The sequence below is a fragment of the Chanos chanos genome, chromosome 10 (assembly GCF_902362185.1).
Source record: "Chanos chanos chromosome 10, fChaCha1.1, whole genome shotgun sequence".
In the NCBI taxonomy this organism is placed as follows: Eukaryota; Metazoa; Chordata; class Actinopteri; order Gonorynchiformes; family Chanidae; genus Chanos; species Chanos chanos.
Window position 1 is genome coordinate 16,398,343 of NC_044504.1, and position 72,089 is coordinate 16,470,431.

General features: G+C 39.5%; 3 protein-coding genes across 3 annotated transcripts; all 3 read right to left on the reverse strand.

Moving 5' to 3' along the window:
- Positions 1-19,350: 19,350 nt before the first annotated feature.
- gnrh3 (gonadotropin-releasing hormone 3) lies at positions 19,351-19,905 on the reverse strand. Its single transcript, XM_030787410.1, has 2 exons — positions 19,768-19,905; positions 19,351-19,497 (listed from the first exon to the last, which is right to left on the reverse strand). Exons 1-2 carry the CDS (start codon positions 19,903-19,905, stop codon positions 19,351-19,353), a joined length of 285 nt encoding a protein of 94 aa, XP_030643270.1.
- Positions 19,906-21,977: 2,072 nt separating this feature from the next.
- On the reverse strand, positions 21,978-48,987 carry LOC115823361 (receptor-type tyrosine-protein phosphatase epsilon-like). Its single transcript, XM_030787411.1, has 21 exons — positions 48,968-48,987; positions 33,689-33,729; positions 31,075-31,146; positions 30,598-30,694; positions 29,602-29,675; positions 29,051-29,184; positions 28,833-28,923; positions 28,616-28,692; positions 28,449-28,485; positions 28,212-28,309; positions 27,889-28,008; positions 27,327-27,490; positions 25,784-25,919; positions 25,440-25,589; positions 24,974-25,067; positions 24,752-24,828; positions 24,360-24,494; positions 23,692-23,817; positions 23,045-23,196; positions 22,171-22,306; positions 21,978-22,052 (listed from the first exon to the last, which is right to left on the reverse strand). The coding sequence occupies exons 1-21, from the start codon at positions 48,985-48,987 to the stop codon at positions 21,978-21,980; spliced, it is 2,106 nt and encodes a 701-aa protein (XP_030643271.1).
- A 2,329-nt stretch (positions 48,988-51,316) lies between these two features.
- LOC115823362 (forkhead box protein I2-like) lies at positions 51,317-53,925 on the reverse strand. Its single transcript, XM_030787412.1, has 3 exons — positions 53,361-53,925; positions 52,756-53,202; positions 51,317-51,390 (listed from the first exon to the last, which is right to left on the reverse strand). The coding sequence occupies exons 1-3, from the start codon at positions 53,923-53,925 to the stop codon at positions 51,317-51,319; spliced, it is 1,086 nt and encodes a 361-aa protein (XP_030643272.1).
- Between the last annotated feature and the right edge of the window lie 18,164 nt (positions 53,926-72,089).

Genomic DNA, 72,089 nt, shown 5'->3' on the forward strand with positions numbered 1-72,089 from the left:
AAGAACTTTATATCTGTGTGTCAACAAGGTACAGGGCCTTCACCCAACCACATGCCCGCACACACACATGCACAAATTCACTTATACACTTAAACACACACACACACACACACACACACACACACACACACACACGTGCACACACACACACACACACACACGCACGCACACACACAGCACTGAGAGTTTTATACTGAAAATTACCATTGGAGGATCAACAGCAGATTGCACATCAAACGTTTCAGAAAACACTCACACATTCATACCTATACCCAGAATCTGCTTATGTCTCGTTTAGATACAGCAGTGCAGATTCACCAGTATGTCCTAACACCTGCTATTTCATTGCAGTTGTTTGACTGATTTTACAATTTTTTACGATTGCTTACACACTAAAATTAAAAATAACACACAGTTAGTGAAACCTGGCACTCGAGGAGCAAAACCTCAGCCCAGATCTGCACAACTACACGCACATTCTTAGCCTCACACTTTTTGCAAAACACTCCACACCGTGTTTTGCAAAGCGCTACACACACTTCTCTACATTAGACAAAGAAATCTAACATGATGTCACTTCTTTGCCATTTCAAGGCACTGCCTTTCAAAATACCACACCTATGAACCAACAGATTAAATATGGCCATCAGGTGTACAGACACTTAGGTCCTTACTGTAATTGTAAACTCACCAGTCAGGCGTAAGCACTATAAAAAAAAAAAAGGCAACAGGTGAATTTACCTGTCTTCAATGAAAACGGAAGGCAACATTAGAGTCAGAGGAAGAGGAAGGGGAGGAAGAGGGGGGGAGCCCACAGAGGAAGAGGGGTAGGGAGAGGAAGAGGTGGAAGTAGACCCAGAGGAGGATGTGTGAAAAGAAGACAAGGGCCAAATGTATCAGATGAGATTTGAGCAACACTGGTTGACCATGTGGTAAACCACAGGGTGACACTGAGCGAGGCGAGAGAGGACATAGCCTGTGACATGGACGAAGTGCTGTGTCCAGATCCAGCTAGGTGAAGAGATGATGCTTAGGGTTTTTTTTTTTTTTCCAATTCATGCTTTCTTTTTTGTCTCCACAAATGTTTTCGCTGTGTTTATGGTATGTACTGTATTCTATTTAGAATATGTTCTGTTCTTTTTTTCAGTGTGAAATGCAACCTTTGGAGATGCATGGATGTATTGACTGATTTTCAATGTGGAAAGAGAGAAATATTTCCATCAGTGTGCAGTACTGGTCTTGTGTGTTGTGTATGGTCAATTTTGCGGTGACAAAATTGGGTTTTTATAAATTATTGTATAGATTTGAATGGAGTGTTTCATTTTGGAGAAGATTTGGGGTGTTCTGCCACTTGTGTGTGTGGCTGTGTGAATTGTGTGGAGTGTTTTGACAAAATGAGCCCTGTTTTCAAAATCTTGCTTAAGCAATCGTAAAAAAAAAAACCCTGTAAGCTGGTAGCTGAGTAAGTTGGCCTGAAGGCACAGAGACACTCTGAATACTGTCTGGTCCCAAAGGCCACCAGGACCCAATCAGTATTTTGATCCTGATGACGGTTCAGACTGGTAGGATTTGAATACTGAGGAGAGGTGGGAGCACAATCAACCTAAAATCTTTATATTCTTACTGATACAGCACTTTGACCGTGGAGCATCCAAAGCAGCAGACAGGTATCTCCCATCGGATGAATACAATAAATGTTACCACACACAGCCATCAAGAGGATTTTTTTTTTTTTAAACGGAACAAAAAGCAATTGACAAATCTGACTCAATGCATATCAACCTATCAGATGAAAAATGTAGGCCTATGTTTTAATATGTTGATAAGGGAATAAGAATTTCTTGCCTCTTACTATTTTTTTTTGTGTTCTTTTTTCCCACACAAAGAAAATTTTTGGATGTGGGAAGTTGTAAAAAAATGTTGAAATGGAGGGGCAGGAATTTAAGCTTTATTTCTTGTGAGACTGTGGCCACACCCTAATGAGTACAGACTGGGTTTGAGTTTTTCCCTCCTCCCTAAGTCTCAAATTTGTCAAATTCCTCTTCAAAACAGTATAGCAGTGTTGCCCTTAACTCTGCTCAGATAAATTACATTTAGATTGGGAATATTTAATTGGTTTATTGATAGAATTCTGAAATATATTGTGAGATGTAATTAAATAAAATAATAACCAGGAGAGAGGAAAGGAGGGGAGAGGAGAACTCAGCAGTTCCCTCACTTGTCTTTGTCTGTATAAGGTACTTACTTTTTTTTTTTCTTAAATTCAGATTCAGTCTACTTTGGCTTCAGTTAGTGTGTCCATATCCGTCGACCAATTATTTCTGTCTTCATCTCATTCTCTCCTCTTCCTCCCCTAACAGCTTGGCGTTAACTTGTATTCAATTTGTGGACCTATTAACTAAAACAGTGTTTCTCTGTCTTGCCTCTGGATGCCTAGAGATCTGCACAGTTTAGATTTCTCCCTGCTCTAACACACCCAATTCAACTTATCAGATAATGATACAGCCCATTAGCAGAGGCAGGTGTGTGGAGCAGGGAGAAACTTAAAATGTACTTGGAACTGTAGGCTTCCAGGAGAAGGTCTGGGAAATAATTAATACCTAGAATTAAGGACGCTTTCCCATCCTAACTAGTGTATATGTGTGTGGTGTGTGTGTGTGTGTGTGTGTGTGTGTGTGTGTGTGTGTGTGTGTGCACGCACATACCAAATTGTTCTTTTGCTATCTGTCTGTGCTTTTTAAACCCAGCAATAATGAATAAATATCAGTTCAAATGAATGTTTTACAAACTTTTACTCTTGCAAACTACTAACACATTTCACTACCCGCAAAGCGCTCCATGAACATGTATATATCTTTCAAGCACATATGAAAAACAACACCCATTCTTCACTGACTTTGTCTCTGATAACATACCTTTAATGACAATTGCTTTGCGAATTACAAAACACACATTATCATATCAGGTCTTATCTGCTCTTCTTGTCAGCACTTCTACCAGATTTTAATGATTTCAATGTAACGCCACAGCTGTCAGAGAGAAGTGAGATTCTCAAAGACGTGTGATAATTCTACCTCCTTCTCTCACTTCACACAACAGAGGTAAAATAAGAGTGGAAACGAAAGCAGTGGGAATTCTCTCTCTCTCTCTCTCTCTCTCTCTCTCTCTCTCTCTCTCTCTCTCTCTCTTTCAGAAGTCTCTGTTCTGTGTGTGGGGTGGAAGTGGAGGTGTTGGTAGGGGGTTTCAAAGCATCAGTTGTGCGTGAAAGAACGTGAAAATTTACTGCAAATGAGACACCACACAGATCATTTATTGTGATTGAACGGGGTGTCGTCGTCCATTACAGAGCCTGTTGTAAACATTTGCCCAACACGATAAGACAGGTTGTCATTATGTGGCACATTACTCTATTAAAACCATTAACATGACATCTGCAGTGTGGGGATGTCAAGGCCGGTTGGTGCACCACAGAGTGAGAGAGAGAGAGAGAGAGAGTGAGAGAGAGAGAGAGAGAGAGAGAGAGAGTGAGAGAGAGAGTGAGAGAGAGAGAGAGAGAGAGAGAGAGTGAGAGAGAGAGAGAGAGAGAGAGAGAGAGAGAGAGAAGATGAGAGAGAGGTGTAGGACCTAAGATGTATAGTGGTGGATAACAACCTCTCTAACAGAATGAGAAAATGAATTTAATGAGTTACAGAGAGGTTTTAGAGAAGCCATTATATCACAGTTATCTCTGTATCTGTGTCTGACACAGACATCCGGTATTCAGTGTTTTCTACTTGTATTTTTATGCACATCACATATCCTCAGAGCTCTCTCCACAAATTATACAGCGACTGTCCAGTTAGACTTTGGCTCTTTAGAGAAATCTGCACAGACACACACACACACACATTAACCCTAAAGCCATGCTCTAAAATCACATTAGTTTTCATTCTTTTAACAAGTTAAAACACTGAGCTTACAGATATCATAAATACATACAACCTAATCAAGCGTACGGTCTAAAATATCCATAATTTATCTTCAACCTGAAGGCTTAGAGAGGCGGTTTAGAGAGGGTGAATTGAAAGAGTGAAGTAAACAGTATGTGGAGAGATGGTACAGCCTCACCGAGCAGAGCAGAGCAGAATAACAGGCTCTGCTCTGGAGAGCACTCATCTCTTTGGCTGAGTTGAAAGAAGCTCAGTGCAGTAGGCTGGTTTGTATTGTGATAAAATGGACTGGTAGCGCAGTGATGGGTTTAGTGCATGTTTAATCCAGATCAGAGAAGAAGAGCTTGATGTGGATTCTCAGATTCTCCCCTGACACAGTGTGGCTTTGACTGATAAAGGCTCTGTGCTGGTTTTGGCCCTCCAGGACCTCTCAAAGAGAGAGAGAGAGAGAGAGAGAGAGACAGAGAGAGAGAGAGAGGCAGAGAGACAGAGAAGAGATCATCATATAATAACAATTCCAGTTTGTTGCTTTAAATCGAAACTTTTTTGGGAAAGATAATTATCAGCTCCTCTCTGATTTGATTTCTCCCCCTGTGCCCTTTCTGTCTATACTCCCCTTGGCTCTCTCTCGCTCTCTGGGGTTTCTCTTGTTGAGGTCATGACACTGTTGACCTTGAGTCACTTGGAGGTTAAGGCAGCGAGGTTCACATGGCAGCTGGAGCCATAACTTCCTTTCAGTCTACACAAGCTTTCAAAGTTCTGATATAGCCTGGGTTTGAAATGACTCACCTTGTACAATTCTTCTGAGAAATTCAAAATTATCAAGAGAAAAGAAGAGGTTGTTGAGAATAATTAAATAATATCAGTGTAATTTTTCCCTAAACACAACACAGTTGCAATGCTATTTGTTACTTTGAATGTTAGCAGATAGAACTTCAGGAAAACAGGAAGAAAATATCAGCAGGAGTGTTGTACTTTCAGTGGAGTCTCTAACATGTTCTTGTCATCACAAAGAAAGAAAGAAAGAAAGAAAGAAAGACAGATAGAAAGGCTATTATCCTATCAATTTATTTCTGCTCCTTACTCGTTCTCTCCTCTTGCCTGGTTTCCATTGTGGTTGCTCACTCCTTCCAAAAACAATCACTAAGTCTACAGCACCTCCAACTGGTCAAAAGGACATTCTCATTTGAATCCCAGCTCACAGAGACCCACAGGCAATACAGCATGTTACAAAGCATCACTACACAAGGCTGCTTTTTGCTTCCCTGTGACACTCTTAAATTATATCAGTGATTGCAGCTTACAAAACAAAAGCTTTTTGTGCCCTGTACCTCATGTACTGTGGTATTTTCTCTAGTCAGGTGGCTGGTTAAGCCATGCTGTAGCCTGAAGAGCGACAGACATCACACTCAGCGACAAGCAGTGTGTAAGAAATAGCCACTCTGAAATAAAGAGAAGGTTGTTGGAGGAAATGTTAGGGAGAGAGAGAGAGAGAGAGAGAGAGAGAGAGAGAGAGAAAGAGAGAGAATTTCTCTAAAGGCAGCCTACAGTCACCTTGATTTATGAGTCCTCTACCAGACTGCAGTCAGTTTTCCTTCCAATTTAGAAGAAGTGAGAAAACCTTTGAGAATAAAAGTGGAACTGGAGTGCAGAATTGACATGTTTCTTCTGACCATATCCATATCTGTATCATAGATAGACTTGTGAGTCAAGAACCAGAGAATATAATAAACAATTGTCCACACACTGTTGCCATGTTGAAAGATTTACTACGAATGCCCAACATTTTGCTCCATTCACAACATCCTCTTCAGTCATTTCCCTGCAGTTTCCTTTACTTTATCAATGAAATAACAACGTAAAGAGGAAAAAATTCTAAATAGCCAGACATAATTCAACATAGGAAAGCCATGCCATTGAAAATGCAAAAACTAGATAAAATCTGAGCAAAATAAACACCACACAATCTGTGGCTGAAATAAAATCCGTTTTTATTTACTCTGGAGACAAAACTTGCTCTTTGACTGAGTTCTGGAAATATCGCTCGTGAGCAATACCTTCAGCCTTGACCTTCAAGGTGAAAGGTCACTCACAGCTCTTCCTGTTGGTGGGTTTCCCAGGATTCCCTGCCAGTCGGACTGTCAGCACCTCACCCGTCTCCCATCCGGTTCAGGAAGTCCATTCCAACTTCCAAGAGTTTCCAACACTGGTTTAAAAAAAAAAAAGAAAGAAAAAGAAAGAAAGAAAAAAATATGCGGGCAGGAAAGGAGTATCCAAGCCTTGGGTAAAAAACAGAGTTTCATTATATTTGCTTTTTTTTCTGTCCTTCACAACTGTCTATTTGCGGATATGTTGATACGAAGGCACTGGGGACCCATAGCTACACAATAGCAACAAATCCTACGGTGGGCAAGTGGAGTCAAAAATATCTCTTATTCTTTCATGTTTTATACAAAAAAATAAAGTTTATCTTACCTTGACAATAACATGAAACTCTCTGTAGGATAATGGAAATCATCCTTGAACTATGCATGAATTTAAACCCTCTATTGTTAATAAAAAGAACGGTACAGCAACACCAAATTAAACAAGAAAACATGTGTCCTGTAAATGTATTTAGATGAATTCCTTCAAAGTGGACAGTTCATTCTAGATCGATACAGATACAATTTTCTAAATTTCAGGTGCCTAACTTAGAGGTTCACTCTTTCCCTGGGTTTTATGGTCAGTAACATGGAGTTTTTGATTTGATGATGAAGAGGAATTTTCTGTATGAATGGCTGAGAAAAGGAGAAAGATAGACAGATCAGGACAGAAGAGCTGATGACAACACATTAGCCACCACATTTACAAAAATCATGAAAACAGTTACTACCTGACCCCTTAACTATTCACAACACTTTTTTTCTTGAGTTGGAAAGAACTGCCACTAAAATGCAAAGTGCTTCACTGTCTACTTTTATCAATTTGTTTTTCAACTTTGCTGATCAATTACAATGTGATTTCAGACAGATTGCACATGTTTCTTCTTCTTTAGGGTATTTGGGAACATGTTAATCTCTTCTTGAACCCCCATACCCTTGGTTTGTCCTATCCAGAATGACAGAAGGGCTAGCAAGGACACAATGGAAGGCAGGGATGGAGAAGTGGAGTACATTTCCTTAAATGAGAGATGAAGTGGGTTTTTCTTAAAGGAAGGGAAAGAGCTGGGAATTAAGGTTGGATGCCTGAGGGCATGTTCTGTCCTAATTACCATGTGTCTGGACCTCAACACTCATGGACAAAGTTATTTCTCTCTATGATAAAGAATCGTTTACTCGTTTAATTTGCCCCACATGTGTGAAGTTCAATGACGTTTTTGACCAATGAGTTGTTTAAGGTTAAATGTTAAAAGTAGATATCTTAAATTGAGAATATCAATGTGTAAGGCTTTTTGATTAACACAAATTAGGCAGATGTTTTCATATGAGAACGTATCCAATAGACAGTGTCTTTAATTCCACAAATAGATAGAAAACTAAAAGAGATTCGTCTCCTGGATTAAACTTTGTGACAAAAGATACCATTCTATATGTCTGTTAAAAACAACCACACAATTTAGATAATTATAAAAATAACACCAATAACACTGACAATCTCTTCCTAAGACAGAATCATTTTTCCTGGGTTGGCCAGTCCTGTATGTGTATGTATAAATAGCTGCCCTGTCATCTTATATCCATTATGATGAGAGCACCAAAAATGAATAATGTAAAAATATGGATGTTAATTAGTCTCCGATTATGCCCAGTGTGGTTAAATGGGATCACTGGCTCCCTAAAGCTTTTCACTTAGTGTAGAGTAAGACAGTGATGAGTAGAGCCCTGAGGACAGTGGACAATCTCATTGGGCAGTCTGTGTGTGTGTGTGTGTGTGTGTGTGTGTGTGTGTGTGTGTGTGTGTGTGCACGTGTGTGTATGAATGTGACTGTGCCACATGCTTGGCTGTGTGTTTCTGTGTGCATGCATGTGAGTGCCTTCAGGCACACATGTCTTAAAGTCAGTTGAACATTACAGGTTCTCAGAATGCAAGAGACCTAAAAGTAAGTCATCAATGCAATAAGACAGCATGTGTGTACTATAGTCTATGATAGACTAACCTGGAGAAATCTATACTGGAGCTACAGAGAGTCTTTCTCTTGCTCTCTCTCTCTCGCTCTCTCTCTCTCTAACACACACACACATACACACACACGTCCCAAGGCTTCTGTCTGCGACACATGGGTGTAATAATACCATTCTAGATAGGAACATGAGCCAGCTTTCCCTCCCTAACAGCTGTCAGATCAAAATCAGACACATTTTAGAAGACGGAGAAAGTAAATATTTAATCCCTGTCTGGGGAACCAATTAAGCCAGTGGTGTGAACATGGAAAGAAGATGGCTGAACTGGTTCCCAGTAGTTGAGACTCTTTTGGGGGGAAATTCTGTCCACACACATTCCTGGCACATGCTCTATAGTATTCAATGTTAATTCATCAGATATGTTTTTAATGAACCAAGGCCTGAGTGACAAGCTCAGATTTAAAGTAGAGTCCATGTTGTTTGTGATGTTTCTGTGTATGTTGTTTATCTGGATATCTTTTGGATATATTGCCATTTCTCGAATTATGACCTTTAAAATCAGTGCAACTGCAGTAAACATCAGATGTACATCACATGTATGAAAATGTCCTTTGATTTTTACCTGACATTGAAGAACTTTCAAATGTTTTTATATTATTACAGCATTATATTATCAGTTTATTTTGTTTCTGTGAACTGCATGAACATGGATTCTTGTGTGTGCATGATTTTTTTTGTATGTACAAAAATATGAGATGATTTGCTCTACTAAGGGACTGCCGGTCATGCTACGCACGCACACACACACACACGCACACACACACACACACACACACACACACACACACACACACACACACACACAAACAAACACACACATTCACACACCTACAACACTTACATAGCACTTTCACAGAATGCAGTGTTGGATGTGAAAATCTATGCTGGCGACTTGCTCTGAGGCTTCTGTGTTTTTGGGTTGGGTCCATCTCTACTGGACAGATATACCATTCCATTCCTGCCCCAGTTAACATCAGCAGTAATCAGACTAATAACCCTCTGCAGGTACACATTCATACAGACAAGTCAAGTGAAGTTCTACATTTCAAAACCAAAGCATGGCTTTGTACTTTGAAAAACACTGTTAGTTTCACATTAAAAGATATCATTCACAAACTAATAATTTGTGAATGATATCTTTCGATGTCATTTACTGCTGATGTTCTTATATTATTCATTTCTCCACACTGTCATATGAGACTAGCTCAGGAAAGGCAGGTATTATTTGAAGTGTAACTAGAGAGCTGGTTTTGAATGACAAATTATTTTGGGGGTAAATTACATTTTAATAACTGAATGTCATTAAGGCCCACTTTCAGATGATGCTAAGCATATCATAACACACAAGAATTTATCTGTACGGAAAGAGTGTTCAATAGGAAAATGCAGAGGAAGAAAAAGAAGAAGAGGAGGAAGAAGAAGAAGAAGAAGAAGAAGAAGAAGAAGAAGAAGAAGAAGAAGAAGAAGAAGAACAACAACAACAACAACAGCAAACAAACGAGCAAACAACAACAAAGAACAAACAACAAAGAGAAGAACGGAATCAAAACATTAGGGAAAAGCAGTGAGACAAATAAGAAAAATAAAGAAGGGAAAAATACAAAAGAAATTTGTGTTTCATAACATGTTGACGTTGTGGTTCCTACTATCAGTCAGTTTATGTGTGTGTGTGTGTGTGTGTGTGTGTGTGTGTGTGGGTTTGTGCATGCACGTTGTGAGTGTGAAGACGTTGTATCCTGTGCTGTGTATTTGGGTTTGCTCATTATTCTGTGTTTGTGAGTGATGGCATTGGGCTGGTTTCTGTGCCAGCTCTGAGCAGTATGCTGTTTATGCTATTTTAACCCTGAACAGCCCTGCCAGCATCAAAGCAGCTGTCCTCACACAGGAGTGAGGTGAACTGTAAAACAACAACAAAAAAATACACGCATATGCAGACACACTCGCACACACACACAAAAGCAAAACAAAACAAAACAAAACAAGAGAGTGTGTGATTCCCAGCAGGCCCGAAGTGAATCTCTTTATGCCTGGGCTGATGGCTGATGTGTGTACTGAGATTTGCCTGGTTGGCGTTTTGGTTTTTGTTCCTGGATAAACTCTGAGGATTGTTCGTGTGTCGCTGACAAGTGTGTGTGTGTGTGTGTGTGTGTGTGTGTGTTGTTGTTGTTGTGTGTGTGTGTGTGTGTGTGTGTGTGCGTCTCTGTAAAACTAGTTTATTCATAAAATGAAAAAAGATAGACTGAAAGAAGGAAGCATACACAAAATGCATACATCTTTATTCAATCAGCTTGTGCCTGAAGGGAGGGATGACAAATCTTTCAATATGCCTACAAAACATTGCATCCACAAGGTGCAACAAGAAAATGTCTGTGTCTAACTTCAGTCAAAGAGAAGTCAAAACATATGGACCCAAGTAAATGTTTGATTTCCTAAAAAATGTCATTTGTACACCAGTAATTTTCACTTTGATTTCAATCTGTTCAGTTCATGTCTTTTTGAATAAGGGCAGGAAGTCGTGTGTGTGTGTGTGTGTGTGTGTGTATAAACTATGTGCTTGTGTGTTGTCTGTGTGTATGCATGTGTATGGAGACAGAATCACACTCTATAAGGAAAACAGGAACACATTCATAGCAGCCAGCAAGCAAAGGTGCCTGTGGCACTGCACACATACACACACACACACACACACACACACACACATACACACACACACACACACACACACACATACACACACACACACACGCACAGACACATATTCAGCAGCTGTGGCTGTAGCAGCCATCATCTCACATACTGACATACTCACATAGCTCTGAGCACTGAGGACAAGAGAGAAAAGTGAAGCTTCCCCAGAGTCCCTGCCTCCAAGCCACACACTGACCCCTTGGCACCAGCCTTCAGCAAGACAGGTGTGTGCCAACATTACCACCGTGCCTGTCATGCCTCTCCTATGAAGGAGGGGGTGCAATGTGGGAAGCAAGATTTATAGATTACGTCTATGTCATTGGTAAATTGCCTGAAATGGCTCCTCCTGGATTACAAAGCCACAAGTCCTCACTAAACTGACTCATTAGTTCTGAGTTTTCTTCCTTTTTTTTAAAACTGACCACAGTGGTCCACAACCACTTTGGATATCAGTTATGTCAGAGCTCTGGGGAGTGCTCTGGTTTTTCAGCTGTCCTGTGTGTCCTCTCTGCTCCTACAGAGACAGATGGTATATTCTGGTGAACAAAAATAGCATACTTCATTAGCTCCCCTGCTTAACACTAATGATTTAAATGATGCCTCTCCAAAGTCAAACTTAAAGGACTGGTAAGGTAAAACTGGTCTGTTGGTTCAGGCTCTTTCACCCACAACTGATTATTACAGGCAGTTCAACTGCCTCCGCACTTCTTTAAATAAGACAGTTTATATAATTATGAAATAGCATTGGCTTCGCAATGGCAATGGCTCCTCCAGTGGCTTAGCAAGTGAAAGCATTGTCTCACAACACAAAGGGACATCTAAATCCAATCCCAGGTGTGGTATACTGGCTGTCTGTGGCCTGGAGTGTGAGAGACATGCAGTTGGCCGTGTTCTGTTGGTGGGTGGGCGGGTGTGTTGGCCAGGGTCACATTGCCCATCAGCAGTGAACACCGAAGATCAGGCAGCTGTGTAGTTGTGGGTATTGTTGAAGCCAACATGCCTTAAATTGACCGCTTGAGAAACCATTTGTAATATCTACCTGCGGTTAGCGCATTCTTTCTGAATTAGTCTTTTTCTGCACATAAGGACAAAAACAGGAAAGTTACTAAACTTTTGTGTGTTAGTAAGGAAGTGAAACAGTTTTTTTCCCCCAAACAAATGTATGCTTTGTTTCTTTGTTTGTAAGAAGAAAATAAGCTTCCTTTATTTTGATATTAATTTGTAATGTAGGAATGTAGGAACTTACCTCACAATAGTTAGCTTTGCATGTTGTGCGAAAAACACTCTTCTTCAAAAATGTTATATCACTCAGTAATGCCAAGCAGCTCCTAGTGTAAAAACAAGCAGTGAGTGACTTTATGCATATTACAGGAAATGTGCACTCGGCCCATTCTCCTATGTGGAGGCTGCTGTATCAGGGGTAAAACAATGGCATTCCAGAGTTAGAGAAAGGGATGAAGTTGAGAAAGTAAGAGCTACTTTTTATGCAGTATGTGACATTTGCATATTTAAAAACACAAACAAAAGGATTCCCTTCTGTCACTACTGCCTTTCTTACATCTTCCAGAAACAGAGTACACTCTCACCTGATGTAGATAATAGCCATGAGTGAATGTCCCTTTAGGTTAGCATTAGTATTAATCACAAAGTTTTGGTTTTGTGGATTTTGCAAATGTAACTAATGCAAATGTAGCTAATCTGTGCTGTTTGAAAAGAGTTTATGTTTAAACCAAACCAGTGAAGTCTTTCCAGAACATTTAAAGTTTGAATAGTTTGGGAGCAGTTCCTGTGCTGGTTGTGTCATTTCTGTGGATTGTTACCCCTTTCAAACAATGAAATAACAATTAACTCTGAATGCCCGCAGAAACTGATATTCTGGGAGACTCTGGGGATTTTTTCCCCGCTCTGTATCTGCCCGGTTTGTATTTTGGTGTGTGTGTGTGTTACCAAATAAACACCAGAACTTACCTTTCCAAACTTACACACACATACCTGTGTATGTGTGTGGTAGACTAAAAAGTCCTCCACACATATAGGGCAATGAACAGGGAGAATGCAGTTAGCCTGGGGGTTCCTCAAGGCTTAACTCTGGGTCCTGCCCTAATCAGGGGACCTTCATCCATGTTCCTCCCCAGCCAGTCTCTCATCCCTCGGGCTGTCTGTTCAGCAGTTCCCACCGGTCCACTCCCTCTACTTTGGAAAAAAGGGCAGAGGATGGCAGCTGTCACCACATCACATCAGATGTGATCTAAGTGTGTCAGTTCAATAGTAGAGGAGGAGTTGTTGAAGGGCCAACAGAGAATGTTCAGTCTTAATTGAAAGTAAATAGAAAACTATTTTGTTATTTCATGTTTAATGTTTAATATTGCAACATGAGAGAAACTTAATCTTTTGTATACTCTGCATGTGTGTGTGTGTGTGTGTGTGTGTGTGTGTGTGTGTGTGTGTTAGTATGGGGGGGCAAGAGCAATAGATAAGCAGATAGACAGATGGATAAACAGAGAGAAAGAAGGAGAGAGAGAGAGAGAGAGAGAGAGAGAGAGGAGTCTATCATGTCTATGGATTCAAAGACAGGTAATCCCTGGGCCAAGCCTCAGGGTATTTTTCTCTCCCCACTGTTCACATTTCTCCAGCAATACTAACACTGGCAGAGGAATCCTGGGCACACCCACATGTTATTGTACATTTTTAACTATCTCAAGTCTCCAACATCTCACACAAACATTATTCCAAACATGGGATTACGATTCATAAATCAAACTACATTTGCTGGAATTACCATATTAAATTGGAGACAAATGTCCAAAGGACACAGCTAAATGACATCTCTAAATCAAAAGGCAAATATGTTAAATTACTGTTATGAAAATATGACAGTTGTTTTCATCTTAACTGTTTGATCATCTGTTCCTGGTCTGTGGAGATATCTGAGGTGGGAAGATCAAACAGTATCATTCCAGTCAGTCATGTAGTGAGGAGAGCCAGCTGGCCAGTGTAATATCCAAATCACAGTCCTGCAGCCACTGCAAGTCTTATCACAGAAACAGAGTCGCAGACCACTAAAACCCCCCATCATTCCACGGTCTTATAACAAATTAGGGACAAATCAGAAACGTGTGCCTCTTAAACATGAAAAATGCACATTAGGTAAAAGAGGAGAAACTTTTTAATGGTATTTTGATTGACCTGCTTACGTCTGTAAGCCGTACTGATTGGAGTTATGAGAGGTAGTGAAGAGAGGGAGTATGTGTTTGTGGGAGGGAGGGTTTCTCTCTCTCCCTCTTTCTTTCTCTCTCTCTCTCTGTCTCTGTGTGTGTGTGTGGGTGTGCTTGTGTGTGTGCAATGTACAATATACAATATGCAGTGGTCTAGAATAAGAAGTAGCCAGTTGACACACTTGCATATGTTAATTACTGTTAAGCTGTACAAGACTGACAAAGTTCATTTTTTCATATCAAAAAACATCTTGTCAAAGAAGAAGAAGAAGAAGGAGGAGGAGAACAAGAAAGGTGACATTTTTCTTAGCCCAATATCACCATTTTCAGCCTTTTAACAAAGAGTGAATGGATTCAAAGCATGCAAAGAATGTCTTGTGGACAAAGTTAACTTCCGTGATTTTTCAGAATGATCAATAATTTATTTAACAGTGCCTGAACTCTCTCTTCACTAGGTAACATTGAATTTACTTGACTAAGACATTGAATATGGGAGAAAGAAGCCAAGGGGAAACAAGACACTCCTAATAAACCTCCTCGCTAAGTAATCTAATAAATTCATCAACTTAAAAATAACATTAAATATTCATTTTAAGAGTATGAGTTATAAATTATATATTATTCATTGAGATAATTAAAAATGCATAATCACATTTGCATATGGTTTTTTCTCTCTTGTTGGAAATGATAATGGTTGCTTGTCTTGTGGTGTCTTTCATGCTGGTTGAAGCTCGGGACTTTCTTTCTTTCTTTTTCTTTTTTTTTGTTCTTCACTCATAATGCGTTCTTACTTGCTTCTCATTAAAGTTTAACTAAGTCTGTTTTAATTGTCAATCCTATGACAGGTTGATGAAGGCAACTTGACAATTAAAAGCTTAGTTATGCATATTAATTGATCCTTTTCAGGACTTGCATTATTTGAAGGGGGTTGTATGGATGTACTAATGATACAGCGCTTTCATTGGCTGACTTTCAGGCTAACGTAAATGAGGTAGCCAATAAGAACCTTATCTTTCTGTAACTCTTTTAATGAAGTCTGATGTAATAACATTTTGACAAAATGACTGAAAATCAAAAATGATTGTAATAATTTTGGTAAATATATTAAAAGTGACACTTCAATGCCTTTTTATTTTTTTCCCCCTTTTAACATTACACTTAAGAGAGGTGATCTATTACCATGAAAACCACAAGGCCTAAATGAATATTCAGAGAAAAGCTGAGTGTGTAAACAAAGTCAGGTTTGATGTTGAAAAATTTCTCCTGACAAACAGTGGACATGAAAAAATGCCCTGCCACTTTTGGTAAGCATATTGCTGCATTTGCTGTTAACATGACAGGTAAAAGGAAAAATGTATGTTTGAAGATGTGTTGAAACAGACAGCTCAAGCAGCAAGCTGCCACATAGCTGTTTACTATGCCACAACAGCAATGTACATTAACCACAGAGGGACAAACCTTTCAAACACGGCTAAGGAAAGAGAGAAAGAGGGGAGTGAAAGATTGAGGGAGAGAAAGAGAGAGAGAGAGAGGGAGAGAAAGTTGTTAAATGATTTGAATAATATTGATTGTAAGAACTGAGCAATTTGGCTCACTGATGGTTGAACAAACAGCAAATACACATGCAGAATAAATATAGACTGAAAGAGACAGAGGGGATCTGAAAAACAGATTAAAAAAACCCAGATTGGTAAAGACATCATGACATCATGACAGACATCATGGTAAGGTATAAAAAGAAGATAAAAATCTTCTTTACCATGCGTTCACACTTGTGCAGTAGGCCAGTAAACGTACATTCCTCCCCAGTTACTTCCCATGACATGATGCTCCACCAGAAAAAGAAATTTCGGAGTGATGAAATGACTTTACCTAGAGTTCTTAACACTTTGTGACCACTGATACTCACAGGCACCTCTGTCTACCAGTCATCTCATAAGACACATTTTCTCCTCAGTGCCTCAGTGAATATTTAGTGTATGGAGGGTGTGATGCTAAATGCTGGCTGCAGTTGCATCATCCTGATGGATGCTTCGGTTCAGCAGTGGTGTAGGTGAATCAGAGTCTCCCCGAGGTGGGTTGAGATTTGGGGAGAAATGCATCATACAGATTCAAAGCATTAATATTGCACAGAAGAGGAGAGTTGTATAATGGGCAGAGAGAAGAGTATTGATTTTTTTCCTTTGGTACAGTCTAGCTGAGGGAAACACAAAGAGGAAAGAAGTCTTCTTCAGCCAAAATGTTTAAATGAAGCCCCTGGAGACTTCCTTGAGCATGTGTGAAGCTGTGTGTGTGTATGTGTGTGTGTGTGTGTGTGTGTGAGTGTGTGCGCGCGTGCATGTGCACGTGTATGTGCATGTGCACGTGTGTGTGTGTGTGTGTGTGTGTGTGCATGTGTGTGTGCATGCAGGAGGGGGAAGGGGTATAATGGCATGGGAGAGTGACTGAGGGTAGCAGGGTGTGAACCTCCTCTTGACTTTGAGAGAGATGCCCTCAGGCTATATTTGACGGCATATAGATTATATGGGTTCTGTATGAGGAGACCATATTATATTATGACTCATTCAAAATGCTGCAAACTCAGACACTGAGGTAGCAGTCAACAAACTGATCATTCCTGTGTGATTTAGTGAAGAAAACCATGCTTTGTGTATGAAAACCATGCTATCCAATGTATGGATAGTGTGGGTATGGTTAATGAGAAAGAGAACAAGACAATAAAATACAATTTCCCTTATGGCAAAGTGCAGTTTAAACTGTTGTCTGATCTGAGAATGGAAATTGGAGAGAGAGCTTCACATCAAATTCTCTCTCCCTCTCTCTCCCTTTCTCTCTCTTTCTCCCTCTCTCTCCCTTTTCTGGGGTGTTGAACAGAACTCCATTTAACCTTTGAGTGCAGCACTCAGGCGATTAGTGGATAAGTGTGTCTAATCCCCTGTAACAAATTAAGACACATTATGGAACGCCACATAAGAGTGTGTCACACTTTTAGGATCATCTTTCACCAATACACACAGATTAACAGAGCAACTGAGAGACAGAGAGCGAGAGAGAGAGAGAGAGAGAGAGAGAGAGAGAGAGAGAGAGCACGAAACAAAATAGAAAGATTGACCGACTAAGAAAACTGCACTTTACCTGCTAGTGAGTTTAAGTATTACTGATCCCCAAAAAATGTCTTGTGATTTTTTTTTTTTCATTATTTTACATACTGTACATTAATATTCAGTTTGAAAAGAGGAAGTTTGAGGTGGGAAAACCAGAGGACATTTGATTACGAAATAATTACACCATAATTATTTTTTATTTGATTTCATCAAATATCGACGGTTAACAATTTTTCTCATGCTTCCTTACGGACAGCTCACAGCCCAAGACCGCCACCATGTGACGACGCTGCGTCCGACATGAGACAAAGGTGTAGCACGAAAAAAATCTAATATTTGGCTACATACACTCTTGAGAATGGACAGATATATGCATTTCACTCATACTAATGTTTGAACGTTTCTGTGAGGTGCTCAGTCTGTCAAATATGTCATCAAAATTCAAAACCGCGTATCTCATGCGTGCTGTATAATAAAACTAACGTTGCCTGACCATAACTCGAGTCAAAAATCCTAATATGTTGTCTCTTTTTTCTTCAAGTCAAGCTCAACCACTTTCTTACGCTTTATCCCGCTTATATGGAAATAATGGAAGAACGTGAGGCAACGATTAGAAGCGTGTAGATCTTGGCCTCGTTGTTTACATTGTTACGAACAAGCTGTGAAGCTGCGACTGTTAACTTGAAACTAAGATATTACAGTAAGTGGAATACACCGAATGCCCACCAGCAGAACTGCAAGCGTCAAGATGAATACATGACGGTGAAATCTGTTCAAGTTTACCACCCTCAACCATCATCAGCCATCGGTTCTATTAGCTTTCGCCCTTTCTACTTCAGATGGCCCTCTGTTAATGTTCAAGCCGGCAAAAAACGTCGTTTGCAGAAGACTGAGTTGCTTTAAAACGAGGTATTGAAATGCATAGCATGGCGTTTGCGGGTGACCACACGGGAACCCGGCAGCCCGAGCTGGTTAATCAGAAGTTAATTGTATCATTTTCATGCAGATGAAGGCTACATTTAAACAAATCCCAGCTCTGCAATAACTAGAAGAAATAATAATAATAAAAAAAACCTCGAAATGCTGTCAAATGCTCTGGGACCAGGAGGCCGGTGCACAATTAGAGAAGGCTGAATTAGAGGTAATCAAAGAGAATGAACGCCAGGGGAGAGAGAAGGAGAAAATAAGGTTAAATGAAAGTTGAGAAAGTTGATGCACAGTAAGTTTGGCATAAGGAAAAGAAAGCTGTGTGGACGTTCTTGAACTGAGTCATTTTATCAGTATTCTCAAACTACAGTGTATCAAATGAGAATCGTTCATAAAGTATCTAAATGTAAGTTTTACGTGCATCTAATTTGCCATAATTTTCTCGTAAAATGCCTGTTACCGGTTTACAGCACTTCTATTAAAGACCTCTCACACACACAGAGAGAGAAAGAGAGAGACAGAGAGAGAGTGTGTTGCAAATGTTAGTGTGTCAGTTTTACTCTAACGTTGCTGAGTTTCCTTTGTGCAAGCTGAGGTTAAGGGACCTAGCCCCTAAAGCGCAGGTCTATTAGCATGGCGTCGTGTCTTTGGGACTTTGGTACTAAATTAATGCTTTCATTTTCACACTGCAAGCCTCCCAAGTCGCTCTCTCCTCTGTGATGTGAAAATCTTTCATTAAGAGCAATTTATGGAACATAAACAGACGCAAAAAAAAAAAAAAAAGTTTTCTATTAGCTAAACAAACACGTTTCAGCTTAAGATAAGCAGTAACACGGTAGAGAAGGGTGAAGCAAAGTTTAGTGCATGCTAATAATGCCCTTTGTGTCTTAATTTAAAATAACTTCAAAATTATCAAGTACCGCTGGACGCAATTTTCAAAATTCATTAATTCATATTCATTCAGTTCATTAAGTAGGCTATAATAGTTTTACTGTCTTTGTCATATTTAAATGTTTAAAATCCAAGACAGAATGTGATATTATTGCTTATGTATTTTTAAAATCACATTGAAGAAAACCTCGAGACTGTAATAAATCTAGACACTGAAAAACATCACTGTTTCTCTTAGTTACTCAATTTAATTAATATTTAGTCAACGAACCAAACAGCCGATCCAATCAGAAAGATTACCACGTAACTTTATTACAACTTTACAGAACGTTGGGACGAGAAACCAGTTCCCAACAACAAATTCATGGCGAGCATAAGCATGTGTCCTTCTCTCATGTGTGTTCAATATTCGTTGACATCATCTCGCGTGTCTTTAAGATTGTGACAAAAGTCTTCGTTTATGAAGCATTCTCTTCCTCTTTGCAGAGAGCGCGTCAGATTCCTCTTCATACAGTCTGATTGGTTGTCGTATTGGGACATCAGCGGGCACGACCACTGCGGCATCTCCTGCATCCATCATCTGATGGAACCAAGAACCACCGTGTTACAGGGTAACAAAACGTCTTTGATTAACATGTTTCATTGAAATCACATTCCATTTTGTTCTTTATTATTCTCTATCACTGTAACAACAACTACTGTCATGTCAATGTCATGATAAAAACATCAGAAATAATAATAAGAAAACCCAAATAAGACAAAGATATTGAGGCAAAAAAAAAAAAAAAACCCTTCAGAAATGACACTAACTGACAAGCCTTCTGCTTCCCGAGTCTCACAGAGCTCTTACCCTGAATGTAGCCTCCAGTTCTCCTACGCTCCTCTTGCCTCCAGGCAGCCAGCCATAGGACCAGTGCTGGGCCAGACTTAGCTGAACTACACAGATCAACACCACCAGCTGCACTAACAACCTCCCAGTGAACTCCATTATAACTCACTGTTATAGAGAGACACGAGTTACAGCACAGCAAGTACTTCACTCCAACACCAACGGTAACAAGGCACTAACTCAGCCTTTACACACACATATATAATGTCTGAATAGACACAAAAGTGAATATACAGTTGTAGCTGAATATTCTGTTCTAACTTATTTCATATAAACCTTATGTTTTATAAAAAAACTGAAGATGATAAAAGTATTTGAAGCTTTAGATATTTTAACGCATAAGAGAACCATACGAATACTGAACCACACACGCCAGCCCAATAACATGCATAATGTGCCTCCTACCTGTTTAGCTTTGGTCAAAGTAGAGTGTGTTGTTTTATGTCATTTTTTATACAAGTCTCTACGCCTCAGCGGGAACGTCACCGCTTTGCTCATTAAGGGACCTTTTTCTCCTCGACAGGTGTAAAAGCCTTAAGCTTGCATCCAGAGGTTACTCTTAATGGCTAATGCAACATGAACAACACACAGGGGACGGTAAGGTAGGACTTTTATTATGACGTCAGCAGAATCTGCACTGTTTGTGCCACTCTGTCAATTACTGCCAACGGCATTTTGCAAATCTATTTTACAACTTTATACAAAATGCAATGACTAAAGACCATACAATATAAATACAGAAGAATCATATCTTTGAGCTGTACAGTCCTCTATAACGCTCTATGCATCAGGCCAAACATATAGTCTTGTATAGTATCAGTCTCTTGGTTTTGCAATCATTAATTCTATTCAGTAAATTATGTTGAGAACTTATAAACTGTAGTCATTTGAGAAGTATACATTTGAGCACAACACAATTTTAATTTAACAATAATGTTATGTTGCAATATGTTGTGTCACAAAAACACCAAGATAAATTTTACTTATGATTTGGCAGCCTAGGCTCTTTTTAGAATAGTACAAAAGTCTGCCAGCTTATGTGAAAAGATTTGCGTAAAAGCACAATATCAGTGGTTTGGGTAGAAACAGTACACTTAGCAGTGCTGAGCATGGTTTGTGTCAGCCGTGTGCCCACACAGTTAACAAGTGCTAAATAACTTGGTAATAATTTAATTCTTCAGCTTTAAAGGAAAACAAAAATCACTAAATTCCTACATTATAACAATATGCAGAGGGAATTTAGATACACTAATCATCCTTTCTTAGACACTATTATCATAATATCTATTGCAATACCACTTGTAACTTGTGTCGTCGTCAGACAAACCCGTGTCACATTGTGGCATTCGAAGATTTTTTTTCTTTTCTGAGATTTACATTTGGCACTGTTTCATGCATGCATGCACTTGTTCAGCTGCTCTGACAGATCCAGGGCTAAAACAAGTCAAAGATTAGTCTGGGATTGGCACCCTCACAAAACCAGAACGAGTTTTCTTCATATACTGCTCTCAACACGTCAACAAGAGCATTTTATCAAGAACAGGGCAGCTTCTTCAATTTTTTTTGTTTGTTTTTCCGCTTTTCTCTCAGTCATTCAGTTGTATTATTTTCTTACTTATTTAGTTAACTTATTTTGTTATTTTTCTACTTCATGAGATTCACTCAGGTCTCTTGGCCTTCTTATAAACTGACGTAACGGAGTGTAAACAGAGTGACATGGCAAACAAAAGAAATGAAACAGCCATTCTCAAAGCGTCTCTCTCGTGTTAACACACAGAAGGCAATAAATGTTTTTAAAACTAGTTTAACAGCAGTTCAGTACATTTACAAAATCTGCAGAAAAGCAATCATTTTTTATGGCCTTCAAAACTTTGTAATTTCCCTTTGAGCAAAAAGAAAAGTGTACATTTTAAAAACAAAGCGCACACAAACTCAAATGTGACAATATTGACATAATTCAAGCTGATGTATGAAGCTACTAAACTGGACAAATGCTTTATCTCACTGCTCAATAATATTTTATGAGAAATAGGATAAGTGCATTTTGAGTTATTAGGTATTGGTAGAAGCAACATCCCTCAGTTCAAAAATATAGTCTGTGATAGCCATCTTTTTTCCCTTGAGAAAGCTCATTAAGACCCAGGAAAAAAAAAAATCCACAGCTTCACTGATCATTTGAAATTGGCATAGTCTGAATAAATGTCCACAAAATCTTGTACCACTTTGTAGCAGAAGTCATACTGTTCCTGGAGGAAAAAGACAAAACTATAATTACTAATATGATTACTGTCATATACACCATATGGAAAACTGAGAAGTTGTACTGAATACATAGTAAAAGTGTGAGAGCTGATAAACACGTACCACAGTCTGGACCATGTGAGGTCTCTGCATGCGTAAGCTCTTGACTGTCTGGAACACATCTAACAGACCCTCAGCTTTGACCCGCTCAAGAATGTTGCTAAGGGCAATGAAGGTTCCGGTCCGACCAGCCCCGGCGCTGAGAGAAAAACATTCTATCAGTGACAGGACAACATTTTATCAACTGAAATGAGTTGTTTTATAAATAATCTATTAAAAAAACTGCAGTTTTGCTTCTGTTCCACATGGTTTTGGTAGCACCACACAACATTGTGTGTTTATGAGAGAAACAGAGAAATGCTTTTGTGCTCCAAAAGCCACCCCCTTTTTTCGGAGACACAGGGTCCTGCTTTTATAGAAAAGCCCTTTTCTGCTGCAACTAACCTTTCTTCTCCTCATTTCAGTGGAGAAGCAGAAGCCATTTCTTAAGACTTAAAGTTTATGTAAAGCTTATGATGTAACAAGGTATATATAAATAATCTGCCTGATGATTTCCAAATCAAACAGAACTCAACTGTCGTGTGAGGCTTTGTCGAGGTCTACTACATATCTACCACATTTCAGCCAATGACGACAAAGGTCAGGTATTCACAGAGGCATGTGTTCTTGTGTAGAGTCAATCATTCATAAGTTGTTCCTCTGCCGCTTGAGAACAGGTACATGTGCGTTTGTGTGCATGGTTCCACGTGGGCTGGTTTATCGTGACGTGCATTGTCATTATCGAGCTCTCTCGGATTAGAGGGCCTTAGAGAAAGCTTTAAGGTCACTGACTCACAGAGGCCTCTGAGGAGGTTCAATCTGCTTTACACAAAAATAAGTGTGTGTGTGTGTGCGTGTGATTAGGTGTACGTGTATGTGTGTGTGTGTGAACGCTTACCTGCAGTGTACCACTATAGGGTGATTTCCTGACTGTTGCTGTTGTCTCTGTACAGCCGCAATGATGTCAATCATTCCTTTCCCCTCCGATGGGATTCCGATTTCCGGCCAGCCATGGAAGTGGAAATGCCTGACCACTCGTGTTTGTTTTTCCTGGTGGAACAACAGCCCACGACCATGTTATGTCCCCACCGCCGTGTCAGGGGTGAGTAATTACATAAACAACTACACACATTGACCTAACTGTGGGGATAACTCATGAAACCATTTGTGTTATTGTTTGCCCAGTAACTTGTCTATTCTATAATTATGCGTATAACTACTTATATTATATAGTATTATGTTGCACTTTTGAATTATATTATATTATCGCTGCAAGCTATAAGCTTGCAATCTTGACAGTATTCCAAGACCAGAAAAACTTGAACTTGTTTTAATGATGCTACTCTGTCTGAAACTGTGCTAAACTGAAATGTGGCTCTACAATAACATTCAGTCTGTATCTTCAGAAGTATTGATGAAAAACTGTTCTTGAAGTTTTAAGAACAATTATCCGTGTAAAGTATTGGTGTGAAAGTGTTGTTGTGTAATGCTTCTTGTGTGTGAGTGTGTGTGTACCTAAAGAATGATTTTGTTTTTGGTACTCACAGGTGTGTATGTAAGCAGTAGGTCTCTGAGACTGAAGGTTTCACACAATGTGTCTCTCTTCAATTCTAAAACATACTCTCCAAAGGTCACAGCGCCCTCTGCTGGCCAGTAACGCACACACTTTTCCTGAGCACAAAGATAAACACATGCATAAATACACAGGTACAAACACATAGGTACGTGGACACAGGGGAGGGGATACAGTACATTAGTTACTTCATATTACTTCAAAAACGTGCAATCATTTCAAATAACAGAATATTATCATTGTTATCATTTTGATCAGGGAGGTACTCAATGAAATATAATTATTTAGTCACCAAGACAACATAAGTAACATAAGTCAAAAGTCAAGTCTGTGCAATGGGAATGTTTTTGCACTAATATCCTACTGGACAATCATCTGGGCCTAAGTCATTTCCCTAACTGAGAAATCCCGCATCATGGAAATCTCCCAAGGGCACTGTGGTCTCATTACGATTCTGTTTGGATCATTATGAACATGTACACAGCCATAATGCTGATTGCAGGTTTGATAGCTGTGTAATTCTGCATTATTAATAATGCTAAAGGTAACGATGATGGTCATATTCATGGCTCTGACTGTATTTGAGATGATAGTTGAGGTTATGGTTGCAGTAGTGTCTGTAATGTGTTTGCTGAGGCACCTGCTCTCTCTCCTTCAGTTCAGTCAGCATCACAATGGAGTGACATTTCCACTCCCACACCATGCGCCAGAAATCTTGCACTGTGTGAGTCAGGGGTCCCTGAGTGGCTATGAAATAATCCCTCTGTCTGTAACCCTGTCACAGACACACACACACACACACTCTGTTAATCACACGCACACATACAGCTTATATACACACACATCCACGCACACACGCACGCACACACACACACACAGTAACTTGACATAAAAGAGTGAGCAACACTGTCAGGCTGTCAGAAGTGACTTCACACTAATTTACATATTTTTTGGTCTCTGACACACAAACCACAGTTATTATTTTAACGACACAAATACACTGACACAAGGGAAATATGAGGAAATTCTTACATCTATGAAGGATGCATTAATGTAATCAGTGAACTCCTGACCTCTCTTCACAGACAATATCACTCTGTTAAAATCATCTAGAAAGAAAAGAAAGAGTCAAACCATGGCACTTGTTTGATCCGTTCAGGGTCACGGTTGTTGTTTTGCATAACAATGTCAGACACTGAATGTGTCACTGAAATGTCATATTTATGTATATGAATGTGATGAGTGGCTCCTTACATGGAATGATCTGGAGCACTCTGTTCTTCCTCATATTGGCTGGCAGATTACCTGTCCTCATATTCTCCTTCATTATGCGAACGTTTGTCAGTTTCTGAGGAATAAACAAAGGACACACTGTCAGTGTAAGGTAGGTCAGTTCCCATATAAAGACTTTGGGATCTTCTGTGTTGTCGACTGTTTGGTACACTCAGTAAAGGAGGTTTCCTTTTAAGACCCTTAAGAGCATTCATCTGACAAGAAACTGCTCAATGATTTCTTCTCTGCAGAATGCAGAGGTTCAAAACTGAAATTTGAAAATAATTTAAAATATGTGAAAATACAGTAACAGGGAGAAGACAAGGGAAGAAAAAAGAAGAGAAGAGAGGAGAGGAGAAGAGAAGAGAAGAAAAAAGAGAGGAGAAGAGAAGAGAAGAGAGGATAAAAGAAGAAAAGAAAAGCAAAAAGAAGAGAAGAGCTCTCTTACTCTGAACTCTTCCTCTAAGCCCACTCGGTCCATGTGTGTGTGTGTGCTGTGGAGTCTGTGCAGGTGGCCCTCCAGAGAGGCAATGTCTAACTCAGTGTCTCCATACAGATAGTGCTCCAGTACGGCCTGGTAGATAAAGGAGTACTGCATCTGAGAGATGGAAAGAGGGGGTGAAGAGAGGGAGAGAGAGTCAATATAAATATTATATTCAAAAACCCAAATGATGAAAAGCAACCGCTCTTTGTAACTCTCACAATTTTTTCCAGAGGGCATATAACATGGCATTTTGTTCTTGTGGTTGATTTGAGTGTTATCTGGATATGAGTGGGGATAGAGATACTTACATCAGTCTGAACAAGCTGACAGCGCTGATCTCGTATTCTGGACACAAACCCAAACACATCCACTCTCTGCTCTGCCTGCATCATATCCATCATAGCATCAATTACAATGAAAGTTCCTGTCCTGCCCACCCCAGCACTGCACACACACAGACACAGAGAGAGAGAGGGAGAGAGAGGTTATCGAAAGGTTTCAAAAAGAATACATATCTATTTCTACACACTTGTCAAATTAAGACATCAGATAGTTCATAATACAGCCAGATAGGTAGAGTATTTTAGTCAACTATTCTGTGACTGAAAAACCATAGGTACAGAATCTTGATTATTCGTGTCCTGATTAACAGAAAAAAGGTCCTGGGGTTCAGAGTGAGATGTGTAGGTGTTCATTCAAGTCTATGTGAATATCTGTTCCAAATACACTTTGAGAACCTCAGATGGTGTGTTAGTGAGGAGCCTGCTTGGACAATGAACCATCTTCACGGATATAACAGGCAGTATGACCTGGTAAATCTGGGCTATGCAGAATGCTCTGGAAGCATCACGGATGTCCAAGCTATCTCACAAATTCTCTGCCCGCATGACTTTTACATGTGTGTCAAATAACACTGTAGTAAACAAGTTGCTGAAAGGAACTGAATATTCAGATCCTCCTATGCGTGGTGTGACCTGCCCCAGTGAACTCCAGACCCACAGGCATAGTGTGACCCTCGTGACTGCCTGGCTCCTCCAGAGCAGACTCTCCACAGAGGGGAGCGGAGTGGAGATCAGGGAGGATGAGGGCAGCTCAGCAGGATACTGTGGGGTTATTCATGGGGATTAGAGCAGGGTCAGGCCTGGCATTCTAACCCAGGCTGTGAACACATATGTTTAAGGGCTCTTTTCCAGCAGCTGAAGAACCCACCCACACACACACATACAGGGTATGCAAACAGAGAGATGCATGCACAAATATGCATGCATATTTGAATACAAACACACTTGCACGTGCGCATACACCCGCACACACACACACACACACACATACACAGCTGTTGCAGCAGTTGCCGGGGCTTTGGCATTTCAGTGATGTAGAACTGTACTGTTGCATGTCTAAAGCAATTCCTCTCATAGTCCATCAGAGCCAGGGGCTAACATCACCAAGACACCGTCTGACAAGCTGTTTACTGGATAATCTAACATTCACTAACATATTTATTTAATTTACACCTGATAAGGACCTGATCCATATCATACACATTGAAAGAGTGTACATGACTAGCCTACAGTGTGTGAAACCTCTGTACAGTACGGACCAGTGGCAAAATCATGTTTTTCCCAGTCTCTGAATACTCAGTCAGCCTGTAATCTCAGTAGATTATTTGAACAGACAATGATTAAAATGACGTATTCTTTCATGTAGAATGAATATTGTAAATGAAAAGCTTCTTTTGTTTAGAATAACGGTTTACTGAAAATATACATGGCCACGGTGAAACATATTTATGCCAGTGTTGCCATTAAAAACACTCTTTATAAGAACTGATGAGCCCAGGGTTGGTCGTACCTGCAGTGGACGATGATCGGCCCGGCGTGGGTGGGGTTCACACTCTTCACCTTCTTGAGGAACTTGAGCATGCCAATAGGAGAGAGCGGCACTCCAAAATCTGGCCAGCTAGTGAAGTGGAGCTGAGTGATCAGCCGAGGGGCCCTATAGCCATCAGGTGCCTGCTGGAAACCATGGAAACCAAGGGCATTAAGAAAGAGACACACGCACACCTCTGCAGGGAAAAGTTTACCATGGACATGTATGGACAGACTGACTAGCAACACTTGACAGGTTTAGTTCTATCAATTATGGTCATTTAAATTCATGCAATTTATAATAGATAAAGATTAACATTAACATTTCTTCTTAACAAGTCAACATTTATTCATTTATATTTAGCCCTATATCCTAGTTCCTTAGAAAAAATTTCACACAATGTTAAGTCACACACACACAGAGAAGAAATGAAAGGGTAGCGTGAGAGTAAACACTGAGAGAAACCATGTTCTGAGATTTTACTTAATGCTGATGTAGATTTTGTGGGTTAGTAAGGGCTGGTAATGTGGGTTTAGGTACTTACATATTGTACACAGAACTTCCTAATGGTGTAGTCCACCAAGACCGTGAAATCCTCAACAGCAACTCTGACAAAACCGTACTGCCAACAGCCCTGCTCAGGCCAGTACTGATAACACTTCTCCTGCAGAAGTATACACACACACACACACACACACACACACACACACACACACACAGGTAAAAGAGCAGGTACACATATGAGACATTTTCTGTGAAATTAACCACAGAGCTCACTGAAGGGTAAAGGGACATTGTGAAAAAAATGCCATGCTGTCAGTAATACAGCACCACTGCAGTCACTATCCTGTCCTGACCATCAGTCACCTCTTTTCTCTCTCTGAGGTTAGTCAACATCACTATGGTAGCACATCTCTGCTCCCACACCATCCTCCAGAAGTCTGCCACTGTGTCCGGTTTTGGGCCTGCAGAGAGACAGAGAGAGAGAGGAGAGAGAGAGAGAAAGAGAGAGAGAGAGAGAGAGAGAGAGTTCCTCAGAATATAACTCTTTGGATAAACTGATCAAGACAAAAAGGTAATGAGCTTAATAATGGCCTCTCTCACCTTGAGCTGCGATGAACTTATTTTTTTCTCTGTAACCCTAAAGAAGAAGTCAACAAAATAAAGATCAATTTATCAATATCAGTACATCTACTTCAGTTTATGAAAGTATGTACTATGTTTAAATGTAAGACACTACGTTTGTTTCTGTGTATACTGAGAGAACCCACATCTATGTAAGAGGCATTAATGTAGTCTGAGCACACATTCCCATCTATGTGTGACAACAACACTCTGGAGTGGTCATCTGTTAAGAAGAAAAACAAAAATTCGGAGAGAATTCAGAAGCACAGTTACATATATATGTAAAATATATTATGTGTTTGTCTGGCAGAAGCTCAGAAAGCAGGATATCACAGTGTGTGTATGTATGTGTGAATGACTTACAGGGTAGTATGTTAGGATATCTGTTCTTTTCCCTGTTCTCCTCCCTGCTGGCCTCTTCAAACAAACCGCGGCCAAACCCACACGGCAAGGACTATATGCAAAGGACAAAGGTCAACAGCAAAGTGAAAAGTGAATAAAGAGCATATGTGAGATGATGAGAGAGAGAGAGACAGAGAGAGAGAGATAGAGCAAGAGAGAGAGAAAGAGCGAGCTCCTACATTAAATTCCTCTCTGAAGAGTTTGCCATCATCAGCAGAGCGTAGGCGATATTCCTCCTCCAGACAGTCGAGTGAGATGGGAAAATATCTCTTTGATGGAGAGGGGGATCTGGGGAGGAGTACCACTGTCTGCTCTGTGACAGAAAAGAGACGAGGAAAGAGTTCATATGTCACCTACCATATTCCAACCCAACCAATCAGGCTTCAAAGACTAAAGGTCACAACTCTTACTAAACAACTGGCTCAATTCAAGAGCATCTATTCTACATTCAAACATATTAGAGCAGTGCTGAGACACATCTCTGATTCAATTCAGAAATAAAATCACATTGAATTATATATTACTGCCTACACATGAAAATAAACAAAAAACATACCAGCTTCTAAAACACTGTTATCAACTCAATTTTCACATCTATCACAATGTGACTACAATTTAAACAAGCTGATAATCCTCCAACCAGATGCAGACAATCAGAACGAACCAAATTAAGCAAACAGCCTAGGGGGAAAAAAAAAAACTGTCAACCAAAAATCTGAGGTATGTTTACCTTGATCCTCCAGGAAGCCATTGGGGATCTTCTTGTCAACTGAGGTGACAAGATCCTTCCTCTGGCACCTAAACCTGTGATATCAAAAATAAAATGGAAATAAAACGGATGCATAGAAAAGAAGATTTAGAGATACTAAGACTGACACTATGCCTAAAACACACGTCTCTGTCTGCAGGTTGAAATGTTTAGTAAAAGACTGGGCAGAAGACACACCATTTGAAGCTGAATTTTCGCATGGGAGGTTGCTGAACGTCCTGACCATTCTGAGCAACTCTGACAAACACTGCTCTCGCATTTTACAACAGCAGCAGCTGTCTCTGGGCTGGGCGGGCTCAGAGATTACACATGCACACGCAAACACACACACATACACAGACACACACAAACACACGCGCACACACACGCTCTACAATTTTCAGACTCTCCTCACACAAATAAACTTTCATCCACATTCTCACTGGCCTAATTGTGTAGAAGCATAACATTGAAAGTAATAAATGTGTGACTTGTGGCTGTGTTTCTGTACGTGTGTGAACATATGCGTGAGGTACTGTGTGAGGATGTGTGTGAAGAACCTGAACAGGTCGACTGTGTGAAGATGTGTGTGAGGTACCTGAACAGGTTTGTTGTGTGAGGATGTGTGTGAGGGACCTGAACAGGTTGGCTGTGTGAGGATGTGTGTGAGGGACCTGAACAGGTTGGCTGTGTGAGGATGTGTGTGAGGGACCTGAACAGGTTTGTTGTGTGAGGATGTGTGTGAGGGACCTGAACAGGTCGACTGTGTGAAGATGTGTGTGAAGTACCTGAACAGGTTGGCTGTGTGAGGATGTGTGTGAGGGACCTGAACAGGTTTGTTGTGTGAGGATGTGTGTGAGGGACCTGAACAGGTTGGCTGTGTGAGGATGCGTGTGAGGTACCTGAAGAGGTCGACTGTGGGAGGATGTGTGTGAGGTACCTGAAGAGGTAAACCGTGTGAAGATGTGTGTGAGGTACCTGAACAGGTAGACGGTGAGCAGGATGAAGATAATGAGGAGCAGAGAGGTGATCAGAGCTGAGGGCAGCACGTGAGACCCCTGTGGTGCTGAGGTTTCTGATCAAAGAGAGCAACAGGGATCAGACACAGAGAGAGAGTGATCAGGGAAAGAAAAAGTGATGAGAAAAAAAGTGATTAGAAAGAGAAAAAGAGAGGATGACCGGGGAGAAGAGGAGACGGCAACTGGATGGAAAAATGACTAAAGAGAGAGAATGTGAGCTATTGTTAACATCAGGTAATATTGTACCAATCTATATTATCTCAAAAACTGGGAAGAAAATTGATAAAAATTTCATGGCGGCAATAAGCATTCTTCTTACTACATGTCAACAAAGGAGTTAGTTCTATAGGCTCAGTCTGACAGGAATCACTGCTAAATAAAATGTGTAGGTAAATCCATATTAGTATAGCAAACTAAAACAGTGCGAAAGACAAACCTGCTGTCTGGTTTCCATGTGATGAATGGTTGGACAACAGCGTTGTGGCCAGCAGAAATAAAATCATTGTGACTGTAACCAAAGAGGAAACAGAGGCAAAGTTCAACCATGACATAAACAACAGCATAAACAACAACGTCATTACTCTTCCAGCGTGACACTCTGCAGATGATACTAAGCCGAGGTGCAGAGCCAAGAAAATAATAATCATATAGTACTCAATCTGTGCACTAGAGGGCGCACTGACCTCACTGAAAGCACAACAAACACGGCACAGTTCATCAACTTAAACACAGACGTTTATCTCATAGTTTAGATCAGTGGGATCCAAGTGCGGATTATATATATGATAAGGGAGTATGGAGTTAGAAACTGTTACGCCACAAGATTAAGAGACTTGAAAACAGGCATTAAGGATTCTCTCATTGTGTGTATTACATGGCTTGTGCAACGTGGTGAAGATACAAATTGAACTGCAATTTTTCAAAAACATTTTATATTTTCATGTAGCGCTGTAGTATTAAAAGCTAAAGGAAAAAAAAAAAGAGGTCCTAAACACCATGGAAACAGAAGCTTGTGGGTAAGAAATCCTCAAAGATGTCACAAGCATTGAAATGTTGGCTCTGAGCACCAGTCCACACCCTGAAGGTCAAGTCATTTCAGAGACTGTGAATTCAGTGGCCAGATGGTCTCTGATAATGTCCTGATATCTTGCTCTCTCTCTCTCTCTTTCTCTCTCTCTCTGTCACACACACACGCACACACATACAAACACACATTAACAATAGGGGTTGTGGTTGAAGTTGCTGAAGAGGCAGATCTTGTGTTTCGTTGATGTGGTTAACAACTATTTTCAAATGGGTCTGAACAAATTATACTGCTCTCTTTTCACCACCTGATGATTGAAATAAAGTCTTAAAACTGTCTTACATCAACAGATAGGCAGCTAACAGTGCAAAATAAGCAATGATTCATAGAGCCACATCAAATATCTCCAATTTAATAGGAAAATATCCAAGATTAAAACCGGGCTTTTTAATCTGGCTCTAAAGAATTTGAACTCAGGCCTAATTTTCAGAGCTATCTCTGCAGACTGTGAGGATCTCAGGTGCCTCTGAGCACACGCACGCGCGGCTACAGCTAGCAGCCAAAAGCTATAGAAACTAGGACAAGAGCCGATCAAAGTCTCACCAGGGAGAGCGCTCTCTCATGTGTGTATGATGAGTGTGTGAACTGGTGTGTGTGTGTGTGTGTGGATATATGTGATGAGTGTGTGTGTGTGTGTGTATGTGATAGAGGGGGAGAGAGAGAGAGAGAGACAGGGAGAGAGAGAGGGAGATGAAGAAAGGGAGAGAAAGACAGAGAGAACAAGAGAGCTGGGGGAGGTGTCTGTGTGGGATGAGTACACGTGAGGATTTGTGTGTATGTGTGTGTATATTGGAGAGAGAGCGAGAAAGAGAGAGAGAGAGGGGGGGAGAGAGAGAAAGAGAAAGAGAGAGAGAGAGAGAGAGAGAGAGGTATGCACATGTGAGCGTTTCCTGTCTTAAAATATTAATCTCTGTGATGAACTAAAATAGATATAAAAGGCTGAAAGTTTATTTTTTTATGGTCATTAATTTTTATAAATCTGGCCATCTGACTATGAAACACCGTAATATGATATTCCTGTTTCATTCATTCATCAGATCCTTCCTGATAGGAGCCTGGCAAGTAAATGATATCTTAGTTTAGTGAAGTGAACTTGTAAAGTTATCCATTTGTCTTACACAGATCTCAGATGCCGAAAAATATCTGCTGAGTTTGCCAGGGATCTGTCCTAATACTTTTCACTGCTCCCTTTCCCTGTCACCTTGCTCTCTGAATCAACTCAATAAGCGGTCATTTTGATGAAAACTCTGGAAGGCATTCACTTGGTTGTTTGTTTCCTTGGTATTTCTTTGGTACACTCTATTTCCATTTTACTCTATTGCTTTGCTACTCTACAATTTTCCTAACATTAGTAGGAAAGGACTCAGATTGAGACTATATGGACAGGTACTCATCATTCATCAAAACTCCAAATACTTATTTCACAAAGGTCTGGTTTTAATAATTATCACTAGAGTTAAGGGTAACAAATCAGTAAAGCAATGTGACGTTTGGGAATTTTTCTCATTACATAGAATTAATTGAGGAAGATGAAAAAATAGACAGAATGTGCTTTATAGCCTGGGGGGGAAACTAGCTCTCCGCAGTAGGGTCCACAGCTTCAAACCTGAACAACAGCTACTTATTCAGGACTGGCTCTCAAATGCTGCTCAGAAAAGTAATATAAGATGTTACATTCATTAGAGGAATATTCCAACATAATGCATTCCATTTTTTTGAGTAACTAGCACTGCGTAATATATTACAGTTTTCAAGTAACACCCCAACATTGATCATAACACAATCAATATTAAGGATACACACACAACTCTTTACAGTTCTAATCTCCATGGAGACAGTCACGTCACACAAATGTCATCAAAATATCCCGTGGACGGAGGAGTGACTAACTTCTCTTTTCTGGCCGTGTCCATGGTACATGGGTAGCATGAGTAACATGCCGCGGGCCATGGGAGACAGAAGTCACACTCTGTATGCTTAGTGACCTTTCCAAGGTGAGAAGTGTGTCTATAAAAAAGTCAGATAAATGTGTGACAAAAACCATTTTCTTTGGTGAAAGGTACCACACCTGTAGGTCTCTGATAATTAGAAGAGCAAAGCAAAGCAGCAAAGAAGGAGAAAGAGAGAGAGTGAGAGGGAGCGATCATTAACCTATTTATATTCATTAGAGGAAAAACTCTCCATCATCAACTTTCAGGGAATTATGAACGAGCAGGTGAAAAGTAACGGACAAAAGGCCGACACCCACACAAAGACACAGACACAGACAGACAGACAGACAGAGAGACTGACACACACACACATCTATTTTGGTCTTACTTCTATCTACTGACTGTTCCAGTTGAACGGAGATAATCTTACTGTCGGAGAGTAAATCAGTCCATAGCAGAGAGCCGTGCTGGGAATACGTGTGACGTTGGTTTCTTGAGCTCTTTTTCAAGCGTTCACTTCATCCTAAACCGCTTTCTCTCAGATTCCGTCAGTAATTGAGTCACTCATTCAGGATAAAGCACTCCCTTCACTCAGGATTGGGAAGTCTTGTAATACCACTACCTGAGGAGAGGAGGGGAGACGAGAGGAGAGGAGATTCATTAGAGAACTAATAAAAAAGCTATAAGTTATAGACTAGTTGGACAAACACATGTGTGCAGGCCTTCATGGAACAAAGAAATATATCAAAAGTCACAGATCCAGCTATGTAACATTTATTACTATCAGCAGGCCAATCTAAAATATACAGTCTGTGAAATATGGAAAGTATTGAGTAGAGAACAGAAAAATATTCTCTTGACCTGAGAAGTCCTAAGCGTCACGCACAGAACAATAATCAGGAGTCCTGGGATTCCGAACCGTTGCCATGGTTGCATGGCAACAGGCAAGAGCCAAGCTGCTGATATAGCCTGGGACAAATGGGTAGATCAACAGGCCTAACATTTGGCACACTTTTCGAAAGCTCTGTTTTTAACACAACATGACAGTTCACAACTGCCTGAGTGCTCCTGCCGATGAAACCTATGTGACATGTTGGGCTGAGTGAAGGCTGTATTGACTCTACCTGTAAATACAGAAGTAAATGATAGCTTTTTTTTGTCGTTCAACAACAGCATTTTCTTTTTACATATTTCATCAACTACACAATACCTGCAAACAATAAAATAAACTGTTTTAATCCATACTTTGAAACTTGAGCATTACTTGTTGCTTGGCAACATCACTACACTAATTATGCTGGTTTTATTAGATTTTCAGTAGGTTCATCTGTGATGAGCTGGAAGGTAGACCTCATTCATTACGTAAGACTCTGTTGAGGTTGGCTTCTCCAGTCAAAGTCGTGATTTATTCTGTTTGAAACCGGATGTGTGCTGGTCTGCTTTGTCCTGCTCTAATGGTCTAACTGCAGGAGGCTGTGTAGTCAGAGTCTCTAGCCTCATTCTCTCACAGTCATCGTTGTTTGAGACTGACTCACAACCTAATACTTCTACTTCCTGTGGCTCTGTGTGCGTGTGTGTGTGTGTTGTGTTGTGTATGTGTGTGCGTGCTTGTGCATGTATGTGTTGTGTGTGTGTATGTGTGTGTGTGAACAATACTTGGCACCGCTGTGCAAGGCTCTCTGGCTTTGGAAACCCACGCAGTGAAGGGTCTTTAAGGTAGAATGCTCCAACTGAATGGTGTATTAATCTGAAGCCATGCAGAGCAAATCTCAGCCAATGAATGTGTCCCTGCTGGTCCACACTAAGGACGACAGCAGCAGTAACACCCTGGCCCAGACATGGTAGAGAGATTACAGGGAGGGGCCAGATTTGGAACAATCCAAATGTGGCATTAATCAGTGAGAAAAGCACTTGATTAATCAGCACAAAGTCAACTCTGTAGTGTAGTTTAGCCCCACGATCTATCATCCGCACATGTCCATCTCTGTACAACCAATAGCATAAGTAAACAAATAAACCCAAAGAGATAAGGAAAAAGGAGGCTCTGCACATTTATGAAAGTAAGTCTAATAAATTCACAAACTAAAGTGCTCTTTGTTTTCAAGGCCTGCAAGAAAGCTGCCAATGAGAAGAGACTGAGAAAGTAAGGACTTCTGGATTCCAGGAACCCCCCCCCCCCCCCCCCCCCAAAAAAAAAAAACCTAAGCTACTGAATAGATATGTAAACAAAGCTGAGTGAAGGCAGCTGTAAGGATGGTTGGGGGGAAAAAAGAAGCTGTCTTATGAATTAGCACGTGTTGATTACTGAATTATATTCTTTATCTCTAATCTTTCCTTTCTTTTCTCCTTGCCTCGGATGAAAGAGAATCACACGTCCAGCTGTGATGAGTAATCTGAACAGCCATCATTGTAACACAAAGCCTCAACTATAGACGTGAACTGGGCCTGTGATGGACGATAAAAAATAAGCATGTTTTAGGCTTCCCACACACTCACTCCTTCTTTTAACACTCCCTCATTTTCTCCCAGGCCTTTGCAGTCCACAGGTGTGAAAAACAAAGCCATGTTGTGTGTGCGAGCCACAATGCACATTCACAAACCTGCATAAGGAGATTGTAACAGATACACAGCCATCTGAGAGTGTTTATACACAAATAAGCACATTAACTTTAAGGAGATACACGTACTCTAAGACCATCTAATGCCACTGACTAAAGGGAGAAAGAGAGAGAAAGAGAGAGAGCGAGAGAGAGAGAGAGAAAGAAAGAAAAAAAGAGAGCGAGAGAGCGTGTGCGCGTTGAGTGCCAGTGCTTTGCCAAAGTAAATGACTGAGTCAGCTCATTGCCCCGATGTGGGAACAGCGCTCTCTCAAATTCTTTTGTGAAATAGAGAAACAAACAGGTGAAAGCTGTCACTCATTTTCAGTCTTTCCCACCAGTCCGTTCAGAAAGACATTTGTCCATTACTGAGTTTGACCTCTATTTTAGCTCTAGAACATGAATTCCTAATGTTTAATTGGCTATGGCGTACGGCCAACTGACGTGCTTTATAACCAAAGAGATGTACCATATTATGCTGCCTTGTTTTGCCAGCTAAAATCATTCATAAAAAAGCCTACACTGAGAAATCACAAGATTGTTTTACTCTTTACACAAAGCATGATATTATCAAATAAGGCCCGACTCTAATTGTCAAATATCCTATAGCATAATAAACTCGACATTTCCTGGCATTTCAAAGGCAGTTTCATTTGCTTGAATGGGTTAATGCCTAGATGGCATAATCCTAAACACACAACGCTTACTCATTACTGCACACACAAAAAACAAATAAGCCTTAACATGTCCTCGCAAAAGAGACATGTCCTATACATACAGCTCATGACTGAATGTTTCACGTTATTATTTTACAAAACATCTTCAATCAAAGGATGTAAGTAACTGCTTGACATGCCCAGATCTTATGATGTGTTAAATATAATTCATGTAATAATAATCCAAGTTAATGTGAGTGATGAATAATAGGGAAACATTATTTGAAAGATACATAATACTGTTTATTTGAGACCACTTCAGGGGAAAACAATCTGACTGCAGAAACACGCCAATGAAGACTGTGACATCACATAATAAAGACATTACTGACACAATCCCTCTATCTCCCCCCCCTCCCCAACGCACAAACACACGCACGCATACACACACATACATACGCACATAAACACACTTTTTAACTGTGTGTTTGATGTCACACAGTAGCGTTCATGAGCAGTTCATGTTCACTTAGTACACTGTCAATACTGGGGATTTTAAGCATACACAGAGCTAGATTCCACAGTGGGTCAGTTATTCTAATCTGTCTGTCACTGCTAGTCAATGCACACCCCTGACCCAGGCCAAGCAAACACACAGCACATCAGAAAGGATGCCAATCAAAAAGTTGAGTCAACTTGTATCTGGGCAGACACAGGGATGGACCAGACAAAAACATGAAAGCCTAACTGCCTCATGTGGGCTCATATATTCCTCAACCGTATGTGACTAGCTTTAGTTATGAAGGTTATTTAAGCAGTGGGAAGAAACATTTGTTACATTCATTGGTTTAATAATTAAATAAACATATGTAGAAATGCTCAGTAGGCAGAGTAGAAGTGAGGTTTATGGTTAACTACAATACTAAAAGGCATTAAAGACAATTAATGATGCACTAAATGCAAATGCACTAAAGTGATTTGCATTAAAAAAAAAAATGCCTTAAATTAATGTATACGCTCAGAGAACAATTATCAATGTTTTAAAATGTACAGAAATAAGTTCACTGCCTGTTATTAATAAAAAAGAAAAATGCCATTTAATTACAGGCCAGATGTTATGTTTCATAATGATAACTTACAATATGTTCCAAAATCATCTCACAATTCAAAATACTGCCATAGGCACTTTTCTACTAAAAAGTGTTTTTGACTGAGGTCAAATCCATTATTGGTCTTTAGCCCCTACAAAACTTGCCCATGGGTGAAATATCCACTCACTATTTAGTTACTGCCTTTGTTGTTTCACTGCGGAAGTTTGTATGGATCAGTGTAATGAAAATGGAGCAGAGAGACAGGTTTTTTTTTTGAGGGAGCAGATGCATTTCCGGTGTCTGAAGCTCATTGATCCAGCAGGGCTAACTGAGAAGCAGAGACAGGAAATCATTCAGAACTGCAGGAGACATGGAACAGTACCAGGGGTGAAATCTATCTCCCAGATCTAATAAACGCCCTTCCAAACAGCCTCTATCATGATCAGCCACAGAAAAGAAATGAATCAGATACATATACAGCATAAAACTGGCTTGCTTAGCTCACATTTCCCAGCTCTGTTTGAATCACCTCTCAGAGCTGTTCGGAAAAGAAAAAAAAGACAAGAACTCTGAGGGACATAGTTTTGTCTGTAATGGTATATTCTGGTGGTAGGCTATATTCCGGTATGTTCTCTCGCTTTTCTGAATTCTCTCTTGAGCAGTGTGATAAAAAGAAACGCGATGTTATAAGGGTTGTCTGGGAGTGCAACAGGGTTCAGTATTTGTCCCTCTGTGTTTTACTGGCCCTTTCATTGCTTTGACTGAGGACTCTCAGGTCCAAGCCCTTTTCCTGCTACACACTGAGCTGCTACTTCAGCAGTGGCACTTAGCCAAAGAGTAGTCAATATCGCCCACTGAGTGAGACCTGTGCTAATCATTAAACATTCATTCAAGCAATGTAGCTAATCATACAGCACTCTACAACTATTGAATATTTCATGTTTGTTCAGGTTCTGCCATCAAGCTCAACTTTGTGATAAACCAAAAAATTGTGGTGATAGGCAGTGATAATAAATTATAAAATAATAAAATATGGATTATCTATTTCTTTAGCCCCCCACCCCCCCGCCCCTTAACATAAGGTAGCGATAGCTTATTTTACAAGGATGTAACCTAAAGTTTATGGCTGGATGAAAAATGTATGTGGTTAAAAAAAGCATGCTTAAAAAAGCATGAAATGATAGCTCATAAATTTGAACTACAGGACATCACCCGGGATATGATGCAAGCATAAGAATACCAACAACATTTCTATAAAGATATTACAAGTTTACTGAATCTAACTGAAAAATCTAATACGTCCACGAAAAGGTTGATATTGCAACAGTGTATGACAAAAATTCAAAGGAAAATGTTAAGGATAACCATTCACCTCCACAAATGAAAAGCTTTCAAAAGAAATTAATTCTGAAGTCAGCACAGCCAGTCCTTTTAAAGTGAAAGAAAATCTTTTAGCTTCTCTTAATGGGTATCTCATGTCCTCAGGCAGCTACGACAAAGACTCATAAAATAATAATGAAAGCAGCACCACTGCCTTACATGTCTGAGTCACCAAAAAGAGAGATGCACTTTCACTGAATACAACAGAGAAATGACAGTCATGCCAAATTACAAGAAAAGGGCAATAATTACTCCCCAAAAACTGTGTTTAATTTAATTGCAGCTATAAAATGTAGTTGGTTAATCAACAATTATTCATCATATTTAAGCAAAACACGAATAAAACTAATTCTGACTGGAGTTGGAGGGTGTGTGAGGAAAGACAGAGATAGAGATATTGAGAACACTGAATGTATAGTGAAATGAGGAACTTAACACCATTTGCTGCAAAGATTCTAATCTGTGAGAAGATGACCTACAGTGACATTTCTAGGTCACAGCTCAGCCAATGCTACACATGTACAATTATACCCATTACACTTTGCCTCAGTCTCACAGATATATCACAGAAGAGAGGTTTTTAGGCCTTGCTTGAGGTTTAAAAAGTTTTAACTATGAGCAGCCGGAAGTGAATGTTGTGTAGATGCAAAAGAAAAAAAAAAAAATCAAACAAACAGGCAAAAATCAAAGAAAGTCATTTTTTGAGAAACTGCCTCCAGTCGCCACTCATGCTAATGGGGCTGAGTTATAGATAAGACCCCAGGACCACACATCATGACTTTCTGATCTGTGTTTTTATTCCCTAAACTATATCATCATAAACATTTTATAGTGTCCTCTTTTTTCAGAGAGCAAGAATGATGGTAACAAATAACAAATAGCATTACATCTTAAAGTGTAAGAAATTCAAGAGATGTCAAATGTTCTTGCTCAGTCTGAGAAAAAGGCAAGACATGGAATACAATATTTACAATATTTCAATACTGTAGTATTGGGAAAATATTCAATGTTTCTGACCCGTTCCAAACCACCAATGGCACAACTTTCATAATCTCTCTCTAATAGCTTTATCTTGTTGATCTTGACTCAGAATTTTCAAAAATAAATACACAAACTCAAAGAAACAAAATGAAGATATCATCATTAACAGGAAACACACGCCTTGAAACTTACATGGAGAGATACATAACCATAAATTACAAAATCAGCAGCCTTGCACATACTTTATGACCAAAACGCACACACAAACTGTACCCTGCATAAGAGGCTTCAGGAGCTACAATCCCAGGCAAAATTTCACACTGTCTCACGCGATAAATCATTACGCATCTCTCCAAATCAAACCTTGGAAGCAACTGTATAAATGTGATTTGCAGAGGTTATATTGGCCATATAACATATATTATCTTCCCACTAATTAGGTCAGTCTGTGAATGTTAGTCACACCCAGGCTGCAGATTCAAATGGGTCATTAAACTGGTCCATAATTAATCTGAGGTCATTTGGAAGGAATATAACAGAGAAGTCTGCTGATCCCTGCAGTTTCCACACATCACTGAGTACCAACACACCACTAGCTGTCTAGGGAGAAGATTCCAAAGCTGTGATAATGGTGTATGCGGTGTACTGAATCCACAAAACGATTCTATACCCAGAGCAGCAACCAGACTAATAAAGACTACCCAAATCAGATTTTTTATAACGCTCCAACATACTATACCTTACTATTTCATAATTGTAACATGCAGATAAACTAGCCAGTGTTGCGAGGAAAAAAAATATGCAAATGCAATCAAACCCCCAAAACATGAATATTGCATGATGCTAGCTTTGGTTATTTCATAAAGCTGAAAAACAACATAGCATTGTTTACAGAGCAACCTCGTGTTAAAAGCAAAAACAGTAAACACAAATCAGCCTCGGTTCAATTCCCACATCACAGAGAGAAGACAAACTGCCTGTTTTACCTGACTAACACACAGGCGCACGCACGCACACACACACACGCACGCACACACACACACACAGAGTGAGTGAGAGCTCAGAGATGCCTCATCCTCTTGTCAGCCTGTCGGGCCCTCAGGCAGCTCACCTAAGACCAAACCAACAACAGAACAAATGCATATTCACCAAAGTGTATTCTGTTTGACTGACACATACAAATCTGATCTGATGTCACACAACTGTTTTCTATGTGGTATCCAGACATACCAGTTCCCCAGGCAGCAGGGGCTTTTGCGACAAGACAAAAATCGGTGAGGCCAAACAATGCTGATGAAGACATCAGACTTAAATCAATGGAGTGTGTTGCATTTAGAAACACAAGTATAATCACACAGCTCTGCACAGGCGACATATACAAAACATTAGTCACAACTGTACATAATTTGTACAGTTCCCTCAGTGTGGAGAACGAAAGAGATACACTTATTTTTTTACACAGCACGTAAATACTATGTTTGTCATTTTTTTATATGACTATCTTTAAAAAAATGAATTAACAAACAGTCATGGATTCACTTAAGTTATTTTTAATCATAAATGAAATATAAAATGACAAGCGTAAAGTTTTGCAAATTTCCATAGCATAGCATCTGTCTCACTAAAAGCAGACATTCAGCACTGTGAATGCAGGCAGGTCTGTAGGTCTGAGCTGTTTAACAACATCCCTGGCTATAAATTGAACCTCTGAGAAAAAGTAATCATGAAATTAATCTGCATTTATGCACGGCCACTGCCTTAATCCTGGCTGCTGCACTCTCTCTCTAGAAACAAGGTCACAGTACGTGTTAATATACCACGATGATATATAATTCATAACATCCAGAGGAAATGCATCTGTAAGACTGACTGATGTTATTATTTTTGTCTCCCTGAACATTTAATCTGTGTTTGAAAAAGAGATGACTGATTGTGTGAATGGAAAGGATCAATAATGCATGTGAAAGCAAAGTTACCGCTCTCTCAGTGTGATATGCCTGCTCGGACCGGATGAACAAATACTCCCTTTAGAGTTGTCTCAATTACATACACCACAAATCAAGATGAATGGACGTGATGCACAATGGCAATGTAACACCTTTTTCCCAACAGTAGAAGAGTAAGTTATAAAATCGGTTATGTCTTAGAAACTGGGTTTTAAAGCATATGATTTGCTGCTTTACCAATATTTTCTTTTTAGAGCCAACTTTTTAAACTGACTTTAAAGGCAGGCAGGCAGGCAGATAGATATACAAATGGACAGATATTGGTATATATATGAAAGAAAGCAGAAAGTATTATGCTATGATATTTTAAAGTCTGTCTACCTTGGGTGATTTTAGGTGAGCTGGCAAAAGCCTTTGGGCTGAGGTAACATTATTTAAGAATTTTTTGACATTTATTTATTTTTAAAAACGTTTCACTTATTGATACTCCTCTCCATCTCTTTCTCTTTCTCTCTCCATCTATCTCTCTCCACTGCCTCACTAAATCTACTCCCAAGCTGCAGTCTTTACACAGCTTGGCAAACAATCACACACATACACACACACACACACACACACACACACACACACACACACACGCACTCACTCTGTTTCTGAACAGAGTGATGAAGACAAAGTAAACATTCAATATGTACGTGAAGTGCACACTTAATGTCGAACACATGACACAATTGGTGTTTGCATTGGCACAGCACTACTGCTGAATGAATAGGACACACCCAACCTCACTGAACCGTCTATGTCTTTAGTACAAGCAGGGCAGAGACTACAGTTAGAAGCACAAGACTCAAAGTACAAGTCGAAGCACTGTGCTACTTGCTTAGCTCTCAATTAAGTCTTAGCTCCATTAATCTGTGAAACATAACAACCCAGTAACAAATATATTGAAATTGTTTAAAGCTTCCACATGCTATCCATTATAATGTCTGAGAAAGATGGGACAGCAGATGATGGAATCCATCAAATAGTTAAGTGTACTGTGAGGGATAAGAATTATTTGTTATTAACAAAAGCACTTTGTTTTACAATAACATTTATTCTATTATCTCTGTGGTGGTGTGAAATGTACTTTTTACTATAAGGCTTTCCCACTACACTAAAATCCACGACAAGCAAGAATACCAGTACACTCTCTATAATGACCCTGAATAAGTATAATCCTCCAGAGCTCCTATAGACAAGTCCTGAACTGCTTATTCTCTATCTTTAAGAAGATTTCTACTTCTAAAACTCAGGCCACATAATCTAATTTGATTCTCCAGAAGAAATCACACAGATTAAAAAAAAAATCTTCATGCGATGTCATGAAACACTAAACAAAACAAATAAAAACTGCATAAAAAAGAGACTGACCTGGTCGCACACTTCATAAATTTATAAAGCAGTTGGACGGAAACAGTTTATATATATATATATACACACATATGTGTGTGTGTGTGTGTGTGTGTATATATATAGAATATATATAAGCCTTATAGGGTATATGACAATTAAACATTAGTCTAAGTAAACCAAACCAGCCCTCTAAAGATTACTCTCATTTCTAGCTATATCGTTACCTTTTCTTAAGATGCAGCCTCTAGTCGGGATAAACTAGAGAAGAATTCCGTAACAAACAAATAAATACCCACAACAAATATTACAGTGCGGTTTCTTTTTTTTCTTCCTTCCTTTTCACATTCACATATGTGGATTACCATTCAGCACCACTACCTCTCAGAATATTTGCTAGAAATATGACTCGCCTTGTGAGGTTACTGTTCACTCCAGTATTACCTCGTCCTACCAGATGATAAAGGGCTTTTGCCCAAACGGCAGTGAGACAATAGACATACCGACTCCGTCCTATGTCTGCCATTTAAAATGTGATGGTACATTTGAATGTTTTAGGGATACAATGACACAAAAGAATAAGATAGACCGCTGTGCGCCCACAGACAGCACGAGTGCAGTTTCTGTGTTCCACTAACCCATATCCAGAGAGCAGCGCGTGGGTATCCCCGTGTGTCATGTCCCTGCACGGTCAGATACCGCCGCTGAACATTTCTAACCTATTGCCAATAAACAAGGCATTTGTGTGATCCAATCTTTGGATTGCAACAGATTTAAAGGATGCAAATAAAACGGCTAACTAGCCTCTCCTGCAGCCTATAATTTCTGTAGGCTAGGTAAAGGCAGCCCACCGGGGTTCTTCCAAGGACACACAAGCATTTAATGTATAACTGCAGACAAGCCTTTTCCTGGCTAGCTATGATATTTTTTGCCGAAACTATATTATTTTTTTCTGTTCAATACATTTACCTTCCTCATAAAGCATAAAATTAAACGTAAAGGAAAGATACAATACACATCCGCCAAACCACTCTTACCGAGAACGTTAAAATGGAGATGTCTACTTGTCACAGCGGCGCGCCTCGTCGGACGTGAATACGAATTAAGGCGACACATGTATCTTCTTTAAGATGATAATACCTCATAAATTAGCTGATGCACGATTTAACTACCATCATCCAGCCAGTCACTGTGCCCACACTAAATTCCACCGTGCAATGCGAACTTGGCTGCGACCTGTCTTGAGCACTGTACAGTGTAGACGGCGTGTAATACCTCTGCCGTACACATGGCGGGAACTGAGCATGTCTTTGAACTGACGACCTCAGCGCATAAATCTGAAGCGGAGCTTCTCCACCAGGTCATATCTGGGATTTTCCCTCTTTTATACTTTACAAATGAGGCAAAATCGTTTTTTGACATGTAAAACTGTCGCGTTAATTCTGCTAAAAGCAATGCCCAGCATAACCCATCCTTTAGTAGTCGAGAAACACAGCCCACTGTCCATTTTTGTGATTCAACCAGTGATTATTGACCAGTAAAGAGGGATCGTAAATAGTCCAGCAATCTCTGGTCAAAGTCAGGATTTAAGTGCATTTAAATATTGTGGTGGGAAAGAGCATATTTTCTGTTCATTTTAAAGTATCACAAATCCAGAGAAAATCATTTCAGGCCTCTCCTCAGGTGGCTAAAGCAGACAGAGACACCTGGTGGTCAGGGATCCAAGCCTTGTTAAATGAGCATGTCCACTTCTGTTAGACTGTCACACACGTAGAACTTGACCTGAGCATAAACCATTCATTTTTATTTTACTATTTATTGCAGTCCAAAATGAATTAATATATAAACTACTCACTTTATGTACTCACTATATAATCAATGTATATAAATCATGCATAAATATGTAAAACAATGTGTTGAATGCATTCAGTGAAAGTTATGAGAATATGAACAGTCTCTCAGCGGTATAGTGGTATAAAGTTAAATCTGAATACATTGAGAATACGTGTGTATGGTCTTGAATGATCTCATTTGAAGATGTTTTTGAGATTAGTTTAATTGTAATGATGAATGTGCTTCTTACAGTTGAATAACATGTTGATTTGAATGAAAAAAGGTGTAATGAAACTACGTGCCGACGTATATCTACGTTTATATTTAAATCATCTCAGCTGTATGAGGTTACATCTACCTCTCCGCTCCTCTGTGATGTAGACTGTGGTCATTTACCTAAGGATAAGCCAGTTTTATATCACATGTGTTTGTGTTTTATTCATCTGTGGTATTTTGTGGACATTCTATGAGCCACCAGAGGGCAGGCTTTAATTTTGTTATCTACAGCATCAACAGCAAATGCAGGTTAGCAGGACTACTACTACTACTACTATTAACAATAACAATAACAATATATATGTGAAAATGCAGGTTAGTAAGACTACTACTGCTGCTGGTACTACTACTACTACCACTATCAATAACTCTCTCTCTCTCTCTCTCTCTCTCTCTCTCTCTATATATATATATATATATATAGACACACACACACACACACACAAATACAAAATACACACAGTGGAAACCGCTTATAGTGATCACGGCTTTAGTGATCAACCGCTTGTATGGATCAAAAAGCTCTGGACAGATTCATTCCTATACAAGCACAATACGGTATAATAATTCACTTGTAGAGATCAAGTAGTCCGCTTATAGTGTTCATTTTGGGTCCTTTTATACATGACAACATAAGTATAAATAATTAAAACTACGGTAATCCTTTTTTTTTAACTTTACTTTCATAGGCCTACTTTGTCTCGCGGTAATCCGTCTGCCTCCGACTAGCCACTTGAGGCTAATGCTCCGTGCACAGAGATCATGACGGGAAAAAGAAAGTCATTTTCTCTCAATAACGAACGTAGACTCATGCCAAATGAACGTAGATTCATGCCGTAGACTCATGACAAACTGGCAAAAACGAACCAACGAGATTCAGCGGCGAAACTTATTGTTCCTCAGGATATTTTACGGATAAGTTTGATTTCACACTCTACTACCAGATCGGCATTGAGAGCCCACAGTTTATTTTCCATTCTCTTAAAAACAGAAATGCACTGAAGCCCCGGCAAGCCGTGGCTTAGCCTGTGTTTGCACTACGGACCTTACTGTATTTTGTTAATCGCACAATACTTTTTCGTTTTAGGCTATGGCCTAATTATAATTTGAACTACAATAAACTATATTTTATATACAGGACTGTACTGTATTACAGTGTATTTGAATTATACACAGTTCACTAATTTAGTTTGTACAGCGCTGTAATTTGAAAAGCGTTTGAAACAGCTGCAAGCCTAATGTATTTTGACAGAGTCCATATAACTGAATGAAAAAAAAAAAAAAAAAAATATATATATATATATATATATATATATATATATATATATATATATGGTGGTTGTAATAGTTATAACAGTGGCAGTGTCATGTTGGAGGATAATTAATTTAGTATTAGTGAAATGAGAACATTTGTTTCAGAGGGGGGAAGTAGTCTAGCAACTATAAGATGTTGTCTCAGTGTTTTGGTGTATGTTTGATTGCAGTGGAGTTTGACTGTATTCCCTCATGTTGTTCAGGTCAGCTCTGTGTTTGGCCAATAGGGTCAGGGCAAAAAAAAGGAGGGGGGGGGGGTAAAGTCAAGAGAGTTCAAGTGGTGAACCCAGACAAATGTTATCAGACCTAACTTGTTTGTGTCTGTAACTTTATTTTACCCATCTCCACTTTCAAAGAGCCATCTACAAATACTTTACAGTGCCCACCATTTTACATTAGTATCTGTTAGTATTGTTGACATGAAGAAACACACTATTATACAGATATTATCTTTGACCATGGGTCTGTGGGTCTGGATTGAGTCTCTGGCTCTGGCTCTGTGTGTGTGTGTGCACGCGCGCATGTGTGTACATATGCGTGCAGCCAATTTTTCCTGCCTGCACTCATTGCCCTGCACTCATCTCTGTGTTTACATGTACACACAGAGCAACCTGCCAGAGTCAGTGTGAATTCTGGGAAGATCATGTCCATTTAGTAGACCTGCTCAAGGTGAAACAGTCAGTTATCAAAACCTGACCATCTGACTTTAATCCCAATTATCACCCCCCCCCCCCCCCCCCCCCCCCGTTAAATTAGCATTAAAATAAAAGCATTTTTCATCTGAGCAGCCAACTACAATCATACTCAGAGAAGAGATAAAATATATCTCACAAAATAATAAATAAGGCTGCATGATCTTGATATTCAAAGTAAGTAAAGTAAGAAATATTCAGATTTCATTTTCAGATGAAATGTGCGGATTTGAACCACCAGTAATATTTTTATCTTAATTGGCACCTGTCAATCTCTGAGAACTATCAATTATACAGTTATACTGATTTAACACATAGCAGTGAAACAGGCAGGCATGAAATATTTGCAGATTATCACAGAATTCCATCATATGACAAATATGAAATATATGTATGTACATATGTATATATGTGCTCAGTAGCCAGTGTATTATCTATGGTTGTCTAGTACCAAGTTACAAAATTTAACACCTCATTGTTTCCATGGTGTGAAATCAGTTGAATGCCAATATAATGGTATCATGAAGAATACATTAGACTGGACAGTGGTACATTCGCACTGTAAACAGCCTGTTCCATCTCATCCCATGCATGCTTTACAGGGTTGAAATCTGGGGACTGTATGGGCCACTCACATAAAGTGAACTCACTGTGATGTACCTGTAACCATTCTAAGACAACACATGCTTTGTGACATGGTACTTTGTCCTTTTCGAAGCGTCCATTTGATGGAGGGTGAACTGTGGCTCTAGATAAACTGATGCACCTAGTCAACATCAGTACTCAGATCTGTGGCATTGCAGATAAACATTCTGTCCAAAAGTACACCTCTTCAACCAGCCTGTGCCACTAATGCAAGGCAGGTCAGTAGACTTGATACCTAAACCAAATCTTGCTTCTGCCATCAGCAGAGAAGAAGCAGGATTTGTCAACCCACTTCACAGTTGTCCAGTCCTAGCACTGATCTGTTCACTGGAGCTACTTCAATACCATACATGAAAAGTCATGGAAGGCAGCTTTTTCCAGATACTGTAAAGGCCAATGATTGTACCACATTGAAACTCACTAAGGTCACCCATGCAAAGGCGAACTGTTACTGAATCCCCTGATGCTCATACACATGCTTTAAATGATGACCTGTGACCATGAGACTTACTGTCTGTAGGGGTGATCCATTTTTATAGTTATACACTCAACATACTGGCCACTGAGTGTACATTGACACAGCAGCCAGTTACAAATTAAGGATGAGTTACTCAGCTCTCTCTCTCTCTCTCTTTCTCTCTCTGTCTCATTCTTAATTTGTTACTGACTGTTGTGTTAATCTGGGTTGGTTTGTAGATTCTCAAGAGTGATTCTCCACTCTAAAGTCTTGAAGAAGAACTTCTTTAAACTTAAACAGAGATCAAACAAACACAAATCATTAAAACAAACAAACAAACAAACAAAAAAAGCTACCTAAACTAGACCACATTAGTTCAGTCCTGTGGGTCTTTTCCAGGCCAAGTGATGGGAGACTGAGGCCTCTTAGGCTTGACTTACCCTTTCAGCTTGCAGACAACCAGGCCCCAGTAACTCACAAACCCACAGACGGAGCGACTGCCCAGTTAGCCCCCTGGTTTAGCACACCATTGTGCTTCAATAGACCTCAGGTTGCATTAGCATAAATGCTAGCATAATGATGCCTTTGCTTTGAAAGATCTGTGATGGCAGTGGAGGAGAGATAATGGGCAGTCCAATTACTGAAAACACACAGTGCTGGAGAGGAGAGAATGAGAGAGGGAGGGAGGGGTAGAGGGAGGGGAAGATTTTATCTGACTCTTTTAATCCATCAAAAAGATATCATGGACTCTCTAGAATGGCACTTTTTTAAGTAGAAGTAGCTCTGAAAATGTTCATGTCCTTGTAGTCTGACATTCAAAGAGTCACCTTTAGTCCTACATTAATATATATTTAAGTTTATCATTTTATTAAACGAGAGAAGATTCTCTGTTTTTGAAACTTGGTGATTACCAGTCTTAACTCTTCAACTGTGCCAAACAGCTGGACCAAACAGCTGGACTAGACCACTAAGTCTGTACTGTAGTCTGTGCTGCAGACTGTGTTATACTATGCTATCACTGTGATACAGCAGTTGATCTTAGCAGCTGGCCCATGCTGGGAACAACAGGGGTTAGAAAAACACCCCTTGTCTCTCCCCTGGATTATGCTAGTGTAACAAAGGATAATTAGTGTCCATCAATAGATTATGTAACTGGGCAGAACACAGGTTTCTTTAATGGTTGCTCTTTAATTCCAGTTCTTGAATTTCAAATATACAGAAGGTGACCTGTACCTGAAAGTGTCCTGAATTTAATGGATATAAACAAACTTACACTGTGTTCAAATAAAATGACGAAAACACTCTTGCAAGCCATTATAACAGCGTAGTTATTAATGCCATGTGAAGTGGATTTTCTACGTAGGACGACAAAGAGTTGAGTTTTGAAATGAATTTTACAGTGGGACCTCAGCAGTGGGATTTATTGCATCAGGACATTTACCTCAAATACAGTTCAGCACACAGATGTTTGAAATGTATCTAAAATCTTTGTTTTAGCACTGAAGGCAAGGTTCTTTTGGAGTATTGTTTTCTCTAGCTTCATTTACATGGGATCTGAGGTCTTCAAGCAAAGTTTGCTCCTTGAAATGCATAGTAGGATTAGGTGTCCTGTAAAATGGGTAGGTGGGGGGAGACCTTCCTCAAAGGAGTTTTTCCCCCTTTAGTCAGAGATCATCCGTAGCCTCCATCATTGTTTAAAGGCTCTGTAAGACTGCTTGCCCTCAGGTGCTTGTCTATGCTTTGAGGGCTCATACAGCCCTTTAGACTAAAACACTAGCAGACAGGAACACACACACACACACACACACACACACAGAGAGAGAGAGAGAGAGAGAGAGAGAGAGAGAGAGATGGACAGACATTTCTGCTTTGCCTAACGATCATGCTACTAATACCATTCCTTCTGCAATATCAGGTCTGCTCTTACATCTGCGTAAGAATAATTTTCTTGTATTTATTTATTTATCATTCGTTTGTTTTCGCTCTTGTGCATTTTCATTCATTCATTCATTTGTTTGTTTCAGGCTCTTCATACTTTCAGTTAATTCCCTCATTCATTTTTAATTCATTTAGAAAGCGCACCGATGGAATAATAAGTTCCTAAAGAGCCAAAACTTGTTTGTGTGCTAATTTCCCATGCCCTTCTGCCAGGTCCATGTAACCGAAGCCAGAGTTGGGGTCAGGAATTCCAATGCTTGGAAAAACAAAATAGCGCTCACTATTTCAAAGAAATATGATAAAGCCCTCATGCAACCAGTGATGAATTTGGCAGTGTCAGTTGAGTGTTCCGAAACATTTCACCTAAACTGAATGCCCACAATAAAAGAATTCTGGGAATCTCATTAGAGACGCAGATAGTTACTTACTGATTTCCCCCGCAGCTTTAGGTCATAGTGAGTTCATTCAGACACTGGGAAACTTGTCGACCGTTTCCAACACTTTTGTGTCAGCAGGGGTGCTGCTAACAATTTTGGGCCCTGTGAAAGAATATAGTATTGGGTCCCCAAAGCCTTAATAGTGTTATTAAAAGTGTTCTGTGAGGGCCTGCTGTCAGTGCTTGGCCCTTGGAATTGTCCTAACTTTCCCCCCTGTGTGTCAGAGCCATGACCGTTCAGGACTTGTCAAATTTACTTAACGCTGCAGCTATTCACAACATGAACGCAATACGTCATAAGTGATCTGCTGTGTTTGGAGTTTTCAAGCGTTTAAAGCACTTGTTTGCAAGCTCCATAACCTTTTGGCTGCAAAGTCCTTTTTGCCTCATTTTGAGTCCAGGAGAGCATACAGCAGCAAGGGATCTCGTCAGTGTGTTTATGTACAGTGCTAATTTTCTTTTGTTTCTGTAAAGAAGTGATTTAACTGTACACCCATAGAGGCCTACAAGTTTATGATTTTTACAAAAAGTTAAGTCTACTTTATTAATGAAAAAATGTAATTAACTTGTTCCACAGAAAAGAGAACTCATATATATTTTTGTTCTTGCTTTTTTTGTCCCCTTAAAACAGGATGTTTGAAATGGGTTTTTTTAAGCCACTGTGAATGAACTAAGTCATTCATTGTGCCATTGAATCACTAATATGATCACTGTATTTGGCACTTGAGATCTACTTGTTTGACAAACTAATGTGAACTCCCATGCCTGACCATTTATCAGTTCCAGAATTCTCACATCTACTTACATCTCCTTAGCTTTATAGGCACATACATTGTGATTTTTTTCCCCTGGAAAATTATTTTGGATTTTGTCTTTCATCATTCACAAAAGAATAGAATTAGTGGGCAAACTAAGTATTGTATTAATATAATATATCTAATATAGTATAAGTATTAATATTATTTGTTGATTTTTTGTTGAAGGATTTCTGACTTAGTAACATTTTGATTAAATCTATTTGTAAGTTATGTTATGTTTTAACTAATCTGAATAGAACATTAAGATTATAGAAACACAGACTCCTGTTTTTCCAAAAATAAACACTTTTATCAAATCGTAAAAGGAATTTCTTTTTTACATGTGAGGACATCTCATGGCACGCCTAACAGGATTGAACAAATATCGATTCAACAAGTGAACCATTTATATGTCCATCAAATAAGGATACATAACACTGGATACATATTGCTTACACTTCAGTTTGGATTGTAAGAATACAAAAAAAGAACGAGGGTAAAGTCCAGGTAACACTGCAAACCTTGTCATAGTTTATCAATGGAATATTTTGTGGAGATTTTCACAGTCGCCAGTTCGTTGTTTCACACTCAGCCAGTCTGTGCACTCTTCTATAATAAACTATTTACACTGAATCCACCTGAAACAGAGCAGACAGGGTAGCTATTATCACCAGCGTAGTAACTGAATCGACCCATGGATTCATAGTGCATTGGAGCGTTATGCGTAAGTGGTGTGCAGTAAACATCTTCAGAGTGCGCCTGAATTTTCTGGGTGGTGGTTTCGAGTGAGCCCTGCTTGTCACCGATTCCGTAAGATGTAGTCGCTTCAGAGTCCAGGTTGTAAACGGAGAAATTAAAGATAGGCGTGTCTTCAACGGTTGGGGGCGGTGATGACAGTGACTCTGTGGAGCCGGGGGAACTGACGACTTCCTGATGTGGTGAATTTGCGACACTGGGGGCATCTAGGAGCTCGAGGTCCCCTGGAATCCTGTTAGGCTTTTTGCTAGCTGGTGCAGTGGACGGGCTGGTGTGGTTCCGCTTCTTTCGCTGTCTCCTGAAGTTACCATTGTCGAACATTTTTTCGCAGTTGGGGTCAATAGTCCAGTAGTTTCCTTTCCCTGGCACAAGCCAAACACATGCATTTGTCATTGATTAAAATCAATTAATCAGGGCAAAATTGCGAGTTTACAAATACAACGTAACTAATGGGTATTAGTAGGCCTATATCAAAAAAGCAATGTCATTGATACATCAGTTCTTGACTTAAACAACTTACCGGGATCATTGTCATCCCTCGCAACTTTCTTGAAACAGTCATTGAGAGACAAGTTGTGACGAATCGAGTTTTGCCATCCAGCTTTGCTAAGTTTGTAGAAAGGAAAATTGTCAGTAACGTACTGATAGATTTGACTTAATGTTAATTTCTTTCCCGGTGCGCTTTGAATGGCCATTGCGATCAAAGCAGAGTAGGAGTACGGCGGTCTGACCATCCGCAGGAGTTCCTGCTGGTTTGTGAAAGACAACCATCCCAGATCCGCACCCATAAAGCTAGATGGTGGATTAAGCGGTCGCTGATTCAGTCCATACGGTGGCAGGGTGTAAGGAGCCCCGGGCTTCCCAGCCAGACATGGGGGCGCGTTGATGCACTGTCCGTTCACCCACAAGCACGAGTTGTGGCTAGGAGAATGAGAGGCTAGTGACCTCTGTGTAAAAGGCAAGTTTGGTTGAAACGTGCTGTAATTATCGCCACATGAGTTAATGTCCAATATGTCTTGTGCGCCGGGATGCTGAAAGACTCCAGCATATGCGCCAAATGGCTGCTCACACACCGCGTTTATCATGTCCTCCGAACTTAGACGATAAGACCTGACAGGTGAGCTTGCTGTTCTCTCTCCACAAGATCACTGCCTCTCTCCTCATGGAGACTGAGGTCAAAACGACGAGGAAGGGTATTTAAGCGCTGACCGCTCACAACGTCGCGCTCTTTAGGAACAAGTGGTAAACATTTGAATAGGGAGACTGGACCTACTCCTCCCTCGGACACTTGTCGCCAGTATTGTCACACAGAGACACAAATTAATTAATATGAATAGACAATGGTCACGAGACTATGCATAGGGCATCACAAGGCACATACTTTAACCGGCCTAATTATGGGTGTGCTTGAATAGGTAACAGCTCACAATAACATTAGGCTTATGGGTTACATTTGGGAGGTTATAAATGTGTTACTACCCTTACACCAACAATTATCTAGAATATACATTGTCACCATTGTACATGTCATATTCACGAAAGTGCTGAACCGTGAATAGTTACAGAAACATGCGTTTTCGAAGATGTGCCCTCCTCAGTATAGCTAGGCCTACATTAAATGTGATAAACTAAACGTTTATACGTACATCTGTAGCCTAATATAATTTTGTCATATGCAAACGTACCGAGTAAACTAATCTGATTACACCGAGCGTACCAAATTGTTCGGAGAGGGATTGAGTAAATATAAATAAATTCAGTTCAGTGCTATGACTGGTGACTGAGACACGTTGATAAAACAGCTTTGCCACCGTTCGCTTTACAATCCTGAACATTATCAAGAAAGTTGCCTGACATCATAGACTGGCGTTAGAGTTTCAGATTCAGATTCATTGCGAGGACACCGACAGTTTCGTTGAAACCAATCGGCCAATTAGCATAGATCTGCATTTTTCGGCCATTGCATTGTAATTATCGTTGGAGTGCTCACTGTTCATAAAGTCAGAGACAAATGAACACATAGTCGACATGATAGGCTATAGAATGCCACACGACTAAATAAAAGCAAAGCAAACAAACACTTCACAGAGTAGCATTGGCCCACAGAGGCAAAAATAAACCGCTTCAACGGAACACGGATCCGAACTTTATTTCTTGCTGACCCCTGGTGGTTGTTGCGCCCACTCACACTAAACGCTGGGCACAAAATACCTATAGGTGCAAGACATCAAGCAGAATACAGCATCATGGATATCATTTTTGTTTTCTAGTTGTGTACTGAGATAAATTCCATATATATACATAAATGAGAGGGGTGGATAATGTGGTGTTGCCTTACTGAAGTGGGATGCTGGAAATTTCAGGTAATGGTCGCGTTAGGCAGGGACGTCTGAACTTCGCTTTACTTATTTGAAACACAGGTGTACTTATGATCTCTTTGTGTCAATAAATACTGACAATATTTATTAAATTAAAAGTTCACTGATGAAACCTGATCTCCTACTAACTTTGCAAACTACAGTGACCACAACTAGACTTACATAACATAGAGCAGAGCCAGAACTGAGGAAAACCATTAGTCTGGCTGTGTCTGAGGGATATCAGAAAGCTGTAAATTGTCCTATGGCTGAGAGAGCAGAGACACTGGTGTTCAGTGAGAATGGTGGAGTAATGCTGGTCTGTGATCCATTCCTCACTCAGACTGCAGGAGATTTCAAGGTCAATATGTGCTCTGTCAGACTAACCAAAAGGGTCACCATGGAACACCAACCACATTCTAGATTACTCAGAGTCTTTCACAGCTCCCCTCACATCCAATCTCATGCCTCACACTCACACAGCACCAAGCAAGTAGTAGGGAGAGAGAGACAGAGTGGGAGAGAGAGAGACATCACTGTACCAGCACTGCCATCACACACACACACACACACACACACACACACACACACACACACACACACACACACACACACACAGAATGCATTATAAACAATTACACAGCCAAATTATTTATGAGGGCTCATAAAGTTGGTAATGGGAGTGATTAATTGTATTTATACACACATTTGAGAAGCACCATTTGCCTGACAGTTTCAAACCAGATGGGGGCAGTATTGGCTTAGTTAGTGTTCAGACAAATTATTTCATGGTCTCCAAATTCTGGACACTTTTTTGTCATAGCCCAGCTTGTTTTGAGCAAATGGATTATAAAAAAGTAACAAAGAAACAGCAGCAATATAAAGAAGGAACTACAACAATGTGATGACAAATTTCTGACCTGTAACAGTAACAGTAGACCTACAAATTGAGCTGCATTTGTCTTTTTTTAATTCCCCTTGAGGTTAAATGAATAATGGCCAGTTTTCCTTTTCAAAATGTCTTTTAACAGAAGATAGATATAATGCAACTGAAAGTAAATACCTGATAGTTTTTCATATACTGAAGGAACAAATTTAAAAAATGATCAACAGCAGCAACAACAACAACAACAGCAACAACAACAACAACAAGAGCAGCAGCAGCAGCAACAACAACAACAACAACAACAACAACAACAACAACAACAACAACAACAAGCCTGACAAAAACTACAAGACTATTTCTTTTATATACTAAAACTTATCTGTAGAAGGGGAAAAAGTAATTTGATACACATAAATAAGATACCAGATGTACAATGTTTAATATGCTAGCCAAATAAATCTTCTGCCTACGGTCTTTTATTAGAAAAAAGGAAACATACATACTGTAAGCCCATGGACATTAGATATAAATAATTTTTCTTCCTCCCCTTCTTCATCTGAACATGTGCACCAAGGAAAGAGTTAACATTATCATCTATATCCATCTTGTCTTTTAACTATATCCCTGCGCCGACAGCTACAGGAATGAGGGACAAGCAGTGTCCTTCACCCCTGGACCCCCCTCTCTGTCCTCCGTTACTATGGGTCATTTTTAAGAACAGGTCTGACAGCTGCACCTGATAAGAAAATGATTGAGCATCCAGGACACGACTGCTACCACGGCAACAGTGAAAGAGCAATAAAAGACTGGCTTTGGGCCATAATGCGGTGCTGTTTTAAAGTGAGAGAAATTCCTCTACACCTCCCAGGTTATTACAACGTCCCCCCTGCCTCAGAGACAACAAAATGAAAAATACAGTGAAAGACAGTGAAAGTAAAGCTCAAAGCTTGAAACTTCTAGGAGCTGATATGTTGAGGCAGATAGATTTGGCTAAAAATTGCACTGCTGGTGTATGTATTTTTGTACATTTTCCTTGGTCAATGAAAATATGATTAGAAAAAGAACAAAAACTGTCACCTGCACTAGTGGGAGAGGGGGGCCAGAGAGCGAGACAGAGAGAGAGAGAGAGAGAGAGAGAGAGAGAAGGGGGGGGGGGCCCAAGTGTGTGTTTGCGATCAATAGAGAGATGCCTGCAGCACTGCAGGTAAATTCAGAGTGCATAGATGTGTAAATCAGCCATGAAATCCACAGCATTGGATCAGCTCCACCATGACCGTGGAAATGACAGAGACTTATTTCTCATAAAACCTTCAACACACACACACACACACACACACATACGTGTGGACACACACGCACACATGCGCGTGTAGACACACACACACACACACACACGTGTGGACACACACGCACACATGCGCGTGTAGACACACACACGCACACACACACACGCACACACACACACACACGTGGACACAGATATGCACACAGAGACACACACACACACAGGTGTGTGTGGTTGATGGTAAACAGTGCTGTCAGATGATTATTGAGATATGATTACAAGAATCTCTGTTACTTTCTGCAGGCAGAGATCATTCTGTGTGGGCAGATGATCATTTTCATATCACTCATATTCAGGAGTAAACAAAATGCAATAAATCTTGCAAAACAATGCAGTGAGGATTAATCTAGCAGCAGCAGTGGAATGAAAGATCTTGTCTAACAAAGTCCATCTATTGCCATAATCAAATTATCATACATATATTTACGGGATAGATGCATTGTGATTCTTCCATGGCTGACAAATGTTTTAATGTGTTACTTTCATATGTGCAGCAACAACAGGAATCTGTTCACAGAATTCATCTGGATGTCTGATTATTAAATAATCAAGCAGATTGATAAAGTGTGCTTTCTGTTCATCATCTATGATTGGTTCTATTAGCGTGATTTTGAAATGACGGGAACAAATCAACCGTATGATCAATGGCTTGTTTATATCTTTAACCAGTCTCTGAAAACCTTATTAGTTTTGTTAGCAAGCAAATCAGACCTAAAAAAAAGAAAGAAAAATAGAACAGAGAGAACGCAAAAAAAGTAACAGATTCTCTTAAAAATAAAACATTTAAAAAATATCATTTAAAATAACATTCAAGAAATAATCATTGAAAATGTGCAAGAAAATGTGCTCCAAAGTAAAAAGGATAAACTTGATCTGAGATCTGAAAAAAAAGGATTGAGTTTAGTCGTTTTATGCGTCTTTGGATGCCCCATCTTCAAGAAGTAATACCAGCCCTTTGAATTTCATCCTGTCTCCTCAATCCAGACTGAATCTCCAGAGATTTAATTTAGGAACAAATCTTTTCAGTTTAACAAGTGAATGGGTAAAGTGTCATATAGTATAATAATAGTATTGTTCAACTTTTAAGTTTTGCCGTAAACTGCGGTATATGTGAGGTTAAAAAACATGACCAATATATACCAAGCTTTTTGGCTTTCTGAGATATTTGTGTGTCTCCATTTATTTCAAGTTATTATTGAAACTGCTGCTTGAACATTGCCGTGAGGAATAGTAGTAGTAGTAGAATCAGTGGTGGTAGCACAAACAGTAAAGACATTAGTAGAAATGGCAGTAGAAATTAGAAGTATTTGTATTAGAATTAGCATTTGCTGTTGTGTGAGCATTAGTGTTTTCTCAAACACAACAGGGTGTCTATGATCTGTCAGAACTGGGAAACCCTGTTGCTGTAGTGACTATTTCTGCCTTAGACAAGAGCTAATACTTCATTAGTTCATATGACCCGTTGATTTGTATTGAGATTCTGAACAACCCTTAGTTTTACGTGTGTGTAAGACTTCTCCCAAATGACTTTCACTGTAACGCAGCTTCAGTTATTTCCTATGGGCAGCTATGACCTTTCCTCGCTCACAAACACCACCAAACGGACTACTTTTTCTCTCCCTGACACACAACTGAAAATTCACTCACAAAAAATTACTTTGACTCTCTGAGGGGAAATATGCCTTGGGTTTGTTTAGAAACCACAGCAAAAAAAAAAAACAACATTACATAATAACAGAGCAGAGAGAGCGTAGATGAACTCTACTGATCTTTCTATAATGATCTGAGATGAGATCAGAGTTCCTCAGGAGAAAAGCAATATTATCACTGCCAAACAAGTCAGGCAAAGAGGGATGATGGTTAATGTACTTATGGAATGTAGTAAATTTTTCTTGATTGCTTCAGCCAAAATCTAAAATTGAACGTAATGCAAACAACGTTTGAACCTAAACAAAGACTATTGTTATGCTTTTTATCAAACAGTGAATCTGGTTTAAAATTAATCGGTCTGCATTCACACAGAATACAAATATGAAACACTTTTATGCAAAATAGCAAACTTTAAAATCTTTCTTTAAAATCTAAAAAACAACAAGCAACAACAAAAGCAACAACAAAAACCTAAATTAAAGCAATTAAATTTTCTCACATCAGTGAGCACTTCCTTAGGTGAAAGCATTAGTTTGAGCTATGCAAATAGCTTCTTTGAAATCGAAAGCCAGCTTGGAAATGATTAGTTGTCGCAGGTTATGGGACCGTGTTTGTGAAGCGGAGATGGCAAGGGTGCCAATGTAAACAGATAAACTGAAAGTATTGTACAAACAAGTGATGTGGCTCCGCTGAGGTACTGTAACTGTTGGCTTATCGACCAGTGTTACTTACTGTAAGCAGGCTTTATTGATTTTTTTAACAAGACACACTTAACTCATTCATGTATTACAATATGAGATCAAAGTGTACTGTTTGGTGGGAAAATATATATTTTTAACTTAAGTAACAACTGCTTTTCACATTTTCCATGTTCGTTCAAGTACTAGTGGTGCAAATTTCAGTTTAATCCTTTTGGTCTCAGCAAATGGAGAAAAAAGATGAAACCATGTAAATTTGCAAATATGACTTTTGTTTTTCAAGGTCTGGAACAGCCAAAATGCAAAATGAATTTTTCAATTTGTTAAAATGAGTATTGTAATGTTCAAAAGCCTAAATATACTTGTGTTTGCTTAGCAACAGTATGATCCAATAAGTGAGGATGAGCTGAAGGTGCTGTTGTTTTGTTTAATTGCCTTGTGTGTGCTTTGAGACTCACTGTACACAACATGAACCTGCTTTTTTACACCGCACACACTTCTCAGCTGCTTACGTGTGGTTTGTGACTTGTGTTTTCCTTTATGTGGAGGTGTGTGACAGGCCTTAACTTTATAAAGTGTTAATTAGAGTAAACAGATCTACGAGTGAAAGGTTACGAAGGACTGTACTAGGGATGTCATTTAAAGGCGTGTGAGTGGATGAGAGCGTGTGTTTTTGTGTGATTGTCATGTTTCATATGAAAAGCCATACCTTTTTGTAATATTCATCTAATTTTTGCAATATGTAATATGCAGTATGAACAGAGATATTTCATTCCATTTGAAATTGAAGTTTTTTTTAATGTAAATTGGCATTTATCACAGTACAATACATATCTCTATAAAAGTTAAAAACATTTTAAAATGTCTTTTCATGGGGAGTTAACATTATTATTTTGCTTTTTGTGAAACTTGAAACTATTGGACTGTTTGCAAAATTTATTATCAAATACATTTAAAGCTTCGGCGTAGCTGTCTGATTTAATATTTACCACAAAAATTACAATTACAAATTACAACTGAGCCCTGCTTGTCATATATAAAATTGTTAAATATAATCTACACAAGAGAAAAAAAGTGTACATTTGTATGAGCATTCCACTATTACAATCACAGATAGGAACAAAAATGTTGCCAGACAGGCTAAGGAAAGGACAAATGACGGGTGATGTTCAGGAAGAAAAGGAAATATTTACATTTCATTTTTAGATTCGTGCTGTGTTTTAACCACCATGTCATTTCCTATGAACTGGAGAGAGGTCAGAATAATCTTTCTGGCCTCTCCAGTTTAACCCTCATCATGGCTTAATTATGACTTGACTTAATTATGACTTAATTCAGCTTCTGAACCTTTTTTTTCAATTCTTGCAGTAAATAATGTTGTATTTTCAAAGGGTGAAAACAGAAGTGACAGAGGAGATGATGAGACACAACAGGTATTCCTGTCTATGCATCACCTCATTCTGCTCTCTCCTTTAACCTTCACACTGTCCCTGCTGTCCATGCTGAGTATTCTATCACACTCATACATGATCACAATTAGTCCCCCTGCTAATGTACTACAAAAAGGGACTGTTTTGTTTGTGTGTCTGTGTGTGTGTGTGTGTTTGGGGGGGGGGGGGCTTGATTATGTATATTTGTGTGTTTTGCGAGTACGTGTTTCTCAATACAACATTACACACACAAACAGTAAACATTACACACACAAAGAAATATTTATGGATGACTATGAATACTCAGGGTACCAGGATGCAAGTAGTGGTCAGCTTTCAATCTAAGCAGCAACCAGATTGCAAGCCCCAGGAACAGGTCAAAGGTCAGCACACAGCAAACAGAATACTACAGGCTTAAGCAGAAAACTGAGGTAACAGGTTAGAACCAATACACAGTTATGGAACAAAGGCAGACTAGAGAGAACAGCTTAGAACACTCAGGAGATATGAGTGTGTTTAATGAGTCCATGAATCAGGAACAGGCATGAGTGATAATCAGTCCATGAGTCCTTGAATTGAGGGTAGGTGACTGTAGATGAGTCGATATGCAGTGAAGTCAAGTCAAGGCAGAGAAGCTGAGCGCTGATAGGTTGAATCAGGGGGAGGTGGAGACTAAGGCATGACAGGCTGTTTCCTGTGGCAAGAATATTACATCAAAGGACAGTTCAGATTTTTTTTTTGACAGTAAACTACAGAGAAAACAGTAATCCTTAAATCAAGACCTAAGAGCATACACTCATCTGCTGTAGGAAGGCAGACATATGATTCTCTCTTGCTCTTCCAATTACAGTTTTCTTTTAGAACACTAAATCTATTTTTTAGATGTCAGATAATTTATCCTTGAGAAACTTTGCTCAAAAGTCGGTACACATTAATAAATCATTAACTAATTTGGATAGCCCAGCAGTATTTTCCTCAAATGCTTAAGTCAGTCATTTAGGTGGCTAAGCCTTTGTCAGTGTACACTCCAAGAAAGTTCAGGCAGTACAACTAGATGGCTTTTGTTGGCAGAACTTTTGGAACTGTTTATCCACAAGACAACATAGAGCACCTACCATACCATTATTTATCTCTGAGAAATATGGAGTCTCTTGCAGAGAGGTTTATTGTTGGCTGTGCCCTTTCCCCCGTCACAGAACAGACTCAACAGTGTTAAAAGGGGACAGGTGCTTCTCGGCCCCTTGTGAGTGTTTTTCAAGCCAAACTCTTTTCACATTTCTGGCAGAATTCCATAGACTTAAAAGAAAGGATGCAACATATAGAAAATATGATTGTTCAAGCATACACCAAAATTATACCATTGAAAAAATCCAGTGGAAGGTTCCAGAATATAGAACATTGAATATATCAAAGGTAATAAATGCCAACCTCTCAAAAATTGTTTGTATCATTAAAAATAATAGAAATGATTCATAAGTGTGGTTAGCAATTTTTCACAGAACAGTAATAATGTGGCCAACTGAAGCCAGCGCATTGCTTTAGTAAGAGCAAATAACTCATTTCTTTAAGTACCTGAAATAGCTACCAGCAAGATTCGAGTGTAGTTGCATAATGTCCATAGTAGATGATAAGCCTCACAGTTACAGCAACAGTACAGAAAATGATAAAGTGTTGTTTATGTTGTTTATGATAAATAACACATTACTGACTGTGTTTACTGACAGTTAAATTATGATGATCATCAGTCATAACTCCACCTGAGATGAGTATGTCATAGAACCATGGAAGCCCCCAGACCATATATCTTACCTGTTATGAGCTTCGTGGAACTCCAGTGGGTCTCCAGTTGACCAAAGTGATGGAGAGAGGGAGGGAGAGAAACAAAAAACACTTGACATTCTTCTTCTACATCACTCACTACTCTCCTCTCCCTCCTAGGACTCAAAAGGATGAATCTGACAGATTCAACTCAAGGCTAACGTTCATCACCTCTGGTCCAGGCAGGCAGGAGGGTGAGAGCCAGAGACAGCACGCAGAGAAGCCTCTTCTCTTTTGTGTCCGGACGTGAGGACAGATAGTATCTGTGTTAATGGATGGGCGCTGAGACTGGGTCCAAGACGGTTGGACAACAGGGCCACACCATTGTTTATACGGATGAATAGTGGCAGAGTTGGTCCAATGAGCTCATCGCTAGAGATAAGAGGAGAAATTAATGAGAGGTAAACTGACAAACATTTTAAAAATAAACAATTCACTGTGAACTCCAGTGATACAGCGTTTGTTGCTGTTTGAGAGGTCAAAAGACTCTCTTGTCAAGTAATTCGTTGCAAGATCAGTACATGCCGAACAAGATACTGGCAATATTTGGACTTTGCATTTCATCTATCATTGTTCTGTCCTTGCATGGATCCCTTAGGAAATATTTCTAAAAAAAACCAAACAAACAAAAAACAATTTGTGAAGGCATCCTGCACACCTCCTTGAACAATGGAGTCAAATGTGCGTGATTAGAACATCCACTTTGGCCACACGGGGGAAGGCCTGCTTCTGTCTGGCCTGTCCCAGGTTACCTTCAAAAAGCTTGAATTTTCTCTCCACTAATATACAGCACTTCATTTAAGGGAAAAAAGAAAAAAAAAAAAACCCACTGTGTCTTTCTTCAGTCAAAACTTCCCGGATAACATCACACTTACATTCATTATAGTAATCAAACCTGGTGCTATAACCTTTTATGAGGAAATTTAAACAATGCCAAAGAGTTAAGATTCATGCACAGTCGACTGTCTCACTATTTCTTTATTTTTAAAACTTTCTTCCAGTACTCTTTTGTAACAAGGCAGTGAATCATAGTCTGAAGGTTTGGAAATTCATGGCACCTTTATGGTGTTTGTATTTACAGAACCTTTAGTTCAGAGCTCACAACATTATTTTCTTTTTTCAGCGGCAGTTATTTTCTTTCTTTTTTTTTTTTACCTGTTTGATGCACAAAAATAACTGACTGATCCATTGGACAGGTTAAGATGGGTTTAATTTTATGACTACAATCAGCTCTCTCTCCCATGAAACTTAAATGGAAGAGATGTGAGTCATAGTATAGACTGTCTGAATCAGACTTTAAATGTTCGGTACTTCACGGCTCCCTTAACATAAGAAGGATATCTAAAGACCTGGTCCACCACTGATGACTGAAGATGCAAGATCTGGTCTAACACTGATGATTGGAGACAGAAAGCCTGGTCTACCACTGATGACTGGAGACACGAGGCCTGGTCTACCACTGATGACTGGAGACACGAGGCCTGGTCTATCGCTGATGACTGGAGACATGATGCCTGGTCTATCGCTGATGACTAGGGACAAGAGGCCTGGTCTACCACTGATGACTGGAGACGCGAAGCCTGGTCTACCACTGATGACTATGGACAAGAGGCCTGGTCTACCACTAATGACTGGAGACACGAGGCCTGGTCTACCACTGATGACTGGAGACATGAGACCTGGTCTATCGCTGATGACTAGGGACAAGAGGCTTGGTCTACCACTGATGACTGGAGACAAAAAGCCTGGTCTAACACTGATGACTGGAGACACGAGGCCTGGTCTACCACTGATGACTGGAGACAAAAAGCCTGGTCTACCACTGACGACTGGAGACACGAGGCCTGGTCTACCACTGATGACTGGAGACACGAGGTCTGGTTTATCACTGATGGTGGGAGACACAAGCGCCATCTGCAGTCTGCTGGTCTTCTCCATCTGGGGCCCTGCAGACTAATCTGCTGTCACTCCGCTGCACAAAACAGCTGTTCCTAATATATTACAGCAGCACCACCTTGTCAGTAATCTGCTCCACTACCCTGCCTTTACTACCTGCATGTGTCCTTCCACCCCTTCCACTGCAGGAACTGAAATGGGACTTGAGCTATGAGTGAGAGAGAGAGAGAGCAAAAGAGAGAGAGAGAGAGAGAGAGAGAGAGAGAGATATGATAATGTTAGTCACTTGAAGACCAAGTATCTGAGCACAGGACCACAGTGCTCTTTTGATTACTTTAAATGCTACATTCAAAAATTATGTTTATGGAATAAACATAATTTAGGCAAGGCTCTGACTTGGGATTCTGCCTGTTATAATGTGTTTTTAGTCACCATCAGATTTACACCATCAGAAACCTACTTCTAGGTTTTTTTGTAGCTATTGCCTAAAAACTAAACTATGTAAGAAAAACTGCAGGGAAAGGACTTAACAGGGAAAGGTCATGAAATAGTGGGGGTTCAGAGATGGCACCAAAGAAAGAGAAGGAACTTTGGTGACCAACAGTGTGAGATGATATAAGAAAGAGAGAGACTATTGAGACCTTTTTCATGGCTTGAAAAATACTCAGACTTAAAAAAGCAAAGGTTTTGATATAAAGAACCATAAGTGTTTTCAAGTCTGAATCTTGCGTAGTGCAGTGAACTAAATCTGACAAGGTAAAGGAGAGGTCAATAAATTAATAAACTGAAAATAATGGTTTTGCTACACCATACATAGAGGTTTCCATAGGTGTCAGTAAGCTGAACAAGAGTCTTAGGTTGACTTGGAGGTCAATATAGTTTGTATTGTGTGATTATTATTTTACTGAAAACTCTTTTCTTGAACAGACAACTTTAAAGTTGTACAGCAATGGGCTAAAACTCTTTCTCAGAGTCAAGATAAAAAAAAATAAAAATAAATAAAGAATCTGCCTCAAATAAATTACCGCACTGAAAATTGATTTAGATATTACTGGGAACATTTATCCAGGAGAATTCTTGAGTTAAAAGTAGAAAAACAACCTGCTACAAAAGTACTAAAGTATAAATATTTGCACATTACTTTTCTGCACTACTTGTTCAATCCAATGCCAACGGTGAAAGCACATTTTGTGGTCTATTCACATCATCTCAAATCCAACACGATAAACAGTCAAATCACACCTTGTCATTAATTCTTGATGTAAACCTGTTACATTTACATTTGCATTACATTTACACATTTAGCAGACGCTTCTACCCAAAGTGACTTTCAAGACAGGCAGAATTCAAACCAAGCTTATAACCTTTAAGGTGCCATTGCAGGAGGTGGGCTGCATGTTGCGTGAGATATGGTCTGATTTTCCTAATGTTGTACATAGTGAATCTGCAGGATCGGGAGATTGCTCAAATGTGGTCACTTCGGGTCAGATGGTCATCTACCCTCACTCCTGGATTTCTGGTGGACTTGGACGGTAGGAGTGAGGAAGTTCCGAGCTGAATGGTGGCGTTCTGATGAATTGAAGGACTGGCTGAGATAATCAGGGGTTCCATTTTTAACAGTTTTTTGCCTAATCAAGACAGGTTATTACCTAAACAAATATTTTCCCTATTTTAGGGTAGAATTTTGACTTTGCTGGGGCCAGGGCTGAGTTTCCTTTGAGGTCTGAGAACCTTTGTCACACAATAGAACAGTCAAACAAAGAGGTGGATACTAAACACTATAATGGTTGGACCCATCATATTTTTTATTTGCATAGCAGAAGAGATAAAGAGGAAAGAAGATGCCTGCTTGAATATGCATGAGGTGTTCCTTTGTAAACACCCACTGGCTGAAGTTATTGTTTTTTTGTGTAACTCTGTAAAATCTAAAGGTTGGTGGGGTTCAGTTTGCAACAAATCTACGTTTTTATGAGCAGAGGCTTATATAAAAATCTGGCATTTCAGCCTCCAGAAAAGAACAACATTATTGACCCAATCTTATTTCACTGTTGTCTGTGAAACAAAACAGAAGGGACTTCTCTGCCTTGCTGTATGCTGATATTTCTTCTCCATAAGTAATGAGGCAGGTTTTAGCAGAAGCTGTCTATCTAGATCTCACTTCCCATCATATGTAGTACAATACTTCCCTATAATACTTGTTGTGCCCAAACTGAGGAACTGTGACAGAGCTGATTATTAGGATTCTGGGACTCCAAGCTATACTGACACAAACCTGTGGTTTGCACAGTAATTTTGGTGTAATTCAAAAACCATGAGTCAAACAATAATGTAACAGTGTAAAATGTAATGGTGTTAAGAGATGTAGCGAGGTGGAGTATTATTTATAAAATGTATAACATTACCTCCAAAATATTGTCAAAATGTATACAATTACCTCCAAAATATTCTCAAAATGTATACCATTACCTCCGAAATATTCTTAAAATGTATAACACTATCTCCAAAATATTCTCAAAATGTATAACGTTACCTCCAAAATATTCTCAAAATGTATAACCTTACCTCCAAAATATTCTCAAAATGTATAACATAACCACAAAAATATTCTCAAAATGTATAACATTACATCAGAAATATTCTCAAAATGTATAGCATTACCTACAAAATATTCTCAAAATGTATAACATTACCAAAATATTCATAAGCACAAGTAAAAGCAGTGTCATTTCAAACTGTTACAGACTCAGATCTGCTAATGCAAATATTTAGTCTTTTTTATAACTACAGGGAAGAGGTCTGATGTTGTTTGCCAGTTTGTTTGTTATTCATGCAATGACTTAGTCCTCCTAACAGATGACAATTTCCCCAACAGCTGTCCAGTGTGCTGTGTAATTACCAGCAACATCAGTGAAAGTGGACCAACATAATGGCAACAACACAAATCACAGTAAGCATTAACAATGTTGGTAAAGCATCCATTAGACACATTTCACTCAGCTCTACAATTACATTGAAAACTATGAATTTATTTGAACAATACCATACCATAACCCATCACACTACATTGCATAAGACCACATCACATCATTCCATATCACACGTTAACACACCATAACACACCATACCATACCATACCATACCATACCATACCATACCATGGTTATGGATTATAGTTGGGCTGTGGAAGAAAAAAGCAAGTGCATCCAAGAGACAAGCTAGGGTAAGATATACATATACATATACATATACATATACATCTGGTATGTTAAAGCTACACTGACAGCAAATGTAATATACATAATACTGGAATACCCCACTCAGTAGAAAGTTCAATCAATGCAGCCCATTACAAATCACAGGCATGTGATTAAATCATGTGCTTGTGTGTGAGAATCAATGAGGATGTAAATTCTACACATGTTAGGAAAGAGAACAAGGCCAGAGGATCTGAGGAAGCAGTTAATGATCTTTACGCTCAGTCTTTCAGGGAGAGTGTACATAAACCATTTAAGTGGCTATTGTCCTGCCATTCCATTGGACATCATTCTGCATAGTGTGTTTACCTTTTGAATATTCTGTAGTCAATAACACCATTAGTTGAAGTGTGTCACTACAACTCATTTGCATCTCCACATTTAATGTATCAACATGAGGATATTTTCCCCAGTAAAACTCCTTTGAAGAGATTACACCCTGATATTTGATACTGGTTGATTTGCAATATTAATAGGGTTATTAATGGTTATGGATAAGACAAGTACAGAAAATTCCAGACAGTGTGAAAACAGACAGACCCGAACTGAGATATCAGCCGTGATATAGTTTGAACTGTTTGTTTTTGTAACCCAGTTCTATGTCTGGTAATGGCTCGGGAACACGGGCATAAGAAATTCCACACATTATAGGGAATATTCAAGGTCTTCACTGAAACACATTCAATTACATTTATGCATACACACACACACACACACACACCACACTCCACAATTCACACTCCTCGCATTCTGGGGACCCCCCGATGACTTCCTTTGACAAAAGTAAAGTAACAGCTGAACCCTATGCCTAAACTTAACGCTAATCCTAACCTGAACCATAACCAAAAACATTTTGACACTTAAGTTTTACATTTTACCAAAAACACAGCATTTGTCTGGGGGGGGGGGAGTACCTACGCCTTTTTTTCAAATGGAGACTGTGATTTTGACCCCTGTCTGACAAAGCATTCTCAGTAGAATTGCGTATACACACGCACGCGTATGTGCGTACACACACACACACACACACACACACACACTGAGCTGCTGTGTATGACTGTCCTTGGTGGTAGGTCTTGGACTCAATGTTGGGGGAGCCTAGAGTTTTCACAGGGCAATGAAGACAAGATATGGGTGTTCACTCTGACATTTCCATTTTCCTATATAGTTCAGTTTATTGGTGCAATATCAACTTGTACGCACTACATAATCATACACAAATTATTGTCAACTCAGAAATTACATAATAATAAACAATGTTCAAGGGCCTTTACTCTGTTCACATGCATAAAACAAATCACACATTATTTCAAGTACTGTAGTTAACAATTGCATATGCTGACAAGCACTCTTTGGAATCTTCTTGTCTGGGATCTTTAACAGTGAGTGACATGGTAGGCGCTCTGATTTGTGGAAAGCCGACTCTTAGCAGTGAGGTAGCTCTCCTGATTGTGCATTAGTCAATGAAAAGAGCTTCTCTGGCTGCTGATATCATCACTTTGAACGAGTTGCTTTGGAAGGTCCCTGGAAACACACAGATCACTGAGCACACTGTCCAGTGGATTCAGTTAATATAGGCCATGTAACATTTAGATGGTAATCTGAGCAAAGATGGAAGAAAGGAAAGGAAAACAATTGTGTGTGTGTGTGTGTGTGTGTGTGTGTGTGCACTCACTTTCCATTTCTGTGTACTGTGATAGAAATGGTAAAGGGAAACCATTTTCATATCCTAAGGTTGAACAAAGTAATGAATCATATCCCAAAACAATTATTCATGTAGTTAATCTATTAAATGTTGATCATGAAGATATGGCCAGTTTTTCTTAAAATCTCCTTTAAAACATACATGATGTTAATGTGGAAAAAGCTATAAATAGTGTTGGTTAAGAGGAGGCAAGTTTTGTTTTAAAACTGTCTTGAGGAAGGTCATTAAAAAGCTTTAGTACCAACGATACCAGCAGTCAGGGCCTTGAGACAGAGACTGTAGTGGGCAGAATGAGCAACATGAGCACAAGCCAAGGAGCACAGTTGGGTTAGAGGAGATGTAGAAGTCAATAAGATTACAGGGGATCGGAGGAATTAAGACCATGATAGACATGAACACAAGTTGGAGAAGTCATGAATTCTCTTCTATATCCTCCAGGTCAGTGGAGGATATATCCTTTGACACTGATATGAGTTCTAGACAGTGACACAAAAGAGGAGAGAGAGAGAGAGAGAGAAAGAGAGAGAGAGAGAGAGAAAGCGAGAAATTGATTTAGACAGGGGGTCCTGGAGACCGCAGCACCTTGTGTGGTTCACCCATGGTCTCTTACCTCCCCTTGGGCTCATTAGAGGACCATACTGGGGAAGGCTGATGAGTCTCCTCAAGGGAGAAGAACTGCCTGGAGCTGAATCAGGTCAGATACTGCAGTGGAGCTAAAAGATTTCATTTTTTCTCCCTCAAAAACAGTGTCATATTTTGATTTGACTGTTGTGGCCTGTAAAGCCCCTTGAGACTGTAAACAGTGATATTGGGCTCTAAATAAACTTGAACTTGAACTTGAACTTGTTATTAGTCTTGAAGGAACTGTTTTGAATTCAAATATAAAATCATTGAATCATACAATTCCAAATCATTCAGTCAAAATATCTCAGTCATTTCAAAACATTTTAAACTAGTCACAGAGCTAGTCTTTAAATAGATAAAGTTTTACAAGGGCCACTGTGTACTAGCCTTCTCTCTATATGTCTACATCCAAATATTGAACTTTCCTGGCAATTGGATCCAGTATGAATATACTGGTAAAAACAGATGTGATATACAGTTTTTGTGCATTTATCTTCAAGCTGTCTGATGCTGCAGTGAAAACTCCAGTTTGATACAAGGCACACCCACTATAGAGACACCAGTTATGTGTGGCTGATGAGTGACATTTCTTAACGAAAGAAGTGATTATGGAGAAAATGGATCATAAATCAGCATAAAGATTTTGCTGGTTTGTCCAGAGTCAGTGCATTGAGCAAAATTGAAAACTGCTCAAGCAACTGATGATCTAGCTGTAAATAGGCAATCATCAGTTTTATTATGAGTAATTTGTGCTATTAGTTTCTAATGACACAAAAGATGAAGGAAGACTAGTAAATACTTTCAAATTTGAGTCATTGCATATCAACAACAGTTAGGATGAAAGAGTTTGCAGTTTACATGAGTGAGCTGTATATTTTTTGCTGCAGATCTTGCACCTACAAAAAATAATACTTCATTTAGAAAAAATAGATTGAAACTTATACTAATGAAATCTATCAAAAAAGAAATTTTCTGGGAGAACAAAAACAAAAGTGTTCCTATTGGATATAAGTCAAACTGTCCTCAGTGATTCATGAGTGATAATAAAAATGATTTCAGTTTTGTGAATGCGATTTTTGGCATTTGACGCTCCCATTTCACTTGTCGTCCGAGAAAAACAAAACCCGATTAACTGCAGTGAGGTGACACTGTAATTCGTTACTTACATTCGTTATTAGCAGGCTTAGGCTAATATTGCAAGGAGCATTACACAGACAGTCATGTGATTTTTCACTAGAATTTTTCTGCTCATCAGCAGGGAATTCACATAGGGTGACTTCATGGTCTGGCAGTGAGCGTGGAGATTTATATAATCTCCCAGGATCCCCTTTATATGAAATGCTTGATGTCTAATCCTTCATGACTATTACATGGATATCTCAGGTAGTTAAGGGAGCACTCCAGGATTGCTACGACAACTGTCTCCATGGAGATCCAACTCTTTAAATAACCTTGTTGGAACTGCCAGTTCAGTTTTAAGGAAAAAAGGAAGAAAAGAAAGAAAAAGAAACAGTTGGAATGACATATTCAAAACTGAGTTACTTGTCAGAATGAAGTGAATTACATTTAACCAGTTGAAAGGAAAA

Coding starts and splice junctions, on each gene's coding strand:
- gnrh3 (XM_030787410.1), bottom strand. CDS start 19,905: ATGGAGTTCACTGGGAGGTTGTTAGTGCAGCTGGTGGTGTTGATCTGT. Junction 19,498..19,767: donor AACTGGAGGCTACATTCAGG/GTAAGAGCTCTG, acceptor TGGTTCCATCAG/ATGATGGATGCAGGAGATGC.
- LOC115823361 (XM_030787411.1), bottom strand. CDS start 48,987: ATGGATCACCCCTACAGACA. Junction 25,590..25,783: donor GTCAGCTTGTTCAGACTGAT/GTAAGTATCTCT, acceptor TCCATCTCTCAG/ATGCAGTACTCCTTTATCTA. Junction 24,829..24,973: donor AGTGCTCCAGATCATTCCAT/GTAAGGAGCCAC, acceptor TTTTCTTTCTAG/ATGATTTTAACAGAGTGATA.
- LOC115823362 (XM_030787412.1), bottom strand. CDS start 53,925: ATGATAAACGCGGTGTGTGAGCAGCCATTTGGCGCATATGCTGGAGTC. Junction 53,203..53,360: donor GAGGGATGACAATGATCCCG/GTAAGTTGTTTA, acceptor GGCTTGTGCCAG/GGAAAGGAAACTACTGGACT. Junction 51,391..52,755: donor TCGATTCAGTTACTACGCTG/GTGATAATAGCT, acceptor ATTCTTTCACAG/GGCCCAAAATTGTTAGCAGC.